The sequence below is a fragment of the Durio zibethinus genome, chromosome 17, assembly GCF_047325235.1.
Source record: "Durio zibethinus cultivar Kanyao isolate XHJ-2024 chromosome 17, ASM4732523v1, whole genome shotgun sequence".
Taxonomy (NCBI): Eukaryota; Viridiplantae; Streptophyta; class Magnoliopsida; order Malvales; family Malvaceae; genus Durio; species Durio zibethinus.
The window spans coordinates 10,431,772-10,503,860 of NC_143178.1; the positions used below are offsets into that span (position 1 = coordinate 10,431,772).

A 72,089-nucleotide genomic window follows, 5' to 3' on the forward strand; every position below is an offset into this window, starting at 1 on the left:
TTGGATTTGAACCAAGTTTAATTTTAAATGCCTTGCAAGTAGTCAAAATTTTGCTAGGATAAAATTAGGTATTTACGTCATCCATACTTATTTTTTTGTGCATTATATCATGGAATAGAGTTATTGTGGCTCTTTGATAAGTTGTCCCAGTATTTTTCAAATCAAATGGTGTGACTTTATAGCAAAAATAGTCCTTATAATGTCACAAAAATAATCTTTTCCATATCTTTCTGTGCCATCTTGATTTGATTATACCCTAAAAACCCATCCTTGAATGAGAATTGAGAGTGTCTAGCAATATTGTCCATTAAGGTGTCAACGTAGAGCAATGGGAAGTTATCTTTTAGACTTGCTCTATTCAGATCTAGATAATAAATGCATATCCTCACTCTGTCATCTTTCTTGGGTACTAAAACTATATTGGTCACCCATTCAAAATATTTAGTCACTTCTAAGAATCGCATCAAATTGCTAAATTATTTTTTTTTTATCTCTAACAACATTTCATGTTTCATTCTTCTTAACTTCTATTTAATTGGTTTGCACTCAGACTTTAGACTTAGATTATGCACTACAATTCGACATCCAACCCTGGCACATCTTGGTACAATCAAGTAAATACATCCATGTATTCATAGGGTAAATTTATTAGCTTCTACTTTATTGATGATGATATTGAAGTACAAATCTTTTCCTTTTTCTTAGTCTTTTCTCTCCAAAATTCACAACTTTACTAGTCTCTTAATGAGGCATGATTTACTTTTCCTCTTATTCCATCAGTCTCAATAATTTGGTGATATTACATGGTTTTTCATATTTTTTTCATCATCAAGTGCGCTAATTTAAACAAAATTTTCAAAATCAAATCCTAAAATATTATCATGATGATCTTCATATTCATTATTTAAGAACTTAAAAATAAGTTAAATGGATGAAATATAAAGAGATATATACAACTGTGAGGAATTCAAATGAAAAAGGCGAAGGAAATGTGGCAAATGCATCATGCTTGTCATTTATTCAAACAAAAACAAAGAAACAAGCAAACCATGCATACAAGACACTTAATGCTTCTTAACAAAACTATTTAAATTTAGTTCAAAATATTACTTTAAAGGAAATTTAAAAACAATAGGTAGCTCTTCAATATGCTAATTCTTTAGCTTTGCACAAGGATGAATAGGATACACCAATGGACATGTTAGGTCTTCGTTCATGTCTTTTTTACCCACCATCTGTATAAAATATTTAGCAAAGATATCTTTCAATGATGGTTTGACCCCTTCTCTATGTTCTTTACCATATTTGGATGCATACAACCAGCTAAGATACATGTTTCATAAAAAGGAAGAAAAGACATATTTTTAGCATCTACCTTTCATCCTATAAAACGAGCCAACTTCTTTTTTTCTGTTCTCCACAAACTTCATCCTTCCTTTTCGTGTATGTAGACACCCCATTTTGTCCAAAATTTTTTCGAAATGCATTAGGTTTCAATTTTTTATTTTGATTGTGCAATTGGGCCTTAATTGAAAAAGTGAATTTTGGGCCTAAAGATTAAGCCATAAATTTCTTTTTCTAATTTTTTTAGTTTAATTTTTGGTTTTTTTAGTCAAAAGAGTTAAAGTCAGTTGATAAAAAAAAAAGGGATTTTGCATGAAAAATCTTGAATTCAATGCAACTCTTGGATTCTGTGTCATATTTTAACTTTAATGATTGAATAATTTTAAAAAGACTTGGAGCTCAATCTATTGAAAAATGGACGATTACACAGCGAAAAAATTTAGAGAAAAATCATAAATTTGGTTGAATTAATTTCTTCTTAATTGAAAGGGATTCAATCCCTATGTAAGGACCTTGAATCTAAGATCAAAAGAGAGCGCCTCATAGCAATTGACTTTAAAATTAAACAAAGGTTATTGAAAAGAGAGAAAATTTGGACAAAGGTTTTGAGTCAGCAAGGAAGAAGCAATGAATAAAATTTTTTTTTTCAAAAAGATATAGTTGGAGTTTTTGAAATGAAAGCTAAGATTTATATTAGGAAGTGTCAGTTCTTGAAAGGTGAAAAATGATTGAAACCCATGATCTATTAAGGTAATGTTTGCTTTCATTTTCTTTGGTGATTTTTACATAACTTTTATAACATTTAATTGCTTACTTTTATTTTTATATTTATTACATGATATTTATTTTTGCCTAAATTTACATGACTAATATTATATATGCATGATAATTCATTCGCCTAATATTTTATTTGTATGATTAATATGTTTGCATGGATTTAATTTGCTTGCATGATTTATTTAATTGCAAGATTATTAATATATTTATTTGCATGATTACCTAATATATTTATGTGTGTGATTACATGTTATTAATATATTTATTTGTGTGATTTATTAATATATTTATTTGTATGATTATATTTAATTTGATTGCTTGATTATTAATATATTTATTTATGTGATTATATTTGATTGCATGATTATATATATTTACATGAATGATTTTTATGGTATTATATTATTACAAGTTATGATTTTATAATATTGCATGATTTATTACATGGTATGATTTTATATTATTGCATGATATGATTTTATTTATTACATGATATGATTTTATATTTATTGCAAGATAACTTTTGCATGGTATGATTTTATATTTATTGCATGATTGTTGATATTTTGATACAACTTTTTTGTATGACCATGTGGTGTAAATAAAAAAAAAGGGATTGGAATTGTTTGATTTGCATAATAAAACCATTTTTAATTAAGGTTTAATTTCGATAATATATAATTAATTTGGTACCAATTTTGAGCATAAAGGAGTGCTAACACCTTCTTTGCATGTAATTGACTCTTGAACCTTTGTTTTGATGATGTCACCCAAAACCTATTCTTTTTAGGGACTCTTAGTTTACACTTAGGACCCTTAAAAGGGAAAGATTCATATAGGTGCCTAATCACACCTACGTAAAAAAGATTGATGGTGACTCCATAATTTTTATGTCTAATGGGTAAGTTTCCTAACCTAAATGTTACAACAATGTAGGCCTATACCCCAAACTAAACCTATCATCTTTCTTAAGTATCATTCATGGTCATTTCATCCCTTGTAAGTTAAACAACTTTTGATGCCCTTTTCCTACCACTTTATTAAAAGCCAACTCAAAAGCATTGGATAGACATAGAATAGGCACATTTGATCCTTCACCTATATATGTTACATTGAAAATTTAGAGGATCTAATGAAACATTCTAAGGCTTTTTCAGTTGCTTCAACATATAATATAGCTGATGGTTTAGTCACTAGGAAATCTTTTTTACTAGCAACAATGACCATCTTTTCATCTATTATGAATTTCACTTTTGTTGTAGAGTGCAAAAGATAGCTCTTGCCATATGAATCTATAGTCATCCTAAAAGACAGCTATAAAAGAGAGCGATATTCATGATTTGGAAGACTATATCAAAAATACATGAGCCAATTTGAACTGGTAGTTTAATATCACCTATTACCTCATGACGTGTTCCATCAAAAGCCCATAGTATCATGTGACTAGTCTTCATGTAAGACATGTCAATTGGTAATTTAGATAATGTAGTCATATGCATGACATTCAAAGAGATCCATTATCGAAAAGCACATTGGATAGTGTATGACCTTTGTATCTTGCGGAGATATATAAGATTTTTGCATCACCCCTACCACTGAGTGGGATTTCATCAACGAATGAAATTTCCTATTGTGATACTTTCCATTATGCAGTCGAGTTTCTTCGCAAATATATTGTGAGCAACATAGGCCTTATTAAGTATTTCAAGCAAGGTATTTCTATGAAGCTCTGAATTCAAAAGCAATAAAGCACAGAGATTCATGCTAGTAAGCAATTTAATTACTCTATATCATTGTCCACTCTATGTTTGATAAGTTTCAAGAATTCACAAGCTTATTTTTCTGTAACTGGATCTTTACGCTCTCAATCTTGGACTACAACCAAGTGAACCTCTTGATTGTTAGGTGGGATATTTTTTTTTCTAAACTCATCTCCACTTGTTACTTTTCCCTTTCAAGCCCTCTCTAGTGTTTCTAGGGTGTAACATTTTTCATTTTTAGCCATGCTCCCTACACTTGTTATATTTGCTTTATTTTCATCACACAAGCCATATTAGAAGGATCCATCATCCACACCTTGCAATATGTATTACAATTATATTTCTAGGTGACTGCTTTATCATTTTTATATGACAATAGGCTAGGGACTTCAATTGTCACCTTTGGTATGGTCATATAAACTAGCTTATTGACTTTAGCACTCGACTTCCTTTCATAAAAAATAATAAGAAGCTTAAAATTTGTTTGGTAAGGTGTGCTCTTGGATGAATCTCCCACTATAACATTCACTAAACCCTCTTCACATTCTTTATAAAATTTAATCAAGAAAGAATCCATTATCTTCTATAGCTATTGTTTAAAGACTTTAGAATCTTGAAGTGAATGACCAACAACCTTTATATGGAATTCACACAATTCTTATAGAAAATTCACAAGTATGATCAAAATTATATATGAAATACCCAGTATTTGAGTCCTCAGGTATTGGATGTATTATATTAGCTTTGACGAAGGCAAAAAATATTTGATTTATAGAAGTTCTAATTCACCTTTCTTTTAACATACCGAGTTAACTCATTACCCATAACATTTATCAATCCCCCACCATGATCAAGCAATGGATGTGCATCAACACTCGGCCTAGCTTTAGTTGAAAAATTTAAAATCCTAGCATCAATCAAACCCTACCCTTGTATTTAAAAGCTATGCATTTTTCTAAAGAATGGCCTTGAATCTCATAATGGTAGTCACACTGAGTTTCTGGATCATACCACTTTGGATATGGTAGTTTTAAAGGCACTATGGGTAATAGGGCCACCAAGTGCCTTTGGACCAGTTAAGAAAATAACTAAGTATAAGTCATAGGGATTGGATTAAATTGCAGTTGTTGTTGACTATTTCACGGTTTATTTCCATTAATGTTTGAAGTGTTAGGCTAGATAAAGGGCCATAGTGAAAGTGTTAGAGGATGAAAATTGATTTGAGAGGTAGGTATTTTGGTTTGCATTGATTGATAAAGGTATGGGTTCTTGGAAATGTTGGAAATGGTTGAGTAAGAAGGTTAGTACATAGCGTATGAGTGGTATGAGTAAAAAGCCCTAGTCATTGTTTTTTAACAATGACGGCTTGTGTTTTTACTTCTTTTTTCTTGAGTGGCTTTCTTCTTTTTGATCCAAAAACATCTCCTTATTTAATCATCCATTTTTAATTGCATTTTTTATTATCTATCCAGTAATCACCATATCAGTAAAATTTTTTATGGCATGGCTAATGAGCCTATTACAGTATTGAGCTTAAAGGCTATTAATTAATAAAACAGTTATTTCTTTTTCGATAAGAGAAGGCTGAACCTGGATGCAATATTTTGCCACCTTTAGGCATATTTTTTTAAGCTTTTGCTAGTTCTCTTTTTCATGTTTTGTAAGGACAGTCTATTTGAAATCATATATATAACATGTTTGTATTAAGCAACAAATGTTTTAGCCAAAATTTTCCATTAATATATCTGACTCCTATCCAATTGAATGTATCATCTAGTAGTTGATACGGTAAGACTATCTTGAAAACAATAGATGAGTAATTTGTCATTGTTTGTATGCCCAGTCTTTTTTCGCAAAACATGGTGATACGTGCCATAGGACATTTGGTTCTGTCATATTTTTCAAATTTCAGCACTTTAAATTTTGCTTGCCCTTTTTTGCATATTTATGAGAATAAGAAATAATGCAAAGACCAAAAAAACCAATTTTGTTTGGCAATAAAAGAAGAGAAGGCTCCATTTGCATGTGCTTATTTGTTTGTTCTCGTGTTGGATAAGGTTTTTTTGTTTTTGTTTTGTTTTTTTTTTTAGTTTGCATCGAAAGTTGTTTTGAGGATTTGGGATTGATATCGAAGGTCTTTAAGATTCTTATTGAATGTTAAGGATTCACATCAAAAAATTCTTAAGATTTACATTGAGGTTGTATCACTAGTATTTGATATTCACTTTGAAGGGCTAGGATTCACACCACAAGGTTCTTTAAAAATTTGAGATTCATAAAAGGTTTCTTTAAAAGGTTTGAGATTCAAATTGAAAGGTTTCTTCAAAAGGTTCAGAATTCACATCGAAAAGCTAGGATTCATACCAAGATTTTTCAAAGGTTCGAGATTCACATAAAAAAGGATAGGTTCACACCAAGATTTTTCAAAAGTTTTTGAGATTCACACTAAAAAGGTTAGGGTTCATACTAGGATTTTTCAAAAGGTTCGAGATTCATACCGAAAGGCTGAGATTCTTACCAAGATTTTTCAAAGGTTCGGGATTTATATCAAAAAGCTTTTTCAAAAGATTTGAGATTCATGCTGGAAGGCTAGGATTCACTCTAGAATTCTTTAAAAGTTTAAGATTCACACCAAAAGGTTGGGATTTGCACCTAGATTTTTTAAAGGTTTAGGATTCTTATCGAAAAGTTTCTTTAAAAGATTCAAGATTCACACCGAAATGTTGGGATTCACACCATGATTTTTCAAATGTTTAGGACTTGCACCAAAAGGCTTTTTTTTTAAAATTTGAAATTCACACCAAAAAACTGGGATTCATACAATCATTCTTCAAAGCTTTAGGATTCACACTAAAAGGATTCTTCAAAAGATTCAGGATTCACACCAAAAGTAAAATATTTATAGTTGGAAGAATCTAGATTCACAACAGAAGGAACAATTCACAGTTAGAAAACTTTAGATTCACAACAAAATAAATGATTCACAATTTGAAGATTCATAAGAGTTAAAGATTTGCAAATTTCAAAGTTTTGCAAAGAGGGTTAAAGACTTATAAATTTTAGAGTTTCACAAGAGTTAAAGATTTCAAAGGATCATAAGAGGGATCAAAGATTCACAAATTGCACAGATTTGTAAGAGTCAAAGGTTCATAATTTATGCAAATTCACAAAAGTCAAAGATTCGTAAGTTTCAAAATTTCATAAGAGATTTTAAAAATTCACAAATTTCAAAGATTTGCAGACATAAATAATCAATCATTAAGATGAGGAATGCCAAGGAGCTCTAATATGATGTAAATGCAAGTGTCCCTAGGTAAATGCAAATGTTCTTTCTAAGATGTACATGTAATATGCAACATGCAACATGCAACATACATTTTGGATTTGATTGTGAAAAGAAAAAGACAAACCATCATTTTTAAAAATATTTTTTTTCATTTTTCATTATCATTTATTCCGTGAAAAAATATTTTTCTTTTTTAAATAAAAATGGGCCTAAATATTCTCACATGATTTCTTTATTTTTCATAAAATGTGTGACTGATTACTCAAAGTTTTTCTAAAATGGTCAACAAAATTTACCCCACATAATTAAATTCCATGATCATAAAGAAACAAAATATCTGAACAAATGTAACTTTGTGAGTCTTTTAAAAATTGGCAATCTTTATTAGAAATGAAAGAGGTGAAAGTCATGAGAAAAGAAGGCTTAAAATTTTAAAATCAACATCTTTTTATGCATTTTGAATCTTTTGGATCTTTCAAACTTTATACTTTCAAAAAGGTTTAGGCTACCTTTGGTCACTATGAAGAGTGGCTTTAAAGCTTTCCAAGTGTGCTTAGGACTGCCCTTTAGTAGTGTTTTCACCTTAGAGCTACATTTATCTTTTTTTTTTCTTTTCCTCATTTTTGTTTTTATTTTTTTCTTTTTTTTTTCTCTTTATCTTTCTTTTCTTTTTTTATTATTACGTCATGCATTCAAAAATTCAAATTTATCTAAAATGAACTAATGATCAAATGGGTAATTAGGTGATAAAAGAAGACCAAAAAGGTTCATAGGTTAATGGTGATTCTTCAAACAAAAGCCCTTCAATTTTAAGCACCTGTGCTTGATCCAATATGAACTTTTATCAGGAGGTAACGTAGGCCAATGTTTGAGTTGCCAAAGAAAAGGGTAATTAGTCTCGAAATAAGTGTTTTAGGGTGATTAAACCAAAGATCATTTTTTTATTTAAAGTATTCATTTTAGGGCATGTCTTTTTATTTTCCTATGCCTTCCACTCAATCATCCATCATTTTTTTTTGTCTTTTCCCCTATTTTCCTTTTTCGTCTTCTTTTTCTTTTTTCTTTCCTATTATTTCCCCTTTTTTTGTTATTTCTTTCATTTTTTCCCTTTTCTTAGTTTTTTTCTTTCACCTTCTTTTTTTTTCCTTTAAATAGATTCAAAACTTTGCAAATATTTTATCGGACATTTGCCTTTAGCATATAAGGTTCCTCTTTCAACATTATCATACTTAAATCCCTAAATGTATCTTTTTTTTCTTTCTTTTTACCCTCAAATGTGGAAGGAGATCCTAGGTTAAGGTTCATTTTGAAAGAGTTTTCATCAAGCTTGAAAAAGTAGCAATGGATAAGTTTTATATTTGTAAAAAGATAATGAAAGATAGTTATTTATCATCTTAAGTACAAGTTATTGAGATTTGAAAAGCAATTATTTTCAGAAAAAGGTTTTAAAAAAAATTTTTTTATGAACTTTCTGGTTTTCACTCGTTGGGTTTTTTCAAGAATTTGTTGAAACCTTTTTTATTTTTGAATTTATTTAAATGTCTCAAATGCATGATGTCATAAGCAAAAATTTTCTTTTTTTTTCCTTCTTTTTATTATTTTTTTTTCTTCTCTTTTTTTTCCTCTTTCTTTGTATGCCCCCACCATTATTCAAGAAAGATATTATGCTTTGACAAGCCATCATTGATGAAGGTACATGTGAGAAAAAGGATTATATGGAATGAACTCATTTAAGGAGTAAAAATATCTATGTTACTTCATAACAAAGGACGAGTTAATCATAATTCAAGTTGTTTTAGAGGTAATGAAGACATTATTTTTGGTCAATGTACCCCCAAGATACCGAAAAAAGATAATTTTTAGGGTAGATGAGTGAAAGGCTGGTATGTTTGGAGTCATTTGAAAGTATTTGGGTAGCTTTGATTTTTGAAATAGCATAGTCTTGACGTTTATCAAATTACCACATCCAAATTTTTAAGAAAAATGTCATGTTTAGCTGATCTTCTTAGAATCCAATTTTTTCCTTATTTTTTTTTTGAAAATTGGTTATTTCATTGCTCATTGCCTAAGAAAAGAATATCACCCTTTTATATTACAATATTATTGGCAAAAACATAGTTAAGAAATTTAGGTTCATGTCTTTTAATGGGTTATGGTTCATGAGTGAAGTCAATTGAGTGATTTGAGACATGAAAGTATTTGCAAAAGGTGTAAAGATATTTAGTGGGTTTATTTTTACTGGAGATTACCAACTCTTGTGAGACTCTTTCCATCTTTTATTACAAAAGAAAACTTTCTCTTTTTACTTTTTCATTTTTTTAGACTTTTTTTTTTAATTTTCATTTTTAAGGCACTTTCTTCTCTTTTATGATTTTAGAAATTAATTATATGGGGTATTATCCTAAAATAATTATTTTGAAATCAAAATCTCATAAAAGATCTTTAAAATATTTAATCCTTTAATAATGAACATAAAGACAATATTAAAGTAAATATTGATTCAATTGGATGAAAATGGAGACATCATAAAAATGCATTAACACATAAAAAGAAATCTAAGTAACCTTTAAAAACAAAATTCAAGAAAGTCACTTTCGAATGATTATACCCTATCTTGTCATTTCAAGAATTACACTCCTGTACAATCTGGTTTGAATTTGACATCTAACATCCTTTACTCTTTAAAACTTAAATATCCAGCTTTTAGCAATCTATTACCTTGTATTTCAAAAATGTGCAATCTTCCAAAGACATGCAGTTTTCTAAAGAATGGCCTACAATGTTAAAATGATATTCACATTGGGCATTAGGGTTGTACCATTTGGGATATAGTGGTTTGAAAGATTTAATGGGAACAAGGGCGATGAGGTATTTTTTTCAAAAGCTGTGCGTATAAATTTATTTAAGATATGGGTATTGGATCAATAGAGGTTCTTCTTTTGGTATTGGTGGTGTGAGAGTTTTTATGTTCTATAGTTGAGTTGCTTTTGTTGGAAGAAGGGTACTATAATTGGTGTTGGAGTGAATTGGGAAACTCAAAGTTAGAAACTGGGTTGGTACATTGATTGACAAGGTGGTGGTAGAATAACATGCTAAACAAATGATTGTGGAATGTGAGGTAAAAGACATGAATTCAGGTGTGAAATTCTTAGAGTCTGCATAAAGATTAGGGGTCAAATGTTGGATGCTTGGAAATGAGATTAAAAGCAGTCATTAGAGAATTTTGAGTGCAAATATGGATTTAAAATAGTTGGTAAGAGTTTTTTGAGATCTAATGACTTCATCTTGGAAACTAAACTTTTAAGCTCAATCATTTATGTGGCCAGTTTATTCATCCTTTTCATGAGCTTATTTCGATCTTCACTTGAGACACCATGTGCATCAAGATCTTTCTTAAAGGTGTTAGACTTAGCAAGAACCCATTGACCTTGATCTGATTCAATTGGAAATGGCAATGACCTTTAAGGAGCAACAAACTTAACCTCACTACCATCCTTAACCATTTTTATCAACTAAGTAATCTTTTGTTTTATTTCCCAAAGCTCATGCCAAAATTCCTTTTAATTTAACTCTAATGCACTAATCTTTACTTTCAATGGATCTCCCATTTTCGCCATTCTGATACCCACCAACGTAGGCATTTTATTTAGAAACTTAGACCAAAAAATTTTTATGTTATTACCTTTATTGAATGAATGCCACAGAACAAATAACAACAGACAAGACATGTTTATGAATGCATGCATATGATAAGGATGCTAAAAATAATGTCATGGAACACAAAGAAGCTTAAAACAATGGATTTTTATATGTACGAGGCCTAAATAATAAAAATTACATTACCTAAAAATGTGTATGCAAATACTACAATGTTCTGTTGCAAGAGTGGTGAGGTATGTTCAAAAGGAATGCAATGCATGTTTTTCAAACCCAACCATTCATGAATTTATATGCATGAAATGTAATGACATACTATATGAGTGCAAGAAATGCAATGTTGTAAGGGTGGTGAGAATTATTCAAATGAAGTGCAATTCATACAAAGCATGCATTAAAAATCCTACCATTCATGAATCTATATGCATGAAAGGTAATAACATACTTCATGAGTGATGATATGTATACCTATGATTAATGCAACATATTATATGCATGAGATATATCTACATGAATGTAATACAAGAGTTGTCCTGACCTAATGAGGTAGACACTATTTAAGATATGCAATGAGGTGGGTGTATGTACTACCTATCAAGATATGCATATGATGGAATGTATGTACCATTTATTAACATGTGCATGAAATGAAATGCATGTACTATCTATTTATGTGGATGAGATGGAATTCAGTATTATCCATCAAAATGTGCATAAAATATGGGTACATTTGTTATCTTATTATTTCTAATCATGATAAAAAGTATGAAAGAATGAAATGATAAAAATTATAAAAGAATGAAATCCAAAACATGAAACAACAATCAAACTTAAAGCTTCATTTATTTTTTAGAATGAAGAAAAATGCAAAAAAAACATGTGAAATGTAATCACACAGAATGACTACGATTCAAAGATTTTTTTTTTCCATTTTGTTCTTTTTGTTTCTTTTGTTTTTGGTTTTTTTGTTTTTTTTTTATTTTGTTTAGAGCAAATAAAAATTCAGGAACACAAAAAGAACCACACAAAATGGACTAAGATTCAAATTTTCTTTTTCCATTTCTAACTTTTATTATTAAGCCAATAAACAAATAACCTAAGAAAAACCATTCATTCTCTTTTTCTCTTTTTTGTTTTGCCAATTTTGGACACAAATCAAATGAATCGAATTACATGAAAAAAAAATATACTAAAAGTATTTTTTTTCTTTTTTTTAAACACCAAGGATTGTTTTTTCTTAATGATTTTTTTTCCTTTATATTAAAAGAAATAATATAAACTATCAAATTAACAAAAAAAAAAAAAGCAAAGGGTGTTCTTTCTTATGACTTATTTAGGATAATTACTATGAAAAAGGTGCAATATGGCTCTATCTAGGGCTGGCTCCCTGAAGCTGACTATATGCTAAATTAGGAATTGACGCATCTAAAGGTTCCTAAATTGTTCTTCACATCATCATCTATTACAAATTAGTGTGGCACCCCGATTCTCACGCATTATAGGCATTAAGTGTAAAAGGTTCAATCTGAGTGAGAATATTTTACTAGCAATTACAGAGGTTTAAACCTCATGATAGTGTAGCTAATTTACTTCCTCTTAATTAAGGTTAAAGCTCAGGTATAGAGCTTATGCATGAAATAAAGATATAGGAATATGCAACAGAATAAAACAAAACCTTCGATATTTTCCTAAACTACCCTTATCCTAAATGCCCCACAAATATTAAGAACAAAATAGAGAACAACAATATATAATAAATGACATAATTAAAATATGCATGAAATCACATAACAAAAATATGCATGAAATGATATATTTACAATATGCATGAAATGATGTAACTAAAAAATATATGAAATGGCATATTTATAATATGCGTGAAACGTCATAATTACAATATGGACAAAATAACATATTTATAATATATATCGAATGCAAAACACATACAAACTTTTTTTTTCATTTCTCATCATTTTTTTTTACATTTTTCATTTTTTTGGATAAATATGAAAATCAAAACATTTTTTCAATTTTTTGATTTTTTTATATATTTCAAAATTTTCACTTTTTAAGAAATCAAGAAAATCAAAATCAAAGAATTAAATTAAACATTAGTTAGAACTATTAAACAAAAATTAAGGATAACATGCAATCAATAAAAAACAACAATATAAAATAAATCGCGTAATTAAAATATGCATGAAATGATGGTTAAAATATCTATGAAATGACATAATTAAAATATGCATGAAATGATATAATTAAAATATGCATGAAATGACGATTAAAATATGTATGAAATAACATAATTAAAATATGCATGAAATGTAAAATACGTTTTTTAATTTTTTTAATTTTTTCATTTTTTTTGTAGGAAAACAAGACAATTAAAATCAAAACATTTTTTTTCAATTTTTTTTTTACTTTTTAAGAAAACAAAAAAATTTTAAATCAAGAAAGTCTGATTGAACGTTAATTAGAACTATTAAACCAAAATTAAAGATAACATGCAATTAATATTTGGCTTGATTCTTTAAATATATCCCTAGTAGAGTCACCAAGTTGTTATGATGCCTCGAGAACTGGGAGTGGGCTAACTCAAAGCTAGACAAACGAGAAAATTTTGAAAAAATGTGGCTGAAAAATGTTTTCAATAAAAACAACCAAATAAGGAGTTGTCATCAATTTTTTTAAGATGTAATTGATCACCCAAAAAAATTTTTTTAATAAAACATTTTAAACAGATTTAAAACATTTTAGAAAAAAAAAAAACAAATTTACAGTTTGCAAAATCAAAGTCCGAAGTTGGTTACGTTTGAGAAAGAATTAGTACCCTCATTGCACCTTTGAAATTATACCAATTGATTTCATGTTATTCTTTAATTTAATTAAAATGGTCCCATTTTACTTGATGTTTAAAATTAATTCCTTTCCTTCTTTTCTTTTCTTTTTCTCTTTTCTTTGCTTTTTTCTTTTTTTTTTTAAAACAAAAACATATCAAATTTAAAAAATAAAAGTTTTTTTTTTTTAATTTTGGATCAAGATGAAAACAGTTCAAATATTGCAATATTTTTTTTACTCTCCTATAATTAGGTAAAGCTTTAAAAAGATTCCTAATTTATAAGTTTTAAAATTACCCCACAAAACCAAGATAACACCTCTCATAAATAATAATTATTGAAAGTCTTCCTATAGTTTACGTAAGATCTCGATAATTATATTTACTTAAGGTATTAGCTTATTTTAAAACATTTTTCCTTTGAAAACCAAATATAAAAAACAATGCATTAGATGCATGAACATAATAATAAGTGATGAATGCATGACAATATAATATGAATAAAGTATGAATACATGATATTAAAAAATGCATGTGATGACAAGATAAAATGAAATACAAATATATGAATGATTTAGGGTTTGATGATTCGTTTGGGGTCAAGGTTAGGGTTTAGGGTCAGGGTTTAGGATTAGGTTTTAGAGTTTAGCATTAGGATTTAGGTTTAGGATTTATGGTTAAGGTTTACATTTAGGTTTAGGGTTTACATTTTAGGGTTTGGATTTGGGGTTTCACAAATTTTTTTTTTTTTTTTGGGTTTTATAGGAATAGACATGAAATGTATGCAAAATTACAAAAATGGCATTAATGAATGCATGTGCGAAATGCATGACTAAAAACATAAATACAAACTAAGGTATTTTTCAACTTAATATCACAAACATATAATGCATGAAAATTCAAGAGAAAAATTGATTAAACATAAGAACTTTTCCAACTATGAAATGTTCCACCATTTTTTTTCTTTTGTTCTTCAAAATCCAACCAAAGAATTTCAAAAATCAACAAAACCAACATCAAGACAAGCATTTCTTCCATTTGAAAATTTGTTCAAACACATTAACAACTTGCCTACCATTACAAAAACACAATCCAATATATGAATCAAAGCAACACATATCTTTAAAATGATGAGCAAAATTCGGCCAAATCATGACTCACCATGGCTAAACCTTCATGAGACTTCAATCATGTACTCTTCATTCAAGCCATACATATATTCTATCATCACATAAGAACATTTTTCACCATAGGAATACATGTATCCAATGTGAAACAAGTAAAGTATCAAAAAAAAAAAAAGCAATTAGAGTATGAGCCAAACACAATTTTATATAATCAACTTGACTATAAACTAGCAAATAACAAGTGCACCATCAACCAAACACATATAGGTAGCAAAAAAAAGCAAAGAACACATTTAAAAATAAAGCCAATAGGAGGTTTGGCCATGGGAGGGGAGGTTGGCTGAACCTCCAACTTGGTTTTTCAATGGTGGATTTCTATCATTTTTGTTTGAATTTCAACTTCAATCCAACTATTAATTAGTTTGATGAAAATTGATTCAAACTTTGAGCAAAAAAATAAACTAAAAATATTTAAGGACATCAATAAAGAATGAATGAAACACAATGAAAATGCAATGAAAAATGTGATTAGGATGTTAAAAATGCAAGAATAGAGATTGAGAAAAACAACTTTCAAGCAAACAAACAACCAAAAGTTTTTTTCTATTTTTTTTTATAATTTTTCTTCTTTTTTTTCTCTTCTATTTTTGTGTGTTTTTCTAGCCCCTTTCCCCTTTGGTTTTCTCATGTTCTTAGCTTATGAAGATGATATAAAAAAAATTCTCTCTGAGGTTGAATGTTAGCCTTTAGATTAAAAAGCTCATCCAAAGGTCCATATTCCATCCTTGTTTTTGGTTGCAAGGTGTGAACTTTCACCATTGGATTCACCTTCCTAAAATAATCTAATGGTCCAAAATAAACACTACCTAAAGTGTGATTTTTACAACCATTAAACCCAATGAAAAGATCATTTTGCCCTTAGTACAAAGTTTTCGATCTTTATGCCATTTTCTTCGAAATCAATGTTCTCATTCTCATTTCTGAGATTTTAACGCATCAAAAATCATAAAATATTATAAAATTAAGATCTAAAAGTTTTTGTAAAAATTCAATCTTAGAAAAGTTAAATTACGAAAATACCCCTAAAGGGTATTTTGTTAATTTAATACCTCTCAGTGTACTACTATGATAACATCAAATATTATAAAATTATGATCAAAAAAATTTCACAAAAATAAATCTAAAAAAGGTGATTATCCCTAATAGGTATTTTGATAATTTTACATCTCTCGAGATATAATCAAGGGTTTTAAAATTTTAAAAATTATCAAATATTATAAAATCATGATCTAGACCTTTTCGTGAAATTGTGACATTGAAAATGTCAAATTATGAAAATACCTCCAAGACATTTTAGTAATTTCACACCACCCAAGGTTTGATCTGAGTTTTTAATATATCAAAAATCATAAAAAAAAATTAAATTATGAATTGTAAATTTTCACAAAAATTTGAATTTGAGAAAGATAAATTATGAAAATCCCCCTAAGGGAGTTTTGGCAGTTTTACACTTTTCAAAGTGCAAAAAATTTTTTAGTGCTTTAAAAATCTCAAATTTCAATTCAGTCCACATGAGGTCCATTTTGGTTGTGAATTTTGAGGATTGACCTGGGTTCTATCCATTTTAATCAAGTTTTGTGCAAATTCTATTTTGTTTGACTAATTTTGACTTTATTGATTAAGTTTGACTAATTTTTATTAGAGTTGACTTTGAGACATTTGGATCAAGTTGGTCCAAATTTTGATTTTAGAAACTTGTCAAAATTTGAAAAAAAAAAAACATTGGATTTGGATAGGGTTGAATTTTGAGTGTTTTATAAATGGCTAAAATTTATCCAGATAAAATTAAATGTCGACATCATCCACATACACCCTATTTCTTTTTGAATTATTTCATGGAATAAAGTTTTCATGGCTCTCCGATAAGTTGCCTCTGCATTTTTCAAACCAAATGGTGTGACTTTTATAGCATAATGTTCCTTATAAAATGTCATAAAAGTAGCCTTTTCCATATCATTTTGTGCTATCTTGATTCAATTGTACCTTGAAAACCCATCTATGAATGAAAATAGAGTGTCTAGCAGTATTGTCCACTAAGGTATCAATATGGGGCAATGAGAAGTTATCTTTCAGATTTGTTCTATTTAGATATTGATAATTAACACATATCTTTACTTTGTCATCTTTCTTAGGCACTAAAACTATGTTGGCCACCTTTTCAGGATATTTAACCACTTCTAAAAACCTCACATTAAATTGCTTCTTTATTTCCTCTTTTACCTCTAATAACATTTCATGTTTCATTTTCCTTAACTTCTGTTTAATTGGTTTGCACTCGGGTTTTAGAGGTAGGTTATGCACTACAATTTCGATAACCAACCCTGGCATATCTTGGTACGATCAAGCAAATACATCCATATATTCATGCAGTAAATCTATCAGCTCATGCTTTATTGATAATGACATTAAAGTACAAATCTTTACATTTTTCTTGGTCTTTTCATCTCCAAAATTCATAACTTTCATGGTCTTTTAATGAGACATGATTTGCTTTTCCTCTTATTCCATTAGTCTCAATAGTTCTGGCGATATTACATGATCTTTCATATTCTTTTCATCATCAAGTTCACCTATTTAAATAGTATTTTCAAAACAAATATTGAAATATTATCATGCTGATTTTCATATTCATTATTTGAGTACTTAAAAATAAGCGAAATGGATGAAATATAAAGGGATATATAGCAATGTGAGGAATTAAAATGAAAGAGGCAAAGGAAATGTTACAAATGTGCCATGCTTGTCATTTATTCGAATGAAAACAAAGAAACACCTATACATACAAGACACTTAAGGCTTCTTGACAAAAGTATTTAAATTTAGTTCAACACATTAAAGGAAATTTAAAAACAACAAGTAGCTTTTTAACATGCCAATTTTTAGCTCTGTACTAGGAAGAGTATGATACATCAATGAACATCCTAGGTCTTCGTTCATGTCTTTTTTACCCAATATTTGTATAAAAAATTAAATAAAAATATCTTTCAATTATGGTGTAAGTCCCTTTTCCATGTTCTTTACTACATCTAGTATATATAGTCAACTGAGATAAAGGTCTCGTAAAAAAGAGAAAAAGACATACTTTAAGCATCTACCTCTAGTCCCATAAAATAAGCTAAACTTTTTTTTTCCTCTACAAACTTCATCCTTTCTTTAGCGTAGGCCTATACCCTAGACTAAACCTATTATCTTTCTTAAGTATCATCCATAGTCATTTCATCCTTTGTAGGTTAGACCACACTTGACACCTTTTTCTTGTAACTTTATTAAGAGCGATCTCAAAAGTATTAGATAAATATAGAGTAGGCACCATTAATTTGTCACCCACATCGGTTGCATTAACGAATTCAAAAGATTTAAAGGAACACTTTAAGGCTTTTTCAGTTGCTTCAACATATAATGTAGTTGATGGTTTAGTCATTAACAAATCTACATCACCGGTAACAATGACCATCCTTTCATCTATTATGAATTTTATTTTTTGATACAGAGTGGAAATGATGAATCTTGCCATATGAATCCACGATCATCCTAAAAGATAGCTATAAGAAAGACCGATATCCATGATATGAAAGACTATCAAAAGTACATGAGCCAATTTGAATTGGTAGCTCAATATCACCCATTATTTCATAAAATGTTCTATCAAAAGCTTTCACTATCATGTATCTTGTTTTTATGTAAGAACTATCAATTGGTAATCTAGATAATGTAGTCATAGGCATAACATTTATAGAAATCCATTATCGATAAGTATTTTGGCCAATATATGATCTTTGTATCTTATGAAGATATGTAAGAATTTAGCATTGCCTCTAGCATTAGGGACTCATCATTGAATGAATGAAATTTTCTACTATAATGCTTCCCATTGTGCCATCAAGTTTCTCCACAAATATGTTGTGAGCAACATAGGCCTCATTAAGCACTTTAAGCAAGGATTTTTTTTTAGACTCTGAATTAGAAAGCAATGAAAGCATAGAGATTCATGCTAATAAGCGATTTAATTACTCTACCATACTTATTCACTATGCTTGATAACTTTCAAGAATTCACAACTTATTTTTCTGTAACCAAATCCTTATGTTCTCGATCTTATTCTATAGCTAAGTGAACCTATTGATCGTTAAGTGGGATATCTTCTTTTTCTAAACATATCTCCACTTATTTTACTTTCCCCTTTCATATCGTCTTAAGTGTTTTTGAGGTGTAACACCGTTCACTTCAAGTCATGCCCCCACACCTATTATATTTCTTTTATTTTCATCACATGAGCCACCTTGGAGGGATCTACCATCCACACCTTGCCATATGTATTACAATCATATATCTAAAAGACTGCTTTATCATTTTTATACAAAAATGAGGTAGGGACTTCAATTGTCACCTTGGTTTGGTCATATAAATTAGCTTATTAACTTTAACACTTAATTTTTTTAATAAAAAATAGTAACAGGCTTAAAATTTTTCTAGTAGGACATGCTCTTGAATGAATCTCCCACTACAACATTCACTAAACCTTTTTCACATTCTTTATAGAATTCAATCAGAAAGAATCCATTATCTTCTATAGCTATTATTTAAAACTTTAGAATCTTGAAGTGAATGGGTAACAACTCTCATATGGAATTCATAAGTATGATTAGGATTATGTGCAAAAAGTCCAGTATCTGAATCTCAAGCATTGGATGAATCATATTAGTTTTCATAGGGGCAAGAAATATTTGATCTATATTTCATTAACTTTCTTTTAATATACTGAGTTATCTCATTACCCACAACATTTACTAATCCCCTAAAATGATTAAGCAATGGATTGGCATCAACACTTAGTTTAGTTTTGGTTGAAAAATTTAAAATCCTAGCATTAATTAGACCCTGCCTTTGTATTTTAAAGCTATACAATTTTTTTAAAGAATGACCTTGAATCTCATAATGGTAGTCACAATGAGCTTCTAGATCATATCATTTTGGATAAGGTAGTTTTAAAGGCTCAATGGGTAATAAAGGCACCAAGTGCTTTTGGACTAGCTAAGAAAATAACTTAGTGTAAGTTATAGGGATTGGATCAAATTCTATTATTATCAACTATTTTGAGGTTCATTTTCATTAATGTTTAAAGTGCTTAGCTTGATGAATGGCCATGGTAGAGGCGTTGGAGGATGAAAATTGGTTTGAAAGGTACGTTTTTAAGTTTGTATTAACTGATAAAAGTATGGGTTCTAGGAAATATTAGAAATGGTTAGGTAAGAAAGTTGGTATGTGGGGTATGAGTGGTATGAATAGAAAACCTTAGTCATGGTTTTTCAACTGTGATGGCTTGTGTTTCTTTTTTTTTCTTCTTAAGTGGCCTTCTTCTTTTTTATCCAGAAACATCTCCCCATTTGATCTATCCATTCTTAATGGCACTTTTTATTATCTCTCAAGTAATCATCATATCAGCAAAGTTTTTTGTAGCATGGCTAATGAGCCATCATAGTATAGGGCTCAAAGGGTATTGTGAACAAAATATTTATTTTCTTTTTTGATAAGAGAAAGCTGAACCTAAGCAACAACGTTTCACCATCTTTAGGCATACTCTTTAAAGCATTCACTATCTTTCTTTTTTTTATAAGGTCAATCTATCTGAAGTCATATCTGTAACATGTTTGTATTAAGTAATAAATGCTTTAACCAAAATTTTCCATTAATGTATCCAACTCCTATCCAATTAAATGTACCATCTAGTAGCTGATATAGTAAAGCTATCCTGAAAATAATGATAAGTAGTTTATCATTATTTGTATGCCCAGTCATTTTTTTGTCAAAACATAATGATATGTGCCGTGGGGCATTTCATTCTGTCATATTTTTCAAATTTTGGCCCTTTAAATTTTGGTAGGATTACCAAATCTAAAATCAAACTTAGTTTACTTACATTAATAGTGCCGAAAACATTCACACTTTCAAGTTGACTAAGTTCACTCACATCAATAGTACCAAAAACATTCACACCTTCAACAGCTTGAGCATTTCTTCTAATAGATCAAATTTTTATTGTGTCTTCATATTCTTAGAATGTTTGAACATATCTTTCTTCAGTTTCTCTTGTTCTCTTGGATCATTTAAATTTGGGACCATGATAAGATCGACATGATTTATCCAAATGTTTAGCCCAACATATCCTTAACTCTAGGGTTGGACTGTAAATTAGGGTAAATTAAACTAAGAACATGGTTGTCTTTCAAGCTATGTCATTTATGGATTCTCTTTATGGAAAGCTTGAAAATAAGGTAGAGTGTGAACCTTGGTGGATATAATGGATATTTCTTATCACTAGTGTTTTTTTGAGGTTAAGGCCCTGTCTCAGGGTTAATTCTTTAGTTACCCCGTATTCTTTGGTCATTTTCCTTATCATATCTATCATCGTAGCCATTTCTATTCTAGTTTCTTCTTAAAACTTAGTTATTTGTTCTATCATCTCTTGTTAAGACCTAATCATTTATTCTTGCTTTTTAAACTGGGTCCTTTTTATTTTTTCCATTTTAAAAGCTTGCTCGTTTTCTATGAATCTGACTTGCAAATGAGTGTTGTAATGATGACGAGTAGGTTATTCTATGTTTCATAAGATTTTTTATTTCGAGGTCTTTTTTTTTATTCATTTTCAAAATCCGATGATGCATTTTTTAAAAATTTAAATGAAACACACACATAATGCAAGAATGCGTGAATAGTAAGGATATGCTTGAAATATACTCAATATTTACAAAAGATTTCTAGTTAAACTTAAACCACAACATCACAAACTCAATTTTACAAGGTCACATTATTAAAGATCCTCTACAACAATATTGAATTTGCCATGCTATTTTATTGAAAACTCTTTAAAATCATACCCAAATATTACAATATGAAAATTTTCAAAAGAAATGCCTTACTTGCTTACATAGTTTGTAAGCACTATCTAGAAAATTAACCAAGTGTTGTCTATATTACCCTGGATATACTTCTTCCTTTACTTGCTTAACTTCTTAGTTCATTTCCCTTACTTTGAAGCTAACCTATCTTATCTGTTCTACCAGATGAGTGGCTTGAGATTCTTTTAGCATACATTTGTCCTTCTAGTATTATGCTTCCTTGGTTTTAAGTTCGAATTGATCTCGCTCTTCCTTTAGGATTTGCATGGGTTCACGTTGATAATATATTTGTTATTTCAAGTCATTAACTTGGCTTTGTATCAACTTTTTCTTTATCACGGACTGAATAAGTTCTTTTTCCTTAAAAGGTTGCAAAGTTATTCTATATTCTTTTGAATTCTTCAAGCTCAATGGTAATTAAAATGACAGATTTATACATGCTTTCATATATTTCTTCTTGTTTTTTTTCAAGCTTTCAAAATTTTCTCCCATTCTCTTTAGTTTTATACTTTCACTCATTAATCTCATGCTAAAGTCTTTTATTTTTAAAGACTTATATTTCTTTCTATTTCTCAAATTTGTGTTTCTCAACTATCATTTCTTTAGGGACCCTTTCACTGTGGGTATTTTCTTGATGGCATGGTTTTTCTTTTTTAGAAGTAACATTGCTTTTGATGCGTTGCCCCTTTTATATTAGATATTCAAGTATGGCATTGTCTATATACCTCCCACGATATACTTTTTGGGTTTGTTTCCATTCTTTGATAATTCATTTCACTTTCCTAAGAAATTTTGGTTATTTGAAAAAGAATTCCAATTCACAAAGCCCATAAGTCATCAAAATGAATTGCTCTGACCCCAACTGTCTACAAACCATTGTTGAAGCATAGTTTATACCTCCCCACAATCCTAAGAGTGAAACCCATGGCTTATCACCACATTTGTACAACATGACTTATCGAGGCATTTATGAAACTTTTTCATATAACCTAAGCATTGGTGAAATTTTACAAGATCAATTTCCACTCCTCCTTAAGCTTTGATTCTGGCAAAAATCTTCGATCAATCTACTTTTATTATTGTAAGTAGGATGAAATTTGCCCATATGATGCTAAAGATAACTTCTTGTCCAAATATAAAATAGTTGTGCACACTTTATGAAGCGTTCTCTTCTTTTTTTATTGTGATTCAATAATTTAAAAGTTTCTACCAGTATGGATGAAACAGAATTGATTTGTTGTCTACTTGCTTGAGGAGGTCAATTATTGATACCTCAATATGCCCTAAAACCTTAAGGAAAATTATCAAACTATAAATTGCCAAAGTTAACACATGTCGCGTTCATTTTCTAAGTGCTTGACAATATAATCATGCAAGATTTCCTATGGGATGCAATCACTTTTGCCTTTTGTTTGAATATATGAATTCACATCCTGAATGGAAAATTCCATCACGTAGGTAGATTTCTTTCAGCATCCAAGTTTTTTTATCTCGCCAATAGATCTTACCTGGATTAGAGAGATGTAACCACAACAATGTAGAATATTCTGTGATTGTTAGGGTCATATCCATCTCATTAAACATGAAACATCTATAAATAGGGTCCAAAAACTGAACTAGAGCTCTTATAAACAGGTTTTCCATAGGTGCCTTAAAAAGTGAAGCAATATAACCATATTTTTCCTCGAAAGCTATTTTCTTGATTATGGTTACACAGTGCCAAATCTCAACCAACTCAGTGATGTCATTTTGTTAGAGCCTATGTTGACTTCTTCATGTAAACTTTCTTCTTTGAATTCTTCCAACGATCTCTTTTTCTACTTTGGGTTTCTTAGGATAAAGTCACTACCTCATTGATATCTTCATACTTATGATGGTGTTTCAAAGCAAAACCAAAATTCTTCTAACTAATATTAGTACGTTGACAAGCATATCCCATATGTAGATGTTTATTATGATGCACGATGATGAAACAAAAGGAAAACAAAACAAATTAATGTTAGTAATTGAATTAAAATAAATGTTTCTCATGTGTCCTAATTTAAGGGATAATCTATAAAAATGGTATGGCTTTATCTAAGGTTGGCTTCTTAAGGTTCATTATACCCAAAGCTTGGAATTTAACAAAGGCTAAAAGGTTCTCAAATTGATCCTCACTGTCATCCATTATGGATTAGTAAGGCCCTCAATCCTCACCCATAACGAGCTGCACATGAAAATGATTCAATTTGATTGTAAATATTTCACTAGCCCAACTCTTTCACAAAGGAACAGATTTAGGAGTTTAGGTATAGAACTCATTCATGAATATAAATGTATACACATATGAGGGAATGTGAGAATCATTAATCAAAATAAAATCTTCAATCTAAACATTTCACAATTTATTATCAATAATATAAATCAAATAAATCAAATAACATAAGTAATAGTAAAAATAAATAAAATCATTAACTTTGGTTTTAAAATTTTAAAATTTATTTAATTTTTTATAAATAATGGAAATTAAAACTAAATATCAAAAAAACCATAAAATCAAAGTTTTGATAACACATGCTTAATTGTTGGCTTGACTCTCATGCATTCCTAATGGAGTCACTAAGCTATCATAACGATTTTTCATCTAAGAGACTCAATCTTTAGACTTGTAGAAAATTTACCGGAGTCACCACTAATTTTTTTTAACTAGGAACGATTGGTCACCTAAAATATCTTCTAATAAAAATCTTAAGATTAATTTTGATGACATGGTCTTTTTCGATAAACTTCATTCTTTAAAAATTTATTCATGGGAAATTTCTTTTTATAAAATTTATTATCTACGCACTCCATAAATTCTCCAATGCTTTGACAAAATTTACAAAAAAATATCTTCATTCAAAAAATTCTCGAAAAAATTGATCATTCACAAAATTTGCTAAATTTCATCATGAGATATATATATATATATATATATATTACAAATTACATCTATGATTTAAAGGATTAATTATGAGTATTTTATTATTATAGATTATTATTTTATTTATTATTTTATGATTATTTAAATAAAATTTTCATCTATAAAATTGATCTTAGGATTATCCTAACTCTTTAATGAAATCCGAAAAGTCATTTTTTCTTGGTAATAATTCTTCTAATTTTCTTTAAAAATTTTGTTTCTACTTGATTTATTAAAAAAACACTTTTTTATTTTTTGTTATTATTTTTATTATTATTTATTTTTAGATTATTAAATAAACTTTTATTTAGTAAAAGTAATTTTTAAATTATTCTAACTCTATGGTGAAATCCAAAAAAATATTTTTATTTGCAATAATTAAAGAAAATTGAACTTTTCAGTCTTCCTTAAATATTACATTTTAAAAGATTTATTTAAATAATCCAATTATTTTTAATTCATCTATTATTTATAAAATTTTTATTCTTAGAAAAAAATTAAAAAATAATTTCTTTATTTATCCCAACACTTGGGTGAAATTCAAGAAATATTTTTCACCTATAAAAATTAAGGAAAAAAAAAAGTAAACCTTTACAATTTTCTTTAATACTTATTTTAATTTTTTTTTATTGTAGTAAAAAATTACTATATATTTTTTATTTTATATTTTTATTAAAATTATTACTTATAATAATCATTTATTTTTGTTTATTTTTAAAAATAATTACAAAAATTAATAATAAAAAGAACAACAAAAAAATCAAATCAAATAAAAAAAATGAAAAAAAAAAACTTACAAATGGGTCAAGTTGAAGCACGGGTTAAGGATGCCTAAACATCCTATTTTTTTAATGGCCTATAAAAGGCCTAAATCTTTTTTTCTCTCTCTCTTTCTTTTCCCTCAAGCTCTTTCTCCAAAATTTTTTCCTTTTGTTGACCGTCATGTGAATCCAATTTTTGGTTGGTCAATGTCACATTGTTGCCAGAAACTTCAATTGGTGCCAAAAAATTTAAAATTTTTCTAAATTTTGACCATTTTCTAAATTTCGATAGTAAAAAAATTCAAACAATCATCGGATCAAAGTTTTTCATATTCTGACAACCTAAAAAATCTAAAAAAATTACCAAATAATCTTTTCAGCCTTCTAACCCAATTCCTCAACTAGTTTTTCCCAAAAGAAATTTTGAAATAGTCTAGATTAGTATTTTGTTTCTGGTTTGAATTTAGCTATTACTGATTCCCCAAAAGAGGATGTGTTAGATTTTTTTGTTGATTTTTTTTTTGTCTTTGTAGGTTTGTGATTTGGGAAGATCTAGGCAGTGGTAATGGAGTTAGGTAAATTTTTTTTTCTTTTTTGCATAATGGCAATGTGATTTTTTTGTTAATTCCTATCTGTTTGTGTTTTCTATGAATTGGCTCTCAACTTCTAGAGCCAATTTGTCAATTATATCATAAATTTGAAAGGATTGTTGAATGATTTTGAGATTACTTGAAATTTTGCTATAAAGTTTTGAGGATGGCAATGGTAGGTGGTATTTGATGCATCGAATGTACATAGACTTTGGGAAAGAAAGAAAGAAAGAAGAAAGAAGAAAGAAGAAACAAAGAAAAAAAAAGACAAAAGATAAAAGAAATAATAATAATAATAATATAATAATAATAAATGAAAATAAATAAAATTTAAAGATTTAATAAAATTTAAAATGACCCACTATGAAATTAATCCAATAAACTCAACTAAAAGGCTTGAATAAACTCGAATAGAGGTGGCAAAGCTTATTTGAGTATAAAAATTTACTCAAACTTTGTAACAAAACTCGAATCAACTTGAATTGATAAAAAAAAAAAAAGTCAAAGACCAAAACCTAAAAAAATTTGATCTGAAAAATTTGAACCCAAAAAAATTCAAATCAAAAAAATCTAAATCCAAAAAAGTTCAAAACCGATATAAGTCGAGTGCATCATAGCCCAAATCCACAATAATCCAAATTCGAGATTGATTCGATATAAAACTCATAAAAAAACCAAATCATAACCCAAGAAAACTAAAACTATAATTATACGATTTTTTAAATAAATAAGAAATAAATATTTTTCTTAACTAAAAATTTTAAATTTTAAAAATGTTATTATTAATAATTAATAAATAATTATATCAATAATAATCAACAAAAATAATGTTAAATTTTTAATTTGATTATAAAATAATTTTAATTTGAAACACACTAAATATTAATATCAAATGATTTTTGATACTATGATCTCATTATATTTACATTAATTATCAATATAAAAGAAAAAAATTATACCATTAATTTAACATTTAATTTCATTATAAAATAATCATATACAATATATTATTGATTCATTATACTTATTTCATATAATTTAATTTTAATTTTAATATATTGATCATTTAAATATAAAAAAAATCATATCATAATTTTAATATTTGATTTAATTTAATGTTTTGATAAAAATATTAATACCATTATTAATAAAAAATTATGTTGAAATTATAATTTTTTTATTGTTTCAAAGATATTATATTAAAGTATTAATTTTATGTGAAAATAAAAAACATTATCTTATAAATTAAAATATATTATTTTAAAATTAAAAAAAAAGTTAAATTATTAAATTAAACAATACAATATCCAAATAAATATAATAAAATAAAAGATATTCTTCGATTCCTAAAATCAAGTAACCAGAGTTTTCAAATTCCTAAGAATAATGTATTATCATCAAAATCAAATCACCGAACATTTAAAATTTGAACATGCAAATTACAATCAAAGCAGCACAATTATTGTTAATAAAAAATCTCAACTTTTTGTCAACAAAAAATATATAAAGTAAAATATCAACATACATTGTTATCAAAAACTCTTAATTCTCTTTCATAAGACAACTAATTCAATATTACTACAATCCTCCCCAATTCCAATACATCATCTTCTTCTTCATCTAGTAACATATATAAAAATAATCATGTAGTCATTAAAAAAAATTTTAATAAAAATATAATCATTGCCAATAAAATCTTACTATCTTGATTTATTGTCGCCTCATATTCATACAATCAATTACGAGTGGTAATTAATATTTCCGCATTGTGAAGCCCTAGGATAATTTCTACATTACAAGTGCTGATGAAAGTAGATTTAAGGAAGAAAAAGCTTGGGGTGCACTATTGGCTTTAGAAATATCATATTAGGGTTTACTCAATTTTTAGGCATTTTGAATTTTTATTTGTGGAAATTAGAATTGTGAAATTTGTATTTTTCAATTGCTTGGAGACTAAGGGTTTTTTTCATATGCCGCCAGTTCTTTTAGTTAATTTTTTATAATTTTAAATTTTTATTTTAATATTAGATAAAAAGAAATTTAATTTAATTGATTTATTAATAACTATTAAAATTAAAATTAAAGTGACAATAGAATTAATTATTATTTATAGGAAATTAAAGTATAACTTAAAAGTTTACTAGACTAGTAATAATTTTAAAACAATTAATATTTATACTTTATTGATATTAAAGTTAATTATATTTAAATAATTACATTTGTTGACTCTAGATTATTAGTATTATATTAATTAAATTAATAATATCTTCTATTCAGTATTCTAATTGAATATTAGTATTATATTAATTAAATTAATAATATCTTCTATTCAGTATTCTAATTGAATATTTGGTCCATTGGTATACATTCAATATTATTATATTTATGTAAATGTTAATGTCAAAATAATATTCTTTTTAATAATTTCTATTATTCAATTATGTGATATTTGAATATTTTAACTTTATTTGAATTTGTACGATGAATTAAAAAATTATGGATAATATTTAAAAACAAAATTAATATAATATATATAAATATGTTATTTTTAAAATTTTAACATTAACATTTTTGTAATACTTTTATTTAATTATATAAAAAATAAAATTAATCCTTAATTTGAAATTACAAAAATATGTTTATAGCTTATAAAATTTAGAAATTTTTTCAAATTCATCTAAACAATAAGCCTGTCCAACTTGGATTGAACAAAATCCAAAATAATCTGAATATGAAATAACTCATATCCAAGATGATCCAAATTAAAAATTATCTAAATCCAAAATTATTCAAATCCAAAATTATCCAAATCTTAAAAAGCATAAATCCAAAAATATCTAAATCCCATACGATCCAAGCCCGAAATGAATCCTAACCCAAAAAATCTGAATTTGAAAACAGCTCAATCTGAAACCATCTGAACTGGTCTGTTTGCCTCTTGTAGACTCGAATGAAATCGAAAATTGATTCAAATTTATTTTAACAGGATATTCGATTTTTTTGGATAAAATAAGTGTCTGCACCTAATTCAGGTCTCCTTAGGAGCTTCAATGAACGTAAACATAATGAAAATGTATCTTATATGTTTCAGTTTCAGCAGAAACAAAAAAATACACTAGGCCATAATTGGGATTTTTTTTCTTCTTATCATCAGAGTACCAAAAGCTTGCAAGATGGACTCTGAAAGGTACTAAAGGAGCATTTGAACAAACAAAATGCATATCATCTTTGATTTGTTCAAGCTACAAAACATATTAAAGCAAGTTTAGCAAAAAACAGCCAAATGTAAGTCCCACTTGTAAGATGCCAACTTAAATAAAAGTACGTCATTAAGGGTTGGCTCAATAAGTTAAGGTTTTGGACCTAGATGCAAAGCACCAAAGTTTGAACCCCCCAAAATCCTCTATTTGGCAAATGATCTATAAGTTCGAAAAGTCCCAAAAGATCTGTAAATTCTATTATGAGTTGGCAGCTTAATCTGACTTTGGAGATGTGATAACCTACCTTGCTCCTAAATTTATATGGACAAAAAAAGACTTAAATAAAAGTACAAAATAGCAGCAATTAACAAGAAATTAACAAAAGGAGACAACTTGCATTATCAAGCTCGATCAGTCACATTCATGCTTATAAAGTGTAATTTCACAGATCCCCAGGCTCAACATAATTGTCTTCAAAAGGAAAGAGGAAATATCTGGAAGATCAATGACTAAAAGTCTAAAGACATATTCTCTACCGAATTTAGTATATAAGGATTCTCAACTTGGATCAACAAGAGACTGTACACAGTTGGGGAAGTTCATTGCAAGCAGTGATCAAAGGCTTTTTCATCAAGCTTTGACAAAAATATGTGCTGGAATTTATACATAAATAACCATACGGATGCCTTGTGATTTACATCTACAACTACCTTGCCAACTCTTAGCTTCTACAAAGAACTGTTGTTCATATTTTATGGCTACACTAGTAACAATAAGATATGAAGTAATAGCACTAACCTTGTACGACAGTAAATTTCGGAAAATAAGAGCCAACACAGAGAACAACCTTTTCAAAATTTCCACTCACCTGGCATAAATTTGAGATAGGTGAAATCTCCAGTTTCTGCCCCCGAAGGATCATTCACCCCAGTTTCTGGCTCTCAAGGGTATTACCTTTCACCCCATTTGAAAAACAAGGGTTCTAGAAGCCGGCAAGTCCTAGGTTCAATAAATTCCAACTTGCATACTATATAGAAACACTGAACTCTGACATCACGGTGCATCAGTACTGTTGCTGTAAACCAGGGGCTCTCATCTTTCTGCTTGGTTGATAAGTGATAACAATGACACATTATCACTTAAAAACTTAGAATCAAGTCAACTCCACTTAGTATTCCACTTATCACTGACCTAAGTTCTCCTGTTTTTGCTCTTTTTCAAAAGCAATGATGCATGGTCAATATCTCTGGAAGATGAATAGTCTTCACCCCTCAACCACAGAAGAGCCTGAGCAGCTGCATCCTTCTCTGCAAGTTTTTTGCTGCTGCGAGGCTGCCCCATAAAATCCAGCCCATTAAAGATCACAGTGGATCGGAACTGGTTGTTCTTTAGCTGTTTTGTCTTGTAGATGGGTGCTCCATGTCCAGCCCTGGCAAGCACTGTTTGCAGCTGACTCTTTGAATTATCAGCCCCGCCTGTACCTGGTGTTTTCACTATAGCTGTCTTCTTTGATGATACTGGCACCTGACGGCCAAAGACAAATCTGCCCTCACATTGGTCTTCTGAGACCAGCAATCTTACTGCTGAGAGGAGCTCATTGCTTGATTGCATATCTAATCTAGGGTTCAAAAGCTGCCAACAAGCACCCACATAAATTATGAATGCATGACAATGCTATCTTTTGGCAGAGAATTGAAGAGAATGGCATACACCAAGAAGAGAAACTGGGATTTGTAAAGTAGGAAATTTGATTGCAGGTGAAAATGAAACCAAAAATTAAAGTAGCTCTGGAGATTTGATCAAACATTGGACCTATAAAACATAGTTGATACTTACTTTCTTCTGAATTAGTTCCTCGAGCTCTCTTTTCAAGCTTAAATATGTATCAGCTAAATCAGGTTTCATGAAGAACTCCAAATATCCTCCCAACATTTTTAGATGTCCATCCTATCAACACCCATGAAAAGATTCAACATAAATCCTATGGCAAAATAAAACCGAATTAAGTGAAGCAAAGCATCTTCTATCAAGAAGAAATGGAGCAACTGCAAATGATAACAATTAAATTAACTTACTAGTCCACTTCTTGAAATGTTCCCTCCAAATAAGAGCAGCACAGAATCAGAAACACCCGTTGAATCGCGGAGGAATACTGCATTCACTTTTACCTTTTCATTGAAAACCAGCCATGGGTATGGAATTTTGGGAACTCCAGCATTCACTGAATTCTACTTTATGCAGACAATAAAGTTGAAAATCGAAAAATAAATAAATAAGAAAATTGGAACTTAGCACTTGGATGAACTGGTATTTCCATGCAAATGGGGTTACCTGAAACAATGAATTATAAGAAAACCAAATAGTAGAAAGCAAATTACCAAGTGTAGAAGAACTTGACCATCCTCCATTGTTTTCAGTGCAATTGACTTCTCTTTGTTCTGTGGATCGCAATTGCATAAGTGCATACTTCATAAAAAAACATACATAATCCTAAAAGATGGATAAAGTTTAAGACATTGACCAGGCAAATAATTCTTTGGTAAATAAATGTACTCCTTTATCATCCTTACCTATTAGAACATCATGTTAGATGAGAAATATGTGTAAACAAGGACCGAGATGCATAAATAAGTGCACATGAAATGAGAGCCAACAGAGACCCACCCACACATGCATTAAGAAACATTAACATAAAAGTTAAATACAGAGAGAAATTCTGATTAGGAATAAAAGAAACCATTTTCTTATAACAAAATAATAAAATAAACTGAACAAATATTTAAGGGAAATGCTACTAAACTCACCACAACAGAGCATATCCCTGGAAATAAGCCAGCACAAATGACTGCTTGGATGAGATGCTCATCATGGCTCCATTTGTTGCAGTTTTCTATATTTTGATCAACTAGACCAGTAGCCTTGAGCAAATAGAAAAACTGCTTTCGTAGAGAGTCAATGGCCTTGAGAGTTTGTGCAGAAAGAAAATTCTTCCAACAATACTCATAACCAGACTGCTCTCTTTCAGCTTCTTTCCAACCCTCGTAGGCTCGGATAAGTGCAATATGATCACTGTACTCCTGGCCTGAGAATTGGGCTTTTGCCGATTCAGCAAGCTGCAACAGTGAGCAAGAAAGATTAAAAGGTCACTCAATAAATATCAAAATCATAAATCCTCGTAAGCCCTGAAGTAAAAAAATTCCAATTATGCATCATTAAAGCCAGAAAAAAGCTAGGAGATTCTTACTTTCTTATATTGGGAATAGGGGAATTTGAACCCAGCTCTTTGAGCAAGGGGAGGCATGCACCAACCTTTAAGCCAAATACTCGGGTACAGTTTCTTACATTATTAATGCCAAAAAATTCTAAGAAAAACTTCCGTAAGTAATCTAATTCTGCCATGCACTTGTGGCAAATAATGTGAAATGCAAAATGAGATGTTAACCAAATAGAAAAGATGCGGATGGGTCTTAAACCCAATAAAGGATTCCATGTAGCTAGCAGCAAAACATGCCTAAAATTAAAAGAGTACATATATGGAATGACGAACTCAAGAAATTATTCTTTTTTTTCTTTTTGAATAAACAAAATTCTTCTGTAACTAAACAGCAAGATTTAATAGTAAAAAGTACAGATAATGTCTAATTTTGTTGTTGAACTCTATCCAAAACTGTAATTCACCCCTCCAATTTTTATTGCAGTCAATTGAATATCTATACTTTTATTTCTATGCTTAAACTTTGATGACAAGTGCAATGTACTCCATGAAATATAAGACCTCTAACTCTGTTCTTTCTGCCTTGCTGGCAGCCCACATTGAATTTTATAAAAATGAAAAGAAAAAAATTAATATTATAAAAATATTTTGTGGCAAAATGTTCATTTTTTTTTCCCTCTTGCCTAAGAAGGATCTAACGAAATTATAAAAAAATCCAGAAACTATTTCAAATAGAGGGGAAAAAGATGACAGCTAAAAACACTTGAAACAACAAAGAATAAAAACTAAAAAATCTTAAAAGCTAAAAAAACAGAAGACTTTAACGAAAATAAAAATGGTTCAAAAGAAATTGGTTCAGCTTGCTATTGCAAGCTTCTTAGCTGAAAGAAGGGAAACCATATTCTTTTTTTTTTTTTAATTTTTTGAAGAAGGAACCATTTATTTATATCCTGTCTGTGTGGACATTTTGAACTATTCAGCATAATTTAACTCAATATTTTGCTAACGAAGCAAGTTAACAGAATATTCCATATTCTGTTAATGTTTGATTAACAAAATTTAAAGTTTGCAGCCTTAATTGTACACAGTAAAAGTTGGAGGGGTGAATTACAGCTGTGGATAAAGTTCAAGGGCAAAATCAGCTATAACCCCTAAAAGTACAACCTAAATCGATGGAAGAATTCAATATAAGAGAGGATATACTTTTTCTAAAAATAAAAAGTAATTAAAAAATGAAGGACAAAGCCTAAGTTATATTATGAAATCATTTAAACCAATAACATCTGAATTCGTTATGCATATACTTCAGCAGTTAAGGTTAACACAATTAATGTTTCCTTTTTAAGTTTGAACCTATGACCTACCTTAACCCTAACCCAATGTGAAAGTTAATACCAACTGGAAGTCAAAGGGAGAGAAAAATACAGCCCAGAAAGTCATCAATTTTTAAGGTATACTAAAGAATTTTAAAATGTGGAAGAAGGAAACAAAGAGAAAAAGAACAAATACGTTCATCTTTAAAGAACATAGGAACACATTGCAATGAAATGCAAAAATTGAAGATGCTGGAAAAAGATTCATATTAAAATTTACATTAAAAAAAAAAAAGGGAACTGATGCTAGAAACAAAACAACAAACTTACATAAAGATGCTGTAAAAAGATTCATATTATAATTCACTCTCAAAAAAATTATGCTAGAAACATGAAGACAAACTTACATCTTTCTTGTCAAATGGCATCAGGAATGGATCTCTGACACTGAGCCCAGCAACAACAGTCGTTATTGGATCTAAACAGCTGAAAATAGCCCCCAGTATCAGCATTTTCCCAAGTTTAGGCTCAACCGGAAGCATTGACAAGTTGTGTCCTGCAAGGTCACAACCCATGATTCATAGTTCCTCTTTTGTCAAAGAAATTTATATCCATATTTGAAAACCATAGTTCCTTTAAAATAAGTAATTCTCATACAGCCATACCTAGCACTGTTAAGTTCTCATTCTCATCTAAAGCTCCAATAATCTTCAGATATTCAACAGCATTTTGCACCTATAAACAAACAAAAAGTATAAAACCAATATGTACAATATCAAATGGATAATACCAGCAGTAGAAGTAATGAAAAATTACCGACAGAAGTTCTGGGGGCTGCAATGCCCTAGAAAGGAACTCAGTGATACCTCCAAGCTCTAGACTTTTGATTTGCAAACATAAAGACTGTAACGGTGTCCTTAAAAGCTCTGGAAGTTGGTAATCAGCAAAAGTATCATAAACACATTTGGGATAAAGATGGTAACACTCGCCAGGTTGAACACGACCAGCTCTTCCCCTTCTCTAAAGAACAAAAAATGAAACTAGCATGACCAGTCTAGATAATGAAGTCAAACTTCCAATAGAACAGTAAAATTAAAGGGGTAAAAGAAACCAATAAGTAGCAGCAAACATTCTCATGACATAACATTGTTAATGGTCTACATCAGGTTGCAAGATCTAGGCACATCAGGTTGCAAGATCTAGGCACAAATAGAATACTGATTCTATAGAAAGGTTATAAATTCCACCAGACTGCATGTAAGTTGGTAAAAATAGTTCCTAAAAATTACCATAAATTCTATTTTCGTAGTGTATCTGCCTAAATCACCTAAATCAGCAAAAAGGCCGTGTACTTCCATGTTCTAAACAATGATTTTCACAGGTAGTTAAAACTGATGCTATAAAAGATTAGACATTCCCCCAGAGTGCATGTAAGTTGATAAAATAGTTCCTAAGGAAATTACCATAAATTTTATTTTCATAGCGTATGTGCCTAAATCACCTAAATCAGAAAAAAGGCCATGCACTCCCATGTTCTGAACCATGATTTCACTGGTTTTGAAAATTGATGGTATAAAAGGTTATAAATTCCCCCAGACTGCATATAAGTTGATAAAAAGTTCCTAAGAAAATTACCATAAATTCTATTTTCATTGCGTATCTGCCTAAATCACCTAAATCAGCAAAAAAGCCATGTACTTCCATGTTCTGAACCATGATTTTCACTGGTATTGAAAACATTGGACCACTAAAAATAAAAGCAAAGAGAGTTTTCTTCAAGCACATGGAGATTGCAATTTGAGAAAAACAAAGGTTTTTTTCTTTATCTTTTAGGTTTTCTAAAAGGTAAAAACAATAAAATCTTAAGAAATCTCATTTGAGTGCAGCAATTTGTATCTACTACAAAGAGCAGAAAATTGGAAACTATCAGAAGTAAATCCAATATTGCAGATACATATAGTAATCCAACTTCAGATGTAGATCCATAATTGCAGATACAGTAATAAATAACTATCAGAAGTCTTACTTGGCGGGCAGCAGCCTTTGATATCCAAGATGGAAGCAAACAAGGTGTATTATTTAGTGCATCATAGGAAGTTTCTTTTGCCTTTCCACAATCAACCACAAAAACCACGTCATTGATGGTGATGCTAGTCTCAGCCATATTAGTAGCTAGAACTATTTTCCTCACTCCATCTTCAGGCTTCTCAAATATTAACCTCTGTATGCCAAGAAACATGAAAGAGAAAATTGTAAATGAAGAAGAAAAGGAAGCCAAACAACCCAATGAGAAGTTAACAAAATCATCGTTCCTTCTCCAAGAGCAAGACATAATAACTAGAAGTAACTTTAATGAAACCATGGCTGTCCCTTTAAGAAAGGAAAATATAACAAAAAGATAAGAATATTCAAAGCAAAACTTGACTACTACATGAAAAGCTAAATAAGTAAATTTATGGAAGGAGAGGAGAGTTAAGAAACAGAAGAGCACTTAATGATTACCACCATTCTCTCTCCAACCAACCAAAGAAGAGATTATAACAAGATGTAACTTCAATAAAACCATTGTGTCCTTTTAGGAAAAGAAATTACAACAAAAACATAAGAATATTTCAAAATAAAAATTAATAAAGAACAATTGACTCCTTCCACATGAAAAACTAGATATGTAAATATAGAGACTTGATAGGAAAGAAATGCATGAAATTGAACAATAGTTTAAGACATAAATTTCAGTTGGCAGTAAATGACTATTGACCAGTTAAATCCTTCATAACCAGATTCATGCAAACGGAGAGTAATTTAACCTCACCATTAAAAACAAGCATCACATCCCATCATTTTTCGGCAATCTACATTTAAGAAATGTCTGACACAATAACAATCAGATTTTCTATACTCAAGAAACCAAGCCTTGAATCCCATTGAGATTTTCCACCTTGGTGCCTCAATTCAGGCTTAAGATGAACAACATTATTATCTCTGCCTCTCTGAGAGTAGAAGAGACATAACTCCTTGCTATTTCATGCTATAAATGACTACTAGAAACATTCTTTTCACCAAAAAATTCTTAAAAATCAAGAAAACAAAACGTGCAATATAAGTACATGCACAGTAGAATCGTCCGCTTGCATCCTTAGCCATGGATAACATCAAGCTCCAGATTGCCACACATGTTTTGCTCTAGCCTTGTAACAAAACCTCAAATACTTTCCAAACCTTAATTAAAACATCTAATTGATTAAAAGGTATCACCATTTTTAGAAAAAGAAAGGAACAAATGAGTTCAATCTATTGGAAAACATCTCTTTATCTTCCCCAAATTACATAGATTAACCATAGTACTAACCATATGCATAAGATAAGCAAGAAAAGTAAAAAGTGCATTCACCTGCTCAGAGCTAGGCATGGAACCATGGCATGCAAGCAACAACACCTTGCTAGGATCCCCAAGGAGAGGATGAGCCTGGAGCTGATCTTTTAGAGAGTTTATGTCATCCCAACCAGTCATGAAAACCAAAACAGCACCAGGCCTCTCTTTCTTTACTATGAGGCAAAGAATATGCTCAATGACATTGAAACCAATTGAGTCAGGATTCCAACAGGATAAAGACTGTCGAGTCCGTAAACTACACCCCCTGAAGTCAGCAATTTCAAGTACATCCTGTCCACAAGTTCAAGGGCAGAGATGAAATTTCCAAAAACAGGCCCCTAAAGTTGACAACGACTTTCACAACCAAAACCATGCTTCTAACACTAGATGACCTCGCAAAATTTTCTATACCTCAACTGCAGAAGTTAGCTGACTCTTCTTCTTTTTAAGATATTGGGCCTGTTTCTGCATTTTCCACATCTTTTCTTGACCATAATCATCAATTTGATTATATGGAGTTAACCTGTACCCAGTCATCTCTAGAATATTCTCCAGAAAATGTGATCGGACAGGATAAGTAAAACCCTGAAAAACAAAATAAATCACAAAACAGACGCCCCCAGCACAAAAACATAAAAGAAAGAGGGAAAAAAAAAGAAATAAAGAAAGAGTTTGGGTGGGAAGACAAAACGAGATTAGTCTAGAGCACCCAGCATTCAAAACATGTTTTCTTTAACTTATCTTTAGCTAAGTGAATAAACACAAGAAAGCCAGCAAAGAGGAAAACCAACCGCTCACTCATATAGGAACAACAAATAAAAAAAGGAAAACCCAAAATCCAACGTCAACAAGCCATATCTTAAAACAGTTCATGCATTTAACTTTTTATTTAATACTAACGAGTTCATGATTCTGAAAACAAGTATTTTAACATGCATGACAAATGAGCACCCCAATGAAGAAAGAATGTAGAAAACTGGTAAACACTTAAGCTACTAGATTTTGGCAACTAAGTTATAACTTTTAAAAATATATAAATAAACCTTATTTTTCACCAAATGATTAACACAATAATCTTCACTTTTTGTCAGTTTTCTGTTGGACTCAACACCACCATATTCTGTACTCATCGTATGTATGAATTACTTTCTTGTCCGCACAATCATTTGATTCATACAGCATACTTTCAACTAGTCATGCTGAACTATCTTTCCGGGCATTACATCATCCTATCCAACCATTATTCTCCAAAAACAGTGATCAATAATGCTGGTCTATGGTTGTTACTGAACATGAATTATAGCAGCATCAAAGGGAACTCCAATTTTCAAAATTCATTTGGATTCATGCCCAATCATACTTGCATGACTACAAACACAAATGCAAATGATAAAGCAGTTGCTAGTTGAGAGACACCTCTTCTTTACGCAAGAAAAATAAATTTGTTATAATTTAAATCACCCTCATAGCAGATGCTATGGGGAATATTGTGGACGGAGAACGAAACCACCACAAGATATTCAAATAATCAAAAACTTTAGATAAGATATTCAAATAATCATAGCAGAACTTACAGGAATATGGATTGTTGGGGCACCACCATAGTAAGAGGAAAAGAGCTCAGCATTTAAAGTTGCACTCATCAAAATCAATCTCATCTCTGGCCTACGAGGAAGGAGATCTTTCAACACGATAAGAAGAAAATCTGAAAGATATGCAACCGCTGATTAATGTCACATAAAAATATCACTGTAACAGTATAAAACTCAGAACAAGATGCCAACTCACCTTCATTCATTCCACGTTCATGAATCTCATCAACAATAACATGACTTACACCTCTCAAATCCCTGTCAACAAGTAGCCGCCTAAGTAAAATGCCAGTTGTACAAAAAAGAAGGCGGGTGTTTCTTCCTTTCATTCCCTCAAGGCGTACTTTATAACCAACCTTTCAAGAATAATATAACATATTAATTTTAATCAGCAAGACTACTCAAATAAATTCACAAGCATGAGTGAATGACAAAATTGCAGAAACTAACAGATTCTCCCAATTTCTCCCCTCTTTCTGCAGCAACTCTTTCGGAAACAGCCATAGCAGATATTCTCCTAGGCTGAGTACAAATAATATTACAGGAAGCTCCATGAGCAGCTTCAATCTCAGATTCTAATATGTACTGAGGAAGTTGTGTGGTTTTACCACAACCAGTTTCACCAGAGACAACAACCACCTGCAAGATCAGAACACATAGAATCAATAACTTTTCAAAAATGTAGAAAAGAATGTACAAGTTCCTATAGAATATAGAGAACTGCAAAATTTCTTAAAAATATTGGTGACAATGATAGCACGAATGCATTTAAAATCAAAGCCCCTTGTCGACTTAACTTTTAGTCTTATTCCTAAATCCTAAGGTACATCACACCATTTTTTACATCAATATTTTGGAAGTAAAGAGTAAGCAAAATAATGATACAAAATAAAAGGAAGGGAGCTGATCAACACTCTCATGGCAGTCAATCCTATAAATATTTTCTTTTCTAATCTTATTTCCTTGTGTTGAAGGAACATTCAATGCCCACTAGGGGATCAACATGTCAATTTGGAACTTCATATAGATATACCTACAAATATGTTACATAAAATGGTAACAGCAAGAAACAAAACTGAAATATAATGACATTAAATTTCACCTGATTCTGTGAGATAGCATTTAGCAATGCATCCCTTTCTTTATATGCAGGCAGGCTTCTACGAAATTCAAGCATCTTTTTGCCTTCAGGAGATTCCTATAGATGATAGATATTAGCAGACGTTTAAATTATTGAAAGAAGGGGGCAAGCATGCTCATAAAATACATAAGATAGAAACACAGCAAATCTAGGAGAACGAGAAGTCAAGAGACAAAAAGCTATTCCATAAAAAAAAATAAGCCACGCCAAAATTCAACATGCACTGATAGCCGTCTCAAATTGCAAAGTTCAATACTAGGAACCAGAAGCCTTCCATAACAGCAAATACAACAATTTAGCAATTAAAATGCACTTGGAGCATATATTCTCTGTCTATTTCCAAATTTACTTACACCTAAATGTTCCAAATCCTAATAAAGCAAAAGAAGTGGGCAAGGAAAGTATAAAAATCAATGCAACACAAGCAGGAAATGACACCACAAACAGAATGTGAGATGCAACACATACTGATGCAGGAAAATCGTCACATATATTTTAAATAAATATCTTAATAACAAAAATTGTACTTAATGCCAGATAGTACCTAGGATCACTGTGCATAACAAAAAGAAATCACAAAAACAAACCTGCCATTCTTGTTGCTTATTACGGAGTTGCAAACTTCTCCGCCGAAGAATCCTCTCCATGACAACACTATTCTGTGTAAAGGACTCTTGATGCTCAATAGGTACTTCATCTGCAGCAATTCTTCCACCACCACTTGATCTCGGCAAAGACTTATCTGAAAAGCTACCATTGCTCATAGCCTTATGAGAAAGGTAAGCTTTGAGGTGAAGGTCTACATCTCTTTGCAGGCCAAAAGGTAAGATTACCTGATAGTAAGGTAAAAACTTTTATGGAAGAGCATGATAGGCTAAAAGATACAACATTTAATAGCACCAAGAACTACTCAGAGACTTTGGTTAGTATTGAACAGAAACTCCCCGTTTTATGCAAAGACCCCATGAATATTGGGCAAGTCTTTAAAGAGCTCAAGTAGAACCAATTCCACTCTCTGTTCATACACACATTCAACTGACAAAAGAACCAAAATTGGCAAACACTGGATAGAAGTACCTCTCTTTGTGGGCGCTTATCATCAAGATCAGATCTATAATTTGGCAGCTGAAGTTTACTAAAAACGACTACTTTTGCATATTGGCAGCTGCTAAGCAGATTATATTTCAGTACTCAGAAGCAATAGCAAAAATTGGGGACAAAGAACAAATAACAAGATACAATATGCATGCAATGGGGGAACTTAAAATACCTATGTAAGCCCATTCTGGTTGCTAGAGCTGAAAGTTGCTCAAAGTCACGCCTGTCCTTTCTCTCCCTAGATACTATCTCTTGCTCATCCTTGTTTCGAAGAAGCATAGTAAATTTCCATCTCCATTCATCAATATTGTCAATGGTTGAAGCACCCTAACCAACATGAACCAACAAAAATATAGCAACCAACCATCAACAGGTAGAAGAAAAAAACTTTCAACTTAATCTTGAAATGCAGCAGCATAGGACTTAAATGAGATTACAAGCTGATATACTAATAAATTAAATTTTGAAGCAATAAAAAATCTAGTGATCTGAAAAAGAGAATATGCATACAGCCCAACCGGCTAAATTCAGGGGAAATTTCAAATAATGTAATTGATCAATATTTTTAAATTTTTCAATGACATCACCTATGGTAACTACTTACAAATTGATAAGGAATGATATTAACCTAGTGACATGACCCCCAAGGTTCTTAGAAGTGGAACACTAATTTGTATATTCACCCATTGATTTTGGCCTATCTTTGACCTACTTCAATTTACTCTCATTCATTAGTCCACACCACCAAGTGTCGCATTTAACAGGTATTAAAATGCCTTCTATAGTCTATCTTTAATAGGCATTTCATCCCCTTCTTTAAACGTATTCATTTCTTATTTTATTGCTTTTAACGTTGCAATAAATTCTCATTTCCATAACTTGTTTAATAAGAAACAGTTTTCTATAAGCGCAGCTCTTCTTATGATTATAAGATTTTTTTTCAACATTGCATGCACCCCCATATCACAACCACTCGAAAAAAACTCTTAACTGAATTTCTCTGCTTCATTGGCATCCTTTTCAATCTCTTCTTCCGTGCAGATAATTGATCAAAGGTAACAAAAATAATAACTCTAGGTCTTCATGATCACCTTTCTCAATTTATTCTCATCTCTACCTCTGGAATTAATTGTTGTTAAATCCTTTGTGTTCTAATGTTAATCCTACCTAATATGAAACTTTTCTACCAAATTATCCTCACAACTCTTTGACTTACTAACCATAATCTTAGCTAGTCTGTCAACACATCATCACCTGCAAATGATACACAGTTATACATATGAAGTTGGATATGTGATAGACAAATATTTATAGTGCAAAAGTTGAAGTGGAGCAATAGCTAACATGCACAAATTGAACACCCAAAAAAGTAAACCATATTGAAAATTTAATGCTCAATCAGGTGATAACTGAGAGAGTATTAAAATTGATATGGAACAGAAGATTAAACCATCAAGGACCAGAACAGCAAGTTTAATTGCTCATAAAAGTTCCTAAACCAGTATATTAAACTACAACTTTCAGCTAATCATTATCATGTTTCCAACACATTTACCAAAAAAAAAAAGGCATTATACCTCTTCGAATGTAATTTATAAGTCCAAAAATAAATTGACAATTAGCAGAACAACAAATCCGTGCTTGAAAATGTGAAAAAAAAAAAAAAAAGAAAGTATGGTAACGTGCTTAGCTATGTTGCCATTTTGAGAACACACTTCTCATTAGCAGCTAAGTTCAAGACAAACTCACTAGTCATTTTGAGAAGAAAGGAAAACAGTCCCAAGTCAGTAAACCAACTATAAAACTGATAATTGACAAGATAAGCCATTGAAAAATCGTTCTTTTTAAATTGCAAAAACCAACACCTTGTAAAGTGATTAAAAAGGGTAACAGAAACTCCTCTCCTCCACTAGCTTAACAGCAGCAAACATAAAGAACAAGAGGGAAAAAAAATGAAAATTTAAGAAAATCTAACAAAAGGGTATCTAAAAAACCAACCATTTGAGACTGTGGAGACCCGAATTCGTGGTCTGAGTCATCACTGGAAACATCCCGGTAAGCATCGGAGCCATAATTAAAGCTTTGCTGCTGCTGCAAACAAGGCAACAAAATGTTCCTCCGATCCAAGGCAAGAGTCCTGGAAGAAGAAGCAGCAGCAGCACCAGACCTAGAGCACGTTACGAGGCCACGCCTCAAATGCAAACGCCGGAAAGAACCAGGGGATTGGGTCGTATAGAGAAAGGAGAAGAAAGAAAGTTTTAAAAGTGTTTTAGGGGTGTTGTTGAGTTGGAGGGAAGTGGGTCTCAGAGACATGGCAGTTGTCCTCAGATAGCCCTGAAATATAGCTGAGTTACAGGACATTTTTTATTTTTAATCTTCGTGGGGTTTCTGGTTTCAGTCTTTTTAACACTGGGATTTGGTTAAATTTGAAGAGGTTAGTTAGGGTTCTTGGTACAGAGCCCTTGAGGTTCGCTTGATAAGATGAGCCTATGGAAATGCTCGGTGGGGTTTGGAGTTGGGGCGGCGTTCTGCGGCTGCTCCCAACTCCTGACTCCTAAGGTTAGGGAATAGGGAATGCTACGAGTTTGTGAACAAATACAAAAATTTGCTGGCAAATTTGTTTAACACGTTTTTCAGGATAATATTTGCCTAGAATGGATCCCACACGGTATTTTTTTTTTAATTTAATTTTAGTTAAAAATTAAAAAAATTCTTAAAATTTGAAAATTATTATAAAAAAATTATATAAAAATTATAAAATATTTCATCAATCCTCTAAATTAATTTTTTATTTAATATCCTTATATATATTTCCTTGAAATTCATTCTTTAAAAAATTTCAATATATCGTTTTATATTCTACATTGACATATAAAAAAAATGTAAGAGGTTTTGTGAGTAAAATAATTTTTTTATTTTAATTATACATATTTTCATTTATTATTAATTATTTATCATATTTCATTTTTATGAATTTTATGACTTTAATTTTATTTGTTTCATTTATTTTTATTTATTCTTTATTAATTTAATAAATTTCATATTGAAATTTTTTATTTTTTTAATATTTTAATAGAATTATAAAAATTTGTTAACCTTAAAAATTTACTTATGACTTTATTTAATTCTAAAATTGAAAATTCCTAAAACTTCATTAATAATTTGATGAATTTTATAAAACGTCACTTTAGATTTTTATTTTAAAAATTTATTTTGTTTTTTTACAAAAAGTTGAATTACTTTTAATAAAATTAGCATGCATTCATTTGGATAAACAATAAAGCTCTAAGGAAGATCTCATCCATAAAAAAATGTTGGATAAATCCTATATTTTTATTGAAAAGTTTTTGAACCACACCAACAAAAATAGATAAAATATTTTTCATGAAAAAGTCATAAATTGAATTTGATTGGGTCTCATTACAACTTTTCGTGCAAATAAAATCTAAATTCAAATATCAAAATTTAAGGCCCAACAAAATCCAAACCATAATAAATTTAACAGCTGTCAACATTTAAATTACTTTAGGATTTTTAATCCATAGAAATATACATTTTATCCTTTATTTTTTTTAAATTGTGTTTGAGCCCTTCAACTTTTATTATTGTTGAATTTAATCCAGATTTTCTTTTTCTTACTTTCAGCCCACAAAAGTTTGAGAAAATGGAATATTTCCTTTAACTCACTGAGTTAACTTACATAACAAAGTAAATAAAAATGTTGGAATATTTTCTAAATGAATATTATTCTTAAAAGATCTTTAGAATATTTTCTAAAAAATTTGTTCAATTTTAGTCAATTTCTAAAATAATATTGATTGGGATAAAATAAGTCTGTTTGGGTAATAAAATTAAGAAAAATATTGAATAGGAAACAATATGCCAGCATGAATAATAAAACTTCAAAAAGTTTTTTTTCCTTTTTCATTGATGGCCTTAGAACTAGGGTGACCAATGGTTTAAAATCATCCGAGGACCATTTGGATCGATAAATTTAGATCAATAAAGGATGGCCATGAGACTTGATGAATCATTATGATCCAAATTTTTTAAAACTAACACTAATAAGATGATTTATAATATGAGATTCTTATCCCCCTTTCTTGCTCGAAACATTAAATCGTTAGATTGATATTTAAATTAATTATATACATTTATTTTTGAAGTATAAAAATGTAATAATATTTGTACCATAAATAATTTATATTTTAATATATAATTTAATCTCAATCATTTTATTGTCGTTATTAGTTTTCATGTTAATAGAAATCATTTATCATAATTTAATAGAAATGCATATTATTACAATGCTTGAACTTGAAAAGTTTTTTTATATAAATTTGTGGATGTTTGTATTTAATCCTTTACAATATATAATTTTGATATGATTTTTGTGATGCAAATTAATGAATTCAAATGATGTGAGCATAATTTTATTTATGACATTTGGAAGTTATTGTTTTTATTATATACTTTTTAAGAATTTTAAGATTTAGAATTGGTTTTAAAGTTTGAACCATACTATATATATTGATTTTGCATGGGTGACCCAAAAGCTTAAAGTGTCATTGGAGTTCTTAAATTATTTAAAAATTTATAAAATAAAAATTTTTATAATTATAATTATAATTATTACGTTTAATAGTAAATTTTATAAAATTAAAAAAAATTCATTATTGTAATGACCATAATGATCATAATTATATCCATTATATTCATAATTACAATAAATATGATATGATAAAAAATGCGTCTATGATCATAATTTAAATCCTTAATAAGAAGATAAAAATTAATAAAATTATATTAAAAAGTAAGAAGTTGATTCCACCATTTGTCAATTGTTGATGATGAAAAAAAAAAAAAATTAACCAGCTACTTAACTTTCACGAAACATAGCAAATGTTATCTTATAGTTATTTCTCTGGTCAAATTTGTTAGGGAGCCAAAATTTACTTGAGTGTATTTGAGTTAATTATCAAAATAATAATGTGGTTATCTTTAACTGTTTTGCCTAGTAGCCAAACAAACTTTAAAAAGATATAAAGCTAGAGTTTTACCCTAGCCTTCTTCCCTCCTCTCTTGTTGTAAAGCTTTATCCCTTGAACCAAAAAAAAAAAAATGATAGTGTGGTCAAATCTTTCACAAATTTCAACATTCCACAATCATATCAACCATTAAATAAGATTACTTCACTATGTTCATAAAAGGTAGAGTTCAAGTGTATACTAAAATGACAAAAGTACTATAACACCCTCTATTAATTTTATTGTCGTTGAGTTGCCTGAAGTGATACTCAAATTTATAAAACAAAATAAAATAATGCATATTTTAGACAATATGATGGTAAGAACAAATCTTTGGAGAAATCGAAATATAATTAGCCAGTTAAAATTATTTATTGAAACATAAATAAAAGCAACATAAAGTGTTTTATACAATCCTTTAGAGGTGTTTGATTTGGAAAAAAAAAAGATTCTTGATTAGAATCTTATTTTTTATAATTTGATTTTTTTTATTTAATTTACATAATATAATTCTTGAGATTTTTTAAAATTTTTTACAATGTTGAAAAGAAAAAAAAAAAAGAATTCAAAAACTCTTTTTTTCCTTTAGTTCTTTTTAGATTTCAAAAGAAAAATGAAATTTTTTATTAAAAATATTTTCAAAATAATGAAAATATGATTAAATATAAAATTTAATCAAAAAAATTATGTTGAGCTAAAATATAGGTTAAGAAAAGTTCTTATAGTGAAATTGATATAATTCTATAATAGAAAAAGTCAAATAAAAAAATTGCTTTATATGAAGAATTGCAAATTTTCAGAAATGTAAATAATTATTTTTCTTTGTGTGAAAAGTTTAACTATTCAAATGAACAAATATATCTATAATATTTCAAAAAGACATATTTTTAACTAAAAAAAAGTGATCTTTGATTGAAACAATATAATTAAAGAGTCACAATCTAAAATTAAATATCTATAAATAGAAATTGATGTGGGTTCATTTGAAAACAATTTCATTCTAAATTACACATTTCCTTTTCCCAACTTTCTCTTAGAAGGCTAGTTGCTTTAGCATGTATCTTGAAGGTTATTCAATTCAACCTCTCTTGCATATCATAATTGGTGGGGTGAAATAAGTTTTTAAAAAAGTGGTAATTGCAGTATGCCTTGAAGCCATTTCTTTTCATGATTAAAGGTTCCATTACATTACAAAATGGTTACAAGGAGACTACAAAAAGATCATATCAAGTTTGTATTATTTGGTGTTCTTAGCCTTGTGATTTTTTCTAACCTTTTCTTTTTTCATTTTCCTTAACTTAATCGCATTTTTAAACTACATAGATAATGATATTTATTTTAGAAACATAATAATTTTATAAGCTAAAATAATTATAAAAAAAAAACCTCTAAACTTTACTTTGCATTCAAATAAATCCATAAACTTTAATTTGTATTCAAATAAGCCATTATCCTTTAATTTATACTTGAATAAACCCTTAACATAAATTAATCTTTTTGTTTGAAACAAAATCATACTTGGATACAAATTAAAAAAAATAAGGCTTTATTTGAATATGATAAAAGTATATGAGTTTATCTAAATAAAATGATAAAGTTAAAAGGCTTTTTTAGTATTTTAGCCTAATTTTATATTTTGTTTTTTTATAGTTTCGACAATGATGATTTTTTTAAAATAAAAAATGTGATCTTTATTAAGAATATGTAAAAAATTATTTTTTAAAATTTAACAAAAAAGATGTTTCTAAGATAAAAATGTAGTTTTCGTTGAATGTAAGAAAAAAGTTATTTTTCAAAATGCATCAAAGATGACATTTTAAAAATAAAACGCGTCTTTGTTGAAAATTAAAAAAAAAATTAGAATTTAATAAACATGATGTTTTTAAGATAAAAATAGTTTTTTTTTTAATTTTAAAAAATTTATTTTTCAAAATTCTTGACTTTCAATGAAAATAATGTGTTATTCACGTGTTACGTGTTATTTACATGTCACGTATTATAAATATCACATGTCATCAAAAACAATTGTAAGTAATCTTATATTCCTCAAAACCAAATACAAGAATCTTACATTTCCTGAGTCAACAAAACCTAAAAATCACATATTCTCCTTCAATTTCACTTTCCCTAAAATCACTTTCTCTTCCAAAATCTAAGAATCTATAAGCAAACTCTTCCTAATTGTTTTCTCACAATTTTTTTATGTGATACATCTTTTTTTTTATATTATTTTTGTCATAACGTTTAGATCCATGGATCTACTAATAGAATAGATTTATGGAGTTGCCATCAATATTTTTTTTGTTTAGGTATTATTAGCTACCTAACTGAATTTGTTCTATTTAAAGAGAAGTCTCAAGATTAACTTAGGTATATCTAAATAGTAGATTTTAGCTTACAAAATCAAATTTTAGGTTCGAGAATGCAATTACACATAAGAAATATTATAGTACTCTTACAACGCCCATCCAAAAGATGGTACCAATTTGATTTCAAATTATCCAAGCCATAAAGTCTCTTTATAATTTTATCAAAAAATTTAATTATCAAAAATTAAACTTAAAATTACTCCAAAAGTTTGGTAGTAATTTTTAAATAATTTTCTTACCTCAATAGTATGCATCGAAACTAGTGTCCAACTCTAAAAAGGCACATTCATTGAATTTGTTTAATTTTTTTTGTTGTAAATAAAAGCATTTCATTTGTAAAATTAATTTATTTTCAGAAATATCTTTTAATATGTTGGTAAGATTTCTGTCAAAGATTATCTTTCCATATATTGGTAGGATTGAAATTTTATTTATTTGTGAAAACAATTTATTTTTAGAAAATCTTTTAATATGTTGGTAAGATTTTACATCAAGACTTATCTTTCAATATGGGTAGGATTTAAAAAAAAAATTTAAAGAAAATTCATTAAGTCCTCTAATAGTTTGGTAAGATTTAATTTAAGATTTAAATCTTCCAATAATTTTATAAGATTGAAAAAAAAATTTTAAAACCTTTTTTTATTTAAAAGAAAAAAATCAATTAAAATAAACAAAAATCATCTTGCAAATAATAACATGAAAAAATAACATAATATCCCATGCAATAATAATAATATATCATGCAATAATATTAATTATCATGCAATTAAATATAGTCATGCAATTATGCAAAATATATTTAATAGATCACATGAAACAAACATAAAATAATCATGCAATTATGCAAAATATCATGCAATTAAATAAATATTAAAATATAACATATAACATATAACATATAAACAAAACAAAACAAAAAAATAAAAAAAAAAAAGAAATCAAAGAAAAAAATAAACAAAAAAAATAAAAACTTACACCATGGGTTCGATCAGAGTGTGAATCAGCACATTGGTCAATAGGTCACATGTGGGTTAGGCCATCCAAAATGACATTATTTTGTCTTGATATAAAAGGCACTTTTTAGCCTTTTTCTTTAGATTTCAAACTCCTTCTCTCTTACTAAATTTGTTTTCACTCCCTCATCTCTAAAAACCTAATTGAAAAATTCAACCTTTTTAGAAATTGGCCACTAAATCTTGATTATAGTGCCAAAAAATTCAATCGGCTGCCAAAAAGTTTAAACTTTCCCATAAAAACCCTTAATTTTAGAACCCCGCTATTAAGAAATCCTATGGCCATAGTTAAAGCAGCTGGAAACATCAATCTTTCACCAGAAAATTCAAATATTCTAATTGAAAAACACAAATTCTAGAACAACCTAGATTTCAAAATTTTTCAAAAATTCTAACTAATGCAAAAAAAAATCCCATAATTAAAAGTCCCCTAGAAACCCAAAATAAAATCACTAATAACCAGAATCAAAACTTAAAAATTAATTTCCAACAAAATAAAAAAAAAAACAAAAATTTCCAAAACTATTCCCAACTTCCCATAATAAAAAATCCCAAATTAAAAAGCAAAATCCACAATTAAAACCCAGAATCAAATTAAATACCCAGAAACTTTCTAAGGCTATAAATTTGAATTTCTCATAAATTCAAACGAAATCCACAAATCTCAGAATAAAAACCCTAAATTGTTCTCAAAATAACCTAATGAAACCCCGAAAACAATCTAGAATAGTTTGATTTATTTATGCTTATTACTCTCTATCTTTCCCCATTTATGGTTTTTGTTCATTTATAAGGACTGAATCATTTTCATTCCAGAAAGTAAATCAAATTTAGGATTATGATTTTATTCTTGTGAATTAAATGTGTGATTTGGTCTGATTAATTTTGCTACGATTGCATGAATTAAGCCCAAAAAAATTCATCAAACCATCAAATCTAAAATTGAATCCCAAACCCCCAATTTTTTTCTGATTTCCCTTTCTTTTTTTTTTACTTTTGGCATTTTTTTTAGTTTGACTTTTTGAAAAAAAAAATTAACATTAAATAAAAAATTAAATCAAATTAAACTTAAAATTAAAAATTTCCTATTGGGCCTAAAACTTTATAATCGGGCCAAATTTATGGTCGAATGCCCATTTGTAATTTCGAAGAAACTCCCAGACAAAATGGGGTAACTATAGTTGCTCATCTTGGTGCATTTTCTATAAAACAAGAATTATGTAAAGATATAGATACCCACTACGTTTGAGCCCAAATTAATCCATTTTTTTTTAAAGAATCCTCTAAATAAAGGCATGTGACTTTAAGAAACTTTTAAAGAATTTTTCTAAACAAAGGCTTAACAACTTTAAATTAAAAAATACGCTCTTCTATATAGAGGCTAAATAGCTTTTAGAACCTTTAATTAGAAAATGTCAAAAGACATCCATTTTGTTTGGGTCTTGAAATCCAAAGATTCAAAATCCATAAAAGGTTTTCCAGATTCATAAGAATTTCAAGTTTCGTAAAGATTCCAAAAGTTCATACATGATTCAAGATTCTCAGAGATTCCAAATTCACAAAAATTTCAAGTTTCACAATGATTCTATATTTGCAAGATTTCAAGTTTCACAGAGATTCTAAATTCGCAAAGTTTGCAAGAATTTCAGTTTTGTAAGAATTCAAAGATTTAAAAAATTTTCAACTTCATAAGAGTTTAGATTCGCAAGAGTTTCAAAGATTTGCAAGAATTTCATATTCTTAAGAATTTTATATTCACAAGAATTCAAAGATTCGTAAGAATTTAGATTCGCAAGAATTTAAAGATTCACAAGAGTTTAAGGTTTGTAAGAACTTCAAATTCATAAGAAATTCAAGTTCACAAGAGTTTCAATTTCACAAGAATTTTAGGTTCACAAGAACTTTGAATTAATAAAAATTTCAAGTTCGCAAGAGTTTCAGTTTCGTAAGAATTTTCATCATTGTAAAGATTTACAAACTGTAATTCACAGACAAGATTCAAAGATTTAAACTCAAAAGATTTAACGTTTCATTTAAAAAATTCATGGATTCACATCAATGATTTTAAGGCTCACCTCTAAACTTCAAAGATTCTTATTTGAAAAAATTAGAGGTTCACACCCAAAAGTTAAAGATTTTTATTTGAAAAACTTAGGGATTCACATCCAAAATTTCAAATATTCACATTTAAAAAATTTTAGAGATTCACATCTAAAGGTTCTCTTTTAAAAACTTTATGGCTTCACATCTAAAATTTTAAAGATTCTAAATTTCAAAGATTCTTATTTGAAAAACTTTATTGATTATGCTTTGAGGTCTTATAAATCATGAGTATTTTGAAAAAAAAAAAACTCTTTTAAACAAAGACTCTATAACTTTAAAATTTTGGAAAATTTTCATTGTAAAAAAAATCTCATTATGAAAGATCTTCCTCATTTAAGGATTCAAAAATAAATAATTTTTTTCAATAAAGTTAAATTCTTGTATGCAACAAATATCATAATACTGCAAATACCTTCTAAATGATGCAAATGCAACAATCTAGATTCTTACTAAATGATGCAAATGCAAATGTCATACTCTGATTCAAATGTTTTTTACATGATACAAATGCATGTCCCAACCATGATGCAAATGCAATTATCAATGATTTAAATAAAATGTAAACATAATGTATATAATGCAGATGTCACTAAATCAATGCCACAAAATTTTAATTATGGTAACAAGGTTCTCAAGACTCTACCCTTCCTTCTTAGTTTCTTAGTACTAATAATTTTAGAATAAATTTTGTTAACTGATTCATGTTATTGTCCTCATCTGGTCCTAACTCACAAGTTATATCAACCAATTCATCATTGGGTCACCTCATTTGCATTTTTCAAATCATTTTTTCAGGTTTTTTTCACTTCTTTTATCTTGAATTTCTTTCAAAAGAATGGAAACTTTTTTTCAAACATTGTCATTCACTTATTTATCATCATTTTAATTCATGACAAACATGATATATTTTCTCAATTCATTTAAGGGATGTACATTTGGTAAATAACAAGAAAAATGAGTATTCATTATAAAAAATAAATATGGTCAAGAACGAATCAAAAGTGAATAAAAGCAAAATACTATGACTATTTAAATGGGATATTGACATCTAGAATAATGATTGTTTAGACACTTTTAAACTCTAACTCAAAATTCTTTCTTAAAAACACATTTCATTAATATTTTGATCTTTAAACATTATCCATATCCCTGGGATCCTTAAATAAAATTGTATTTTCAAGTTCTCATTTTTACTTAAATTACCTTTTCAGGTTTTCAGTTTAAGTTTTTCTTTATTCTCTTTTTCTTTTTTTTTCTTTTTTTCTTTTTTTGTACATTTTTTCTCATATTTTCTTCTCATTTTCCCTAAATCTATCAATGACACTTTGATCCAAATCCTAAACAATCCAATGACAAATCTACCTTAATTCAATTCATGATTCTCTAATTCGAGTATTCAAATTTGATCAAAATGTACTTTTGAATGACGCAATGTAGGCTAAGATGAGGTGTTATGAAAGAAATGGATAAAAGAAGCCCAAACTATATTTGAAGGGTAATTAAACCAATGATCATTTCTTTCTATGCAGAGTACATTAATATTTTATCCTATCAATTTTTTTTGTACTTTTTATCATTTTTCAAAAAAGATTGAGCATAAAAGGGCCTAGACCTTGAAATTAATAAAGATTTTCTCTTCTTTCTGTAAGTAAACTTCTCAACTTTGCCCCTAATGTGGAAGTGATCTTTGTTTAAAGTTTCTTAAAGAAAATTTTCAATAGGCTCAAATAGGGTAGCAAAAGATAATTTTATTATTTTTTATGAAAAATAAAAGAAATATAGTCATTTTTTATTTCAAATATGAATACTTTCAATGAAGAACAAAGATCACGATCTACATCAACTTCATATTTTAGTGAACTAGATTCTTTGCCAGATTTACTTTTTTTATTCAATAATCCTAATGAATCAATAATCTTAATTTATCCATATGAATGATATTTTTAAAATCGAATTTTGAATTATTGTCATGGTTGTTTAAACATTCATTATTTGAAATTTAGGAATAGGTATAAGAAAAGATGTGAAAAGGTAAAAGCACATGATGGTGATTCACACAAAAAAGAAAATTTTATGAAAATGTATCATATTTGCCACTTTTAAAATGATAAAAAAATAAAATGAAATTCAAATACATAAAAGATATCCACATTCTAAAAAAATCTTAAAATAACAAGTAGTTTCAATCAACCTTTCCAAAATTATACCCTTGGATGATTGGGTAAAGGGTCTTTATTGATATTCAACTCTCTTGATTCATTAAAGCTCACTAAACTTGCTTGAATCAAAGTTTGCATCTTATGCTTGAAAGTAAAGTAAGTTTCTATAGAACGACCCACATTTCTATTATAGTAATTACATATGGCATTAACATTATACTACTTAAGATAAGGTGACTTCAATGGTTCTAAAAAAATTATAGACACCAAGTCATTCTTAATCAATTTTGAGAGTAACTCAGTATATGCGATGGGAATAGAATCAATATGAGAGCTCTATTGGTTGTCTCTTGATCTTTTTAAACCACTCACTTGATTTTTAGGCCTTAAAATTGGTATAGTGACAAAACTAGGCCCATATATAGGTACTTGAAAAGCTAGTTGATAAAGACTTGGAGAGATATTGTTTATTGTTAGAAAACGAGGTCGATATAAGGCTTGTGCAATATTATTGATTGTAAGGTAGTAAGCAAGATGAACACGTGATCAATATAGAGCATAACTTCTAAATTATTACCCCTTAAAACTCACAACTTGGGCTTTAACTTCTTTTTTAGGCATCTTATTTTTCTTAGTACTATTGACCTTTTTTTTCTTAAGCTTATCACTTTTAATGGCAATTTCAATAATTTTTCCTATGACCATCATATCAGTAAAATTTTTTATTATGTTCTTTATCATCTTCTCATAATAAGATATTTTCAAAATACTTAAGAACAAAACAATTATTTTTTTCTCAGTCAAAAGAGGTTGAACTTGAGTAGCCATATCTTTCTATCATTGGACATATTCTTTGAAAGATTTTATTACCTTCTTTTTCATGTTTTGTAAAAAATGATGATTAAGAACCAAATCAATGATATGATGGTATTGATTAATAAATGCTTGAGCAATCATAAGTGGATACGGGTTTGGTCTAGCTGAACATACCACTTTACGTTGAGCTAGTAAAGCTGTCTTGAAACACATGCATCAATAGCTTTTTATCACTAGTGTAAGTAACCATTTTTTGATAATACATGATGATATGAGTTATCGAACACTTAGTATCATTGTACTTCTCAAACTTTGAAACTTTAAATTTTGAAGAAATTACAACATCTGAGACTAAGTAAAGGTCAATAGCATCTGTAGAGTGCTAACAATCTATACCCCTAATAGCCTGTAGTCTTTCTTCTAACAGATTCATCTTCTGTTCAATTTTTAAATCCTTTAAACTTGCAACTGCTTTTAATTTTATCTTGTCATCCTCCTTTAGGTCTTTTAGGTTGTGAACTTAAACTATTCAGTTATCTTTTTTATGAATACAAGATTAGCAAAACTTTGAAATTACCCTTGAGTTGGTGCAATAGATATATTTGGATAAGCATATCAAGTAGAAAGTGTAAATAGCTAGGGAGGAATGCCTTAGGTAGACTAGGCCTGATATGGGTCATAGTCAATAAGACATAGAGGGTTGACAACATCACACAAGGGATGGTCTTTAGGTTAAGCATATTTTTTTACAACATTTCCTTTATTCAACTTATTTAGAGCTTCAAGAATTTTGCTTAACTCTCATTTAAGCTCTTCTTGAGCCATTTCCAACTTCTCAACATGGCTTATACTTATGGTGAATTGGTTAAGCTATCCTCAAACTTTGATTTACTATAATTATAGTGTATTTTAAAAATGATATTCATGAAACCATCCAATTATGTATGAAAATAAATGCAGGAATGTATGAATATAATAAGGAGAATTTACTACATAATAATTGCTAACAAAAAAGATCTTTATTGAATTAAAAATTATTTCTAACAAAATCCAATATTACATTAATGAAAAGTCTAGAATTTATTAAGAAAAGAAATCTTTAATTTATCGATATTGGCTTTGTGATTCATTAAGGAAGTCTAACAATTCTTAACCATGTACTCCGACTGGTGGTACCTTTGTCTTCCATTCTTTGTCATTTTCTACCATGTCTTTAACTTTATAAGTAGCTACAGTGACTTGGTCAAGTAAGGACTCTAATTGATCATGTTTTCTTACATATGCTTTTTTTATTTGCTCACATTCTTTATTCATAGCCCTCATTTGTGTTTCAATTTCAAACACCACTTCATTCAACATTTGGATATGCCTTTATGCCTAGAAAAATACCTCTTTACATTCTTGTAGCTTTGCTTACAACTGTCAATTTTTTTCCAAACGTTAGGCTAGCTTTCGATTGGTAGATGATCATATTGTGTTTCAGTCAGCAAACAAACTTTTCCATTCATTCTTTTCTTATTTGAGTGCTTCAACTTTCTTTTTTAGCCTTTTGTTTGCAAGCTTCAACTTTTCGAACTCCTTTTTCAAGCTAGTAGAGGACTTTGCTAAGCTTTCCATAGATCTAACTAATATCCTTCTTGTTAAAATTATTTTGTGGTAATTACTCATTATGATAAATTTAATTATGTGAATGTATGCATAGTAAAAAAATGGGTTGGTATACACATAATATATACAAAAAACAATATAATATATATAAAGAATAACATAAAAGATTAGTATACAAAAAAAATAATATATAAATTTTAAAGTAGAATAAATATCTCATCATATGTCTTATTTAGGGTAATTTAATATAAGGGAAAGCAAGGCTCTAACCTAAGTTCAGACTCTTAGGGTTTATTTGCATGCGAGGTTCAAAGATTTGATAGTTTAAGGGTTCCCTTCTTCTTTCCTATATCATTGTTCATTATATACTAATAAGGTACCTCAATCCTTACCCATTATACCCATTATAAGCTATAAATAGAAAGGGTTTAATTTGAATGAGAGTTTTTCGATAACCCATATGGAGGTATGAAATCTTATGAAAGTGTAGGTACTTTATTCCCTCATAAGGGACAAAACTTGGGTGTAGAGCTTATGTTATGCATATGTAGATAGATATAAATAATAAATAAATAAATAAAATACAAAAAAAAATTCTTAAATTTATTAAATTGGTTTTGGATAACAAGAAATCATTTATGAGCCTAACTCTCGATGTTTCCAATGGAGTCAGCAAACTGTCATAATGTATAGATTCATAGATCTACTGCTAGATAGATTTCTAGAGTCACCATCAGTTTTTTTTTTATTTAGGTGCGATTAGTCACCTAACTGAATCTATCCCATTTAAAAAAAAGTTTCAAAATTAACTTAGGTATCTCTAAATAGTAAATTCTAGTCTATGAAACCAAATTCTAGGTTTGAGAGTGCAATTACATATGAAGAATATTATAACACCCTCACAACGTCCATCCAAATAATTGTACCAGTTTGATTTCAAATTATCTAAACCGTAAAGTCTCTTTGTAATTTTATCAAATAATTTAATTATTGAAAATTGATCTTAAAATTACTCTAATAGTTTGGTACCAATTTAAGATCATTTTTTCACCTCAAGAGTATTCATAAAAACTAGTATCCTCCTCTTAAGAGGCTTCGTCGTTGGATTCATTTAATTCTTTTTGTTATAAAAAAAATCTTTATTTGTGAAAATAATTTATTTTCAAAAATATCTTCCAATATGTTGGTAAGATTTTTTTATCAAAGATTATCCTTCAATACGTTGGTAGGATTGAAAATTTATTTGTTTCATAAATATTTTTCAATATGTGGATAAAATTTTTTGTTAAGAATTATCTTACAATATGTTGGTAGGATTTTAAAAAATATTTTTAAAAAAAAAATTTATTAAGCCTTCTAATAGTTTGGTAAGACTTAATTCAAGATTTAAATCCTCCAATAATTTGATAGAATTAAAAAATATTTTTTGAAAACCCTTTTTTATTTAAAAGAAAAAAATCAATTAAAATAAACAAAAATCATTATACAAATAATTCCATGAAATAATAATATAATATATCATGCAATAATAATAAAATATCTTGCAATAATATTAATTATTATGCAATTATGCAAAATATATTTAATAAATCATATGAAACATATATAAAATAATCATGAAATTAAATATCATGCAATTATACAAAATATCATGCAATTAAATAAATATTAAAATATAATATATAATATATAAACAAAACAAAATAGAAAAATAAAATAAGAAAATAAAATTCAAACAAAAAAAATCAAAGTAGAAAATAAAGAAAAAAAAAAGGAAAACCAGCATCACAGGTCGAGTCGAAGCGCGGGTCAAGCCTTTTCAAAATGAAATCAATTTGCCTTGATATAATAGGTACTTTTTAGCCTTTTTCTTTAGACTTCAAATTTCCACTTTCTCTCTAAATTTGTTTTCTTTCCCTACTCTTTAAAAACCTAACTGTTCATCAAAAAATTTAATTGGCACAAAAAAGTTTAACCTTTTCTAAAAAAACCTTTAATTTCAAGAACTTCGCTGTCAAGAAATCCTTTGGTCAGCCCCAAAGCCTTTAAAAAAAATCAATCTTTCAATAGAAAATTCAAATATTCAAACTGAAAATCTTAAAATTTCTAAAACAACCCAAATTTCAAAATTTTTCAAAAATTCCAATTGATGCAAAAAAAAAATCCCAAAAATTAAAAGTTCTCCAAAAACCCAAAACAAAATCACCTAGTAACCAGAATCAAAACTTAGAAATTAATTTCCAACAAAATCCCAAAAAAATAAAATTTCCCAAAACTATTCCCAACTTCTTAGAACAAATTCCAATTCCCAAGAATAGAAAATCCCAGATTAAAAAACAAAATCCACAATCAAAACCTAGAATCAAATCCAAACCCATAATCAAATTAAATACCTAGAAAATTCCTAAGTCCAGAAATTCAAACGAAATTTACAAATCCCAAAATACATACCCTAAATTGTTTTCAAAATAACCCAATAAATCGCCCAAAAAATTAAGAAAACTTTGATTTATTTTTACTTATTACTCTCTGTCCTACCCCATGTGTGGTTTTGGTTCATTTATATTAATTGAATTCCTTTCATTTTGGAAAGTAAATCAACTCTGGTATTATGATTTTATTTTTGTGAATTAATTGATGTGATTTGGTTTGATTAAGTTTGCTGTAATTGCATGAATTAAGCTAAAAAAAAATTCATCAAACCATCAAATCTGAGATTGAATCCCAAATCCTTCATTTTTTATATTTTTTTTATTTTCTTTTACTTTTTGACCTTTTGAAAAAAAAGTAACATTAAATCAAAAATTAAATTAAATTAAACTTAAAATTAAAAAATTCCTATTGGGCCTAACTTAGGGTTAAATGCTTGTTTTCGATTCCAAAAAAACTCCTGGACAAAATGAAGTATCTACAGTTTTCTTACAAATTAATTTTCATGTGATGTATTTTTTTCTTTTATCAAAATCAAAAGAAATTTCACAAAAATAGACATTTTTATATTTTGACAAGTAAAAGCAAAAAGTGAGGATGAGTCCAGTTGCGGTTGAAATGCTATAAAAGGGTGTTTATAAAATTTTAAAAATTGAAAAACAAGAAAATTTAAAGAAAAATTTTCCTTTAACATCTCAAATTTTTTTTTGTTTCTTTGAACACGTCCAGCTAAAGCCAACAACCAACACTTAACAAACATTCACTATAATTAATGGACACAAAAATAATTTTCTTGAACATATTCGGCCACATCCCACAATTAGTCATAAACCAACACTTAACAAACATTCACTACAATAAATAGATACAAAAAATATTCTTAATTGAAAAATGACATAAACATTAAATTCTAAATTAAACATTCTTAATTGAAAGCATGTGTTTATGTAATTAGTATATAATCTACTAATAATCTATACTTATATATTAAAACTATCCCTTTTAGCAAAGATTGATTGATGCTTCTTTACTTTATACAATTATTATTTTACCCTTTTAATATTATGAAACTACTATTTTATTTTTAAATAACAAGAAAAAAATTTAAAATTTAAAATATAAAAAAATAAAAAATCATCTAAATCAAAAAAATTGTCTTTAAAAAAATAGAAAAAAAATTAGAAACATCAAAATATAAAATTTTTCATAAAAATCATGTGTCCCAAAATAATAGAAAGAATGATCTAGATTTTTTAATCTAAAAATAATTTAAAAAAATTTAAGCAGCACAAGCCACTATCAAAAAAATTATTCAACACAACTAACAATAAAAGAAAAAATTCACAAAAAAAATTGTTAGATTTGAAATATTTTCAATTTTTTAAAAAAATTCAAAAAATTTCACTATCATAAGTAACAAACCTTTAGCAACGCAATCAACCAATAAACACTAAAAATCAAAAAGAAAAAAAGTAGAAAACTTAGATTTAAAGTTTTTTAACATATTTTTATTTAAAAAAAAAAAGAACATGGAACAAAATGCTAAACATAAGACAATAATATGAAAATAAACCATTACTGGCCATGACTTATAGAGGTATGGTGGTAGTGGGAGTTTTTGTTTTTCTTACAAAATGAGGAATTGTTAATGAAAGGTAATAAAACGAAGTAAGGAAAATGAGAGAGAGGAAAGAACAAAGTATAAAAAGACATAACCATCTGAGACTCATGGTGATAACAGTGGTGCTCAGAGATAAAGATGTCTATAGGTTTTAGAGGGGAGAGTGGTGTACGAAAAGAGGAAATGGCTCAAAAGTCTAAAATTTGGTTTGTCTATAGTAAGGTCATAATTTATCAACTTTATTCTAAGGTCATGAGATATCGTGATATCTTATGAGAAATTAAAAATATTATATAAAAAATAGAAAAAAAATAAAAATGGTAGAAAAGGTTAATAGGTCAACTAAAAAAGTATAAAAATTTTTATTTATTTTATTTATCTAACAAATAAAAAATAACAAACTACATATTTTATACTTATTTTCATCTACTTTTACAAACAATAACATTTAAATAAAAATTCAACTATAGTTATGTCATATATTATTTTAATAAATAATATTTTGTTATTTCTTCATTATTAAAGAATAACAATATTACAACAATAATTAATACAAATTTTAATATTTAGCTTAATAATTTTATATTTTTTAGTTTTAAAATATCAATTATTTAATGTTGCTTTTTTTTTTATCTTAAAATTATTATTTAAGTTATTTATGTTATATATTTTACAATATTATTTGTATTATTTTTCTCTCTAGTCGTAGAAATTTATTAACATAAATCATAAAAATGAAAGCTAATATTGTACCATTTTATTTGTATGATTTTTTTCATAGATACTTTGATTGTAGATTTTGGTATCTTGTTATAAAAAAAAGTTCACCATATTTGAAACACTTCTCAATCAAGATGTGACATTTTTTCCAACTATACAAATATTTTTACTACACAATAGAAAATAAATACTACACAAATATTTACGTTAATAAATTTTAAGACTAAAAATGATATAATGATAGCTTTCAAATTTGAGAAAAAGTTTATTGTTCCTTTAACTTGTTTACATTAATAAATTTTTTATTATTTATTACTTATTTTTCTTATGTATTTACAAAAATAATAATTAATTAAAATTTTACGTTACAGATTTAATTATATACATTACAATAATTTTTTTTTTTACAGTTGTTCTTTTCTTCTGTTATGTTTAGAATTATCATAATTTTTTTATTATATTAAGACTCTTTTTACATTTTACACTAATGATATGAATTTTATGTTATCTCTCACATGTTTAAGTTACAAAATTTATTATTATTTATTGGATTTTTTTATATATTTACATGAACAACAATTAATTAAAATTTTATGTTACCAATTTAATTATTTACATTTTAATAATATTTCCATATGGTTGTTTTTACATTTCAATAAGTTTAGAATTATCATAACTCTTTTTTAATGTGTTATGACACTTTTTACCCATTTTATGCAAATGATACGAATTTTACACTTATTCTCACTTATTCACGTTACCAATTTGTTTTTTAAATTTTATTTATTTTTCTTATATATTTTAAAAAATAATAATTAATTAAAATTTAATGTTGCTTACTTAATTATTTACATTATAATAATATTTTCTTACAGTTATTCTTACATTCCATTATGTTTATAATTGTTATAGTTCTTTCTTAATGTGTGTTATAACACTTTTTACTCATTCTATACTAAATAATACAAATTTTATAATTTTTCTCAATTGTTTACGTTACCTATTTATTTTTTTTAATTTTTAGTTTTTTTTTATATATTTAGAAAATAATAATTAAATAAAATTTTTAGTTAGTTATTTAATTATTTATGTTACAATAATATATTCTTATAGTTGTTTTTACTTTTTATTAAGTTTAAAATTTTTATTACTTTTTATATCATAATTATTTATATTACAATAATATATTTTTACTTTTCATAATGTTTTAAATTGTTGTAATTTTTTTTTAGTATGTTGCAATACTTCTAATCTATTCTACTCCAAATGGTACTAATTTTATGTTACTCTTTACTTGTTTACATTATTAATTTTTTTAATTTTAGCAATTCTTTTATATATTTACAGGAATAATAAATAATTAAAATTTTATGTTGTCAACATAATATTAACTTTACAATAATATCATTTTATGGTTATTTTTGCTTTTCATTATATTTACAATTGCCATAATTCTTTCTTAACGTGTTACGACATTTTTTACCCATTTTACGTTCAATGGTACTAATTTATATTTTTTCTTACTTATTTACATTTTCAATTTATTTTTTAATTTCTAACTATTATCTTTAGATATTTTATAAAATAGTAATTAATTAAAATTTTACGTTACCAATATAATTATTTATGTTACAATCATACATTGTTATGGTTATTCTTAATTTTCATTATGTTTAAAAATATCATAATTTTTTTTAGCGTATTACAACAATTCGTACTTATTTTATGCCAAATGATATTAATTTTATATTTTTCTCACTTGTTTAATTTAGCAATTTGTTTTTTAATTTTCATTTTAATTTTTAGATATTTTTCTTATATATTTACAAAAAAATAATTAATTAAAATTTTATGATGGCAACTTAATTATTTGCGTTATAATAATTTCTTTTTTATGATTGTTCTTACCTTTAATTATATTTATAATTGTCATTGCTTTTTCTGAGAATGTTATGATATTTTTTATTTATTTTACGTCAAATTATACTGAGTTTATAGTTTTCTCACTTTTTTATGTTATCATTTGTTTTTCAATTCTCAGCTATTTTTTTATATATTTAAAAAATAATAATTAGTTAAATACATTACCAATATAATTATTTATGTTACAATAATATATTATTACAATTATTCTTATTTTTCATTTCATTTAGAATTATCATAACTCTTTTTTAACAGGTTATGACATTTTTTTTTACCTATTTTACACCAAATAATATTAATTTTATGTTTCTTCTTACTTGTTTACATTACAAATTTATTTTTTTTATTTTTAGCTATTTTCTTTATATATACAAAAACAATAATTAATTAAAATTTTATGTTACCACTATAATTGTTTACATTATAATAATATATTTTTATAATTGTTATTGCTTTCTATTATGTTTAGAATTATTATAACTCTTTCTTAATGTTTTACGATATTTCATACCCAATTTATACCAAATGATACTAATTTAACATTTCTCACTTATTTACATTATCATTTTTTAATTTTTAACTATTTTTCTCATATATTTATAGGAACAATAATTAATTAAAATATTACGTTGTCAACATAATTATTTATTTTAAAATAATATCTTCTTATGGTTATTTTTATTTTTTAGTACGTTTAGAATTATCATAATTTTTTCTTAATACATTACAATATTTCTTACCTATTTATGTCAAATGATACTAATTTTATATTTGGTCTCACTTGTTTACTTTATCAATTTATTTTTTTAATTATATCTATTTTTCTTAAAAATTTACAAAATAATAATTAATTAAAATTTTACATTGTCAATATAATTTCTTACATTACAAGAATATATTATTATAACTTTCTTACTTTCCATTATATTTAGAATTGTAATAAAAAATTTTTAGTGTATTACGACAATTCATTATCCATTTTACACTAAATAATACTAATTTTACATTTCTTCTCACTTATTTACATTACTAATATGTTTTTTAATTTGTAGCTATTTTTTATATGTTTTAAAAAAATAAATAATTAAAATTTTACATTAGCAACTTAATTATTTTTGTTATAATAATTTGTTTTTATAATTGTTCTTACCTTTAATTACATTTAAAATTATAATAGCTCTTTCATAATGTCTTACAACACTTTTTTCGGTTTTACACCAAATAAGACTCATTTTACATGACCTACTAATTTATTTTTTAATTTTTAGTTATTTTCTTTATTTATTTAAAAATAATAATTAGTTAAAAATTTATGTTGCCAACATAATTATTTATTTTATAATAATATCTTTTTATGGTTGTTATTACTTTCTATTATGTTTAGAATTGTCATAACTTTTTTTAATGTATTACAATACTTTTTACCAATTTTATGCTAAATAATACTAATTTTATATTTCTTCACATTTGTTTATATTACCAATTTATTTTTTTAATTTATAGCTATTTTCTTTATATAAATAAAAACAATAATTAATTAAAATTTTACATTGCCATTATAATTATTTACATTACAATAATATATTTTTATATTTATTCTTACTTTTCGATATGTTTAAAATTATCATAATTCTTTCTTAATGCATTATAATACTTCTTACCCATTTTTAAAATGATATAAATGTTACATTTTCTCTCATCTATTCACGTTATCTATTTTTTTATTTATTAGATATTTTTTTATGTATTTATAGAAATAATAATTAATCAAAAATTTACATTATTATATTAGCTATTTACATTTTAATAATATTTTTAATGGTTATTCTTACATTTCATTAAGTTTAGAGTTCTCATAGTTCTTTCTTAGGTGTTATAATACTTTTAACATATTTTATGCTAAATAATACAATTTTTGCAATTTCTCTCACATGCTTATGTTAATAAATTTTTTATTAATTTTTTTCTAAAATATCATTTCTTTTACGTTAATTTTTGTCTTTGAATGTATTTTTAACTATTTTCTTATATATTTATAAGAAAAATAATTAATTTAAATTTTTTGTTGTTAACTTAATTATTTATGTTAAGATAATTCTTCTAACGCTTTTTTTTTTATATTCAATTATATTTAAAATTTTCATAACTTGTTTTTTTACGTGTTAAGACACTTCTATCCCATTTTACATACATTGATATAAATTTTATTATTTCTTTCATTTGATTATGTTAATAATTTTTTATTTTTATTTTAAAATATAAATTCTTTTTAAGTTAATTTTTCTTTGAAAGAATTTTTATGTTAATACTTTTTAATTTCTTTAGAATTATTTTTATAATATTTTTTAGCTATTTTTTTTAAGATACCAATTATATTAAAAATTTTTAAAAAGGAATATTTTTAATTATTATGTTTTTATTTTTAAGTAACTTTATAAACGCATAATAAAAATGGAAAATAAAAAAACTATTACATAAAGTGAAAATTATTTAAATTATGTATAGGATATTATAAATTTTATTTTACAATCTCATTATTTGATAAACATGTTTTATCTTTCTCTACTTTAAAATTTAATCAATGGTTGATATTTAATTATATAAAATTGGTGATTATTATTTATTGATCTTATTATAAGGCTAAAACAAAGTAAGAAATAAAGGAAAACAAGAAAAAAAATGATAAAAAGACACAACCATTAGAGATTCATGGTAGCAATGGTGGTGTTTCGAACTTAAATACATTTATAGGTTTTGAAAGGGAAAGTGGTGCGAGAAGAGATGAGCTTGCTTAAAAGTCCAAAACATGATATGTTTGATTAGCAAGAGGTAGAAGAAGAATAAAAGAGGGTAGGGCTTTTGATGTTTATTCTCTTTTTATTTCAACTAGACATGAAACTTAGTTGGTTTTAAGTTTGCCTTTTTGTCTTACCCAAATAAAAGGATTATTACTTTTTAGGCCTTTTTTTAATTTTAAAAAGTTGGCCTTACTTGATTTTATTTTTTGGTTAGCTGAGTTGAATTTAAATTTTATAAATTAATGCTATTGAGAGGGTTTTATAATATTTTTATTGATGAATTGAACAAGAATGCTACATACCACTTATTATTATAAGATAATTTTATCTCTGTAACTTCAAATCACCCAACTAAAATACCCAATTGCATGTTTCTTATCTCTTACCACTTGAGAGATGCCTAAATCAAGGTAATCTTGATGTAGAAAAACAAAATAAAAAAAAAAGAAATAAGATAAAATAGATTAAATTAAGTTTAAGCACAATCAAAATTCTCTCTATGTCCAATAAAAGTGATCAAGCCTAATGGACTATATTCGTTTTTTTAAAGACTTGACAATTTTAAAAATATAATATTTAGCCTTTTAATTTAATTTAATTATTATTCATTATGTTTTATTGAGTTTTTTTAATGTAAATTAAAAATTTTATAAGATTTAATAAATAAAAGTGAAAATTAAAAAATAATAATAATCATATAATATATTGTTGAAAATTCCTTAATAACAAAAATTTTTAGGAAATTTGTTGCAATACTTTTCAAGAAAAAAATTGAAATAAGGAATTATACAATTAGAAGAGACATAAGAATTATTCCAACATTTGATTAATTTAAAAAAATTAATAAAGAGAAAGATAAAAAATAAAAATAAAAAATATTAAATAAAGACAAATTACATGATATATTTTTAAAAAATTACAAATGACAAGAGATATTTCTAAGATTCCATTAATGTTTAAAGAATTTAGAAATATTTTTCTTACTATTAAATAAAATGGACAAATTATCAACATAAAAAAAATAAACTGAAAGTATAATAAATAAAAATTACAAAAATAATACACTTATATTTCAAGTGTTAATTACTATCATTATATTTTATTTAATATTATATATCTCTAATTAATTTTTTAAATATAAACATCCACAACATGGGTGAAGCCCATTAGTACTTAACAAAAGAGTAGGTTTGGAAACTAGCATAAGTAAAAGATATTTGGTTCGCGAAATTGTAGATTTTGAAAGAAATGTATCCTGAAAAAATGCGATGCTCGAGATTTTTTTCTATTTTCATGACATTTCATATTCAGATTCACTCATTTGGTTGGAGGATTTCACGTATATTAATTTTTGAATAATTATCATAATATCTTTGATATATATGATAGTAACTTTTCATTAATTTTTATTAATAATAAATATCCAAATGACATATGATGTCTTTAACAGCAAAATAAAACAAATATTTTTATGGTTGCTATTTTTATTTATAAAATATCATCAATAAAAAAATATTGAGGATTATTTAAGGCATTTTTGATTAAGAAACACCTTAAATAATCCACAATATTTTTTTAAAATGAAAAAAATTATTGAAGACGGTTTTGAACTAAAAATACCTTAAATAATACTCTTTAGAAAATATGAAGGTATTATTTAAGACTTTTTCGGACAAAAAACGTATTAAATAATGCTGTTTAAAAAATTTGTGATATTATTTAAGACATTTTTGTTTGAAAATGCCTTCATATTTTTTAAAGGGTATTATTAGAGGGCATTATTTAAGAGATTTTTTTTTGTCCAAAAACACGTTAAATAATATCCTTTAAAAATTGAAGAAGATTATTTAAGAAGTTTTTGGTTTAAAAATATCTTAAACCCTTAAAAAAAATAAATGGATTATTTAAGGTATTTTTGAATAAAAAATACCTTAAATAATTCCTGTTAAAAAATATTATGAAATTATTTAAGGCGTTTTGGACAAAAAATACCTTAAATAATGTTGATATATTTGTTAAAGAAAATTATTTAAAGTATTTTTGAAGCAAAAATACCTTAAATAATTTTTTTTAAAAAATAAAAAAATTATTTAATACGTTTTTTTATCTAAAAATACCTTAAATAATCATATTTAAAAAATGATGGATTATTTAAGACGTTTCTGTGCAAATATAAAAAAATTATTTAAGATATTTTTTGTATAAAAACACCTTAAATAAAACTTTTTATAAAAACATTTACCTTAAATCCTAAACCCTAAAATATAAAAAAGATTATTTAAAGTATTTTTGTATAAAAATACTTTAAATAATCCTTTTATAAAAGTAAAAAAATAATTATTTAAGATATTTCTTCATGTCAAATGTTTTAATTGCAATATAAAAAAAAATTTTTGTACAAAAACCTATAATTGAATTTTAATTACTTTCAAATATATTTTTTGAAAAGGTAATAATTATTTTATAATTTTTTATTTAAATTAAAATTGAAAATAAAATAATTTTTTTTGAGAATTTTAAAATATTATATAAAAAGGTGAGTTTTTTATTTCAAAATTTTGGATATTATTAAAGATTTTTGATCTAAACGTAAAAATTAAATATTCAAGATTAAAAAATTTTAAAAATTTTGTGAATTTTTCTAAACCAAATGACTACGCAGCGTAAAATTGGTAACCTAAGGTTTCGTTTGGATTACGCTGACAGAAAGCCCTAGAAACACACACAGCAACTCTAAACACTTGTGCCACCAAACAAACACCCCCTCTAAACTCCAAAAATGAATCCCTAGTTCTTTGCCCCCCCGCCCCTCCTCCCATTTTCACACCGTTAACCAGTTTCTCTCCATCCAGCTCTTCCAGAATCCTCTTTTTCATCTCCCTCTGTTTTTAGGGTTTACCTGCACCTCCGATCCACTGAATCATTTCCAACACCCCCCAAAAAGAAACTCAGAAATGGCAGCCGTAACAGCAGCACAGCCGCGCTCTTCCAAGACAGAGTCCTACGTGGATAACAAGCGCAAAGAAGACATCCGCCAAGCTAACATCAACGCGGCCCGAGCCGTGGCCGACGCCGTCCGAACCAGCTTAGGACCCAAAGGCATGGACAAAATGATCTCAAGCGCCAACGGCGAGGTCATCATAACCAATGACGGCGCCACCATCTTAAACAAAATGGAAGTCCTCCAACCCGCCGCTAAAATGCTTGTCGACCTATCTAAATCGCAAGACGCCGCCGCCGGTGACGGCACCACCACGGTCGTCGTCATCGCTGGTGCTCTCCTTAAGCAATGCCTATCCCTTCTTACTCATGGTATCCACCCAACTGTTATCTCGGATTCTCTCCACAAGGCTTCGATTAAAGCCGTTGATGTCCTCACCGCCATGGCTGTTCCTCTCGAGCTTTCCGACCGGGAATCCTTAGTCAAATCCGCTAGCACTTCGTTGAACAGCAAGGTTGTTAGTCAATACTCAACACTTCTGGCGCCGATAGCGGTTGATTCTGTTCTCTTTGTCGTTGATCCTGAAAAGCCGGATATGGTTGATTTGAGAGACATCAAGATTGTGAAAAAGCTAGGCGGGACCGTGGACGATACGGAGTTAGTTAAAGGGTTGGTTTTTGATAAGAAAGCGAGCCATGCTGCTGGAGGACCGACCCGAATGGAGAATGCGAAAATTGCGGTAATTCAATTTCAGATTTCCCCTCCTAAAACAGATATTGAGCAGAGTATTGTAGTTTCGGATTATACTCAAATGGATAGGATATTGAAAGAGGAAAGGAATTATATTTTGGGTATGATTAAAAAGATTAAGGCAACGGGTTGTAATGTTTTGTTGATTCAAAAGAGTATTTTGAGGGATGCTGTTACAGATTTGTCATTGCATTATTTGGCCAAAGCAAAGATTATGGTTGTTAAGGATGTTGAGAGGGATGAGATTGAGTTTATTACCAAGACTTTGAATTGTTTGCCTATTGCTAATATTGAGCATTTTCGAGCGGAGAAGTTGGGGCATGCGGATCTTGTTGAGGAGGTTTCCCTTGGGGATGGCAAGATTGTTAAGGTTACTGGGATTAAGGATATGGGAAGGACTACTACTGTTTTGGTTCGTGGTTCAAATCAATTGGTTATTGATGAAGCTGAGAGGAGTTTACATGATGCTTTGTGTGTGGTTAGGTGTTTGGTGAATAAGAGGTTTTTGATTGCAGGTGGTGGTGCTCCGGAGATTGAGTTGTCAAGGCAGCTTGGTGCTTGGTCTAAGGTGTTGCATGGGATGGAGGGGTATTGTGTGAGGTCATTTGCTGAGGCACTTGAAGTTATTCCTTACACGTTGGCTGAGAATGCTGGGTTGAACCCTATTGCTATTGTGACTGAGCTGAGGAATCGGCATGCCCAAGGGGAGATCAATGCTGGGATCAATGTGAGGAAGGGACAAATTACTAATATCTTGGAGGAGAATGTGGTGCAACCTCTGCTTGTAAGCACAAGTGCAATTACATTGGCAACAGAGTGTGTGAGGTTGATTTTGAAGATTGATGATATTGTTAACGTGAGGTAGTTTTGTGCACTGGAGGTGAAATGTGTTTTTCTAGTCATCTTTCGTATCTGTGTGTTATCTGAAGTAGTGGTTTTGTTTCTTTCTAGAATTGACTATGCTTAAAATTCTGATTTGGCAATCTGCCAAATATTTGCTTTCAACAAGGATATTTTATGGTAGCTCTTTCTTGAAGTTTTGCTTGTCTTCATATGTTTGATTGAATTCAGACTGATAATTCTTATTTTCCTGTCATCTTTTATTTTTTTATTTGTTTTTTTTTTCCAAGAATGATCATCTTCTGTCTTTTGATGAACATGAAACAATACCCAGGCAGCATGCACCACTCACCATTCAAGCACGTCTCTAGCATGAGAATTAATGTTATCACATTGACTTAATTGCAACATGTTTTGACTGGAATACTAGATGTGATGGTTTAATTAGTTTTAGTTGCACTGAATTGCACTAAAGTAGATGAAGCCCAAATCAGGTTGTTTAGGCAAAATCTTCCCAAATGTCAATCCACTCCTGTAGGAATTTTTCCTTTTCAGTTGAAACACATATATAAATATTTATAGTAAATTGCAAGACTAATTCTTCCTACAAGTTGAACCAACAAACATATCCAGTTTTTCTATCGTTTCATGCTGCATGCTGGCATCTTGAGCGATGCAGTTTGTAATTTAAGTTGTGTCTGATGCATCAAGTTATGCCTAGCTCTAGTTTTGAAGATTACTAGCTTCTAGCAGTTTAGATATGTTCTTTGGTCTTTTAAATGGAATTATTGTCTTCTGGCAATGTATAGTCCATTTAAATTCAGAATATGTCATCTCACTAAAATTAACATATAGGATTTAAATGATTTTTAATTAAATAAAGATTTAAAAGATTTTGATTAGGTGGCGAAATTGTGGATTAGTATTAAAAGTATAGAATTGTACACTAAAAGTTCATCAAATAAACTATGTATGGCCGGAGATATTAATGCATTATTGAACTGGTTCTACCCTCCTTTTGGTGTATCTGTTTTTCACCTACTGACTGGAAACCATGGGAAGGGCTCTGGGCATTGCCTGGGCTTCATTGTTTAGGTGCTGGAATTAGTTTGATAATAAGGCTTAATTGAGTTTGAAATGAGTCAAGTTTCTTCAAATTCTCTATAGAGAATGTATTTGACATGGGAAAGATGAGCACGGCTTCCATGTTTTAGGTGACTGGAATTAGTTTTGTTATACTTCTTTGACTTTGATTTTGAGATGAGTCAAGTTTCTTTGTATGCTTTCTGGGCCTTGTATTTTGCATCTAATTATAAATTCTGGCAAAGTCGATTTTGCATGCATTTAGTTTTTTAATGTTTGGACGTGCACTCTCACATTCGAATTATTTCTTATGCAGCTTTCTATGGTGAATTACAAGAAATGGATTGTGATTCTTTTGGATTTTACTATTTTAGCATTTCTAGGATGACTAGAAAGTTTGATCGTTGCAGGATTCTCAATTGAAAGCACTTATCTAATTATCTTCTCTTTTAACCTTTTGGCATCTGAAGTCGTGGGTTATTATACATGAAATGATTGATCAACTAACTTTTTTCTTTCATGTTTTCGGTGATGTTTTGATTCTCAAAAAGAACAAATATGGCCTTAGTGAATGCAGTAGTTTCTCTTCTTCCATTTGTAAGTAATAATAAGGATATGGCCTAAAGCAAATGGGAGGACAGCTTTTTAAGGGATGATGTGAAGCACTCATGCCCACATTTATAAGGGTTGTCAACATGGAGAAAGACTATTTCTTATATACTTTTTCCTTTCTTCATCCATTTGTAACATGGAAATGTTGATAGTTTGAAAGGGGTTGAAGTAGTAATATCAAGCAAGTATGTTTAAAAAGCTTGGTTCTTTTTTTTTTCGTAGATTCAAGAGATTTCAGCAAATACTGTTCTACGTCCTGGTTGACATCCTATTTGTTCAAATTTGTAGAACTCACTGCATCCAATTT

The 72,089-nt window shown here is 28.0% G+C and overlaps 2 protein-coding genes across 10 annotated transcripts; one reads left to right on the forward strand and one right to left on the reverse strand.

Annotated features, from left to right (window-relative positions):
- Positions 1-29,613: 29,613 nt before the first annotated feature.
- Positions 29,614-43,582, reverse strand: LOC111281765 (DExH-box ATP-dependent RNA helicase DExH3-like). 9 transcript variants are annotated; one of them, XR_016329208.1, is made up of 20 exons: positions 42,968-43,582; positions 41,142-41,296; positions 40,949-41,039; positions 40,459-40,704; positions 39,833-39,928; positions 39,181-39,369; positions 38,927-39,086; positions 38,713-38,843; positions 37,550-37,723; positions 37,157-37,429; positions 35,792-35,986; positions 34,582-34,785; positions 34,431-34,500; positions 34,173-34,321; positions 32,043-32,351; positions 31,760-31,808; positions 31,617-31,676; positions 31,314-31,466; positions 31,075-31,185; positions 29,614-30,870 (listed from the first exon to the last, which is right to left on the reverse strand). XR_016329208.1 is itself a non-coding variant. In XM_022869423.2 (19 exons), the coding sequence occupies exons 1-19, from the start codon at positions 43,328-43,330 to the stop codon at positions 30,430-30,432; spliced, it is 3,567 nt and encodes a 1,188-aa protein (XP_022725158.2). In that variant the 5' UTR covers positions 43,331-43,582; the 3' UTR covers positions 29,614-30,429. The 9 variants fall into 9 exon arrangements, 5 of the variants coding, with proteins under 5 accessions (XP_022725158.2, XP_022725148.2, XP_089602586.1 ...); XR_016329209.1 differs by having other exon boundaries at positions 31,075-31,219; XR_016329207.1 differs by lacking the exon at positions 31,760-31,808 and having other exon boundaries at positions 31,075-31,219; positions 40,949-41,036.
- A 24,722-nt stretch (positions 43,583-68,304) lies between these two features.
- LOC111281792 (T-complex protein 1 subunit delta) lies at positions 68,305-70,283 on the forward strand. The gene has a single exon (XM_022869468.2). The coding sequence runs from the start codon at positions 68,511-68,513 to the stop codon at positions 70,110-70,112; it is 1,602 nt and encodes a 533-aa protein (XP_022725203.1). The 5' UTR covers positions 68,305-68,510; the 3' UTR covers positions 70,113-70,283.
- Positions 70,284-72,089: the final 1,806 nt, after the last annotated feature.

Excerpts from the sequence above, each read along its gene's own strand:
- LOC111281765 (XM_022869413.2), bottom strand. The coding sequence starts at position 43,330 with ATGTCCTGTAACTCAGCTATATTTCAGGGCTATCTGAGGACAACTGCC. Across the intron at positions 41,297-42,967 it reads GGTCTCCACAGTCTCAAATG|GGTGCTTCAACCATTGACAA; the intron begins GTTGGTTTTTTA and ends CATGTTGGTTAG. Across the intron at positions 31,467-31,616 it reads GTCAAGTTCTTCTACACTTG|AATTCAGTGAATGCTGGAGT; the intron begins GTAATTTGCTTT and ends TGCATAAAGTAG.
- LOC111281792 (XM_022869468.2), top strand. The coding sequence starts at position 68,511 with ATGGCAGCCGTAACAGCAGCACAGCCGCGCTCTTCCAAGACAGAGTCC.